The 72,089-nt window shown below is 42.8% G+C and overlaps 1 protein-coding gene across 1 annotated transcript; it reads right to left on the bottom strand.

Annotated features, from left to right (window-relative positions):
- Positions 1–18,295: 18,295 nt before the first annotated feature.
- On the bottom strand, positions 18,296–71,288 carry HRH2 (histamine receptor H2). Its single transcript, XM_061617515.1, is given in 6 exon segments — positions 18,296–19,138; positions 19,141–19,294; positions 42,357–44,278; positions 46,378–46,511; positions 47,229–47,305; positions 71,158–71,288. Coding segments are annotated over 3 exon segments (1,269 nt in total). The 5' UTR covers positions 43,439–44,278; positions 46,378–46,511; positions 47,229–47,305; positions 71,158–71,288; the 3' UTR covers positions 18,296–19,105.
- Positions 71,289–72,089: the final 801 nt, after the last annotated feature.

The following is a 72,089-nucleotide window of genomic DNA, read 5'->3' as shown; positions in this document are numbered from 1 at the left end:
TCGTGAGGGAGAGCAGACATCTTCTCTTTGTCTCTTCCTCTCCTCCAAGCATGAGGGCAAACACTAAGCCTAGTGTTTGCTTCTCCAACTTAGCTAGTTAGTTAGATATAGGACTCTTTCCTATCAAGTATGTACTTCCAGAATAAAGTAGTTATTTCTTATTTTACAGCTTAAAGTCTCTGTCTGACTAATTTGCAGGGAAGGTATAATCTTTAGCAAAGATTCAAACACACATGCAGGCTCACTCCGAAATCCCAGTTCCCAGCATCACGACTCTCCGACATCTATCTTAGTGAAGGCCAAAGTAAATATGGAGTTTGTGGGCAAGGAGAGTGAAACCATCCCCCTTCCCTTGCTACAACCTCTTTACTCCCAGCCCAGATCTGATACCAGAAGAGAGAAAATGAAGAGTACTGTGAGGTAAGGAAGGGATGGGACTGGGGTTTGGCTCCCCTCACTCACATGCTTCTTTTCATGTGAAAAAACCAACAACATTAGACCCTCTGCCTAATGTGTGAGCATGGCACATACATGAACAAAATACCTGGCACTGGCCCGCCAGGTATAGTTTACCCATACCCTTCTTAAGTTCAAGTCCTGACATTCCTGACAGAGAGACGCATCTCTAGCCTGTGTGGAATTGCTAGGCCTTCTGACCTCTTCTCAGTTCTGGGAGCTCTTAAGTCAGGGATGGGGAACCTCAGGCCCAGGGGTCAAATGCAGCTCCCCAAGGCGCTCCATTGGGACCCTCCCCAGGCTACACCCCTCACTGGCCTTACTTCACATGTTTTTGCCTCACTGGAATACATCCCTGAACCCTGATAATGCTTCTTGGATGAAGGATACAGAGGGTTTTATTAGTGTGTAGAAACTAGCTTACTGGACAAAGGTAAAATTCATGTTTATTTATTTATTTATTTATTATTTATTTCATTAAACTTATAGACTGCCCCATAGCCGAAGCTCTCTGGGCGGTTCACAAGACAAGAAACATCAGAAAATACAAAGACATGTAACAATATAAAACAGATTAAAAGTTTAAAATGTTAAAGTTAAAACAATGTCAACGCATACTAAACATATTAAAAAGCCTGGGTGAAGAGAAAAGTTTTAACCTGGCGCCGAAAAGATAGTAACGTTGGCGCCAGGCGTATCTCCTCTGGGAGATCGTTCCACAGTTCGGGGGCCACCACAGAAAAAGCCCTCTTCCGCGTTGCCACCCTCCGAGCCTCCCTATGAGTAGGAACTCGGAGGAGGGTCTTTGATGATGAGCGTAGTGTACGGGCAGGTTCATAACGGGGGAGGCGTTCCAACAGGTATTGTGGTCCTGTGCCGTGTAGGGCTTTATAGGTCAAAACCAGCACTTTGAACAGGGCCCGGAAACAAATAGGCAGCAAGTGCAGGCGGGCCAGAATCGGTGTTATATGGTCGAACCGTCTGGTCCCCGTTAGTAGTCTGGACGCTGCATTCTGCACAAGCTGCAGTTTCCGAACCGTCTTCATAGGCAGCCCCATGTAGAGCGCATTGCAGTAATCTAATTTCGAGGTTACCAGCACATGAACTACTGAAGCGAGGTTCTCTCTGTCTAGATAGGGGCGTAGCTGGGCCACCAGTCGAAGTTGGTAAAAAGCACCCCGTGCCACCGAGGCTACCTGAGCCTAACTCCCAAGCTACGAACCTGTTCCTTCAGGGGGAGTGCAACCCCATCCAGAACAGGTTGAACATCCCCCATCCTGTCAGGAGAACCACCCACCAGCAGCATCTCAGTCTTGTCTGGATTAAGCCTCAGTTTGTTAGCTCTCATCCAGTCCATTGTCGCAGGCAGACATCGGTTCAGCACGTCGAGAGACTCACCTGAAGAAGATGAAAAGGAGAAATAGAGCTGCGTGTCATCAGCGTACTGATGGCAACGCACTCCAAAACTCCTGATGACCGCACCCAGCGGCTTCATATAGATATTAAAGAGCATGGGGGACAGAACTGACCCCTGCGGGACTCCATACTGGAGATCCCAGGGTGCCGAGCAATGCTCCCCAAGCACTACCCTCTGGAGACAACCCACCAGGTAGGAGCGGAACCATTGCCACGCAGTACCGCCCACTCCCAAATCAGTGAGTCGTCCCAGAAGGATACCATGGTTGATGGTATCAAAAGCCGCTGAGAGATCAAGGAGAATCAGCAGGGTCACACTCCCCCTGTCTGTCTCCCGACAGAGGTCATCGTACAGGGCGACCAAGGCTGTCTCCGTGCCAAAACCGTGTCTAAAATTCCTTGCTCTGACCACCTCTGCCTCTGGCCCTGCCCATCATTGCAATGTGGCCCGCAGAAGGTTGCTCAGAAGGCAATGCAGCTCTTTGGCTGAAAATGTTTTGCCATCCCAACCTTCATCCAATGTTGAGAAAAAAGAATCACACTAATAGTTTTGCGGGTGTGTTTTGTACGCCAAGGAGATTTCCAATGTATTGTGGGCTGATATCTTGGCCCCAGATAACATTTATATCTGTGGTGTCAGAAGAAGTGTGTGTGACAATACCCAAATATCAAGAGCCAGAAAATACTTACTCAGAGGAGGTAGAATGTTGCTCTTTGTTGACCTATCCCTAACCATTTTTCTAGGAAAAAACAATGTGTTTTACTACCCGAATCTGTTAATGTTGGCTGGAGTAGTAAAACCACCACAATTCATTTCTGGGACATTTTATGCCCCAGGTGGTTTTTTGTTTCCAGAAGGGAAACAGTAAGTGGTCACTGGCTGAAATTTGGGGATGGTGTACAGGTGACAATTTGTGACAATGCCTTAGAAAGACTACCCTGTAGGTCTACTTAAGTGTAAATTGATCTAGGGGTAGATAATAACAACAACAACAACAACAACAACAATTCGTATACCGCTTCATATTTGAAAAGAAGCCTCATACAGTGGTTTACAGTGTTGCAAAAAAAATCAAACAAAATTACACATTTAAAACAATACAAAATATTTTAAAGAAACCATCTTAAACATTAACATCTTAACATTCACATGAAACATCTTACAAACCAAATTACACATTTAAGACAATACAAAACTTTAAAAAAATCTTAAACATTAATATAACCTAAAATAACCAACATAATAAATCACAATCAGTACTAACAGATTAAAACACAAATATACAAGCGTGTGTGTACAGGTAGCAGCATTACTCCTGCTTCTGCTGCTACCACCCAAACCTATGCTCTCACCAAAAGGTGGGGCAACACTACACACTCCCCACCCGTGGAGCTCCCTCCTCTCATTCCATCCCCAACTTTGTATACTGAATAGGCATGGTACCTTATAAATACTAGTAACTGCTGGCATATCTGTACTGAATTTATACTTAAGAGGGCGGGGGGTGCCTGCTAACTCTACCTATTTTTTATTGGCTATTGTACATACTTGTGCGCCTGTTTGAAAACTGGATCTCAGGAGATAGAAGAAGTGCTTCAGCCCATCTCTTTTCATTCAAGCATTTGTTGGTTAACATTGTCTCCCAGTCCACTGTAACAAATGATCAATCATATTGCAAAGCTGAAGGATACATCACACTCATGCAGCTTCCCCTTTTCTCTCCATCACAGAGAGACAATAGAGTTCCCTAATGCCTCTTACAGCAGGGATGGAGAACATGCGGCTCTCCAGAGGTTTCTGGACTTCAGCTCCCAGCAGCTCCAGGCACATGGCTAATAGCCAGGGGATGACTATAGCTACAGATTCCCCACACCTGTCTTACAGCATAATTTGGGCACACTTTATTTTGACAGAAACTCTATTCTGTTTAGGATATGAAATCACCTCTCACCCATGAAGTCAAATTCAACACCAAAGGACAAAGCCAGTTAAGAAAAATGAATAATTAAGATACATCCTATAATTTTATTTGCTACTGAAACAGTGTCAGTATCTAGGCTGGGGCTGATGGAAGTTCCAGTGCAAAACATCTGGAGGGCATGATCTAGGACCTCAGACATAATGCTCTAGGTAAGTACCTTACAGAGCAAACCCAGAAGTTATTCAGTTGGCTTACCCTCAATAAGAGTTTTCAGATTGCCACCTTAATTTTATATCAGTTCAGGATCTTACCTGGTTGGAGTTCAAGCTACTGGAAGTTTAGGTGCTGAGGCAGCCGCTCCTTGAGCCAGCCAAACAGGAACAAAGATACTTTTCAGTTGTCTGCTCTGGCATGTAGAAATGATCTTTCTGGAGACAAAAGTGTTATTTGACACCAAAAAAACAAATTTGACATTTTTGGGGTGAGGAAGGAGAACCAATAAGTTGGGTTCAAAAGTAGTATTAGCAGTTCCAGGTTTCACGCCACCAGATCTGACTAAAATAAACAACGGAATATGGCCATGAATGCAGATAATCTAAATCATATTCATTTCAGGGTTTTACAAAATCAAAACTCTGTTTTCCTTTCTAAAATGTTTGCGACTTCACACTTTTAAAGTGCTAACATTTTGGCACTAGGACTATAACATTTGAATAAGAAGGCTTGAACTTTCAAAGACAGGTACCAGCATGAAAATGCTGAGTTCAAAGAATGTCGAAGGTAGTTTCTAAGCCAGAAAGTAGAACTGAATCAATCTCTCTAACATGAGCATTCCTTTTTACAAGCAGTTGGTTTGTCAGACTAGCAGCACCTTTTGTTGCTGATCTTTGCCGCTGTTAAGCTGGACTGCGAACTCAAGGATCCTTGTTACCTAAGCTCTTGTTTGATGACCCCAGTTAGTGCACTGGCTGTCTCCTCATATTATCTTCTCCATAGATGAGAGGATTCAGGGAGCTGGATTGCTCAATGAAACAAGCTGTGTCTGCTCTGCAGATGTTTGGATATGTCATGTCATCTTCAGTTAGCTGCTTGCTTGGACTGCATATGCTTCCCCATTCAGGCCATCACCTACCTTTAGATAAAGGCATAAAGAGCCTTCTGGAAGCCACTAGCTACTATTGTCAGAAGAATATTTTTTCCTGCTGTGCAGATGGGCTTTGATTTTCAGGACCTGCCTCTGTCCCCGTGGCTGAAGCTTTCCTGATGTTTGGTGATTTCTTTGGCTAGTGTTTAGGGAAAGCATTGTGACACAGGTTGTTCCTTCTTCTCACTCCCAGTGACATAGATTGACAACACGTACAGGCAAGATGTAAGTACAGAGGAGGCTGTATAAGCATTGTCATATGCTTAGATTTAAACTCAGATTGTGATTCATCTTTCTGAATCTCACAGTGGCTGGTGGAATGAATTCTAGGAGCATGGGCTGTGGTAAGAGTGCTCTTATTAGCCTGGTTGTATTCAAAATATGAAGGCTGTTTCTCTCAAGGTTTGCATTTGCATAGGAAAGTATCAGGTAAGGTTCTGTATGTGCTGGGCTCTGATCTGTAGAATCAGGTGGCTTTCCCATGACTGACAGGGAACATAAATCAACCCTATTTCATTGTCTGTTCTGGTCTTTGCAAAACTAGGATGCAAATTGCAAGAGGGCACAAGCAGACATTCCTTCTATGTGATCACTCTTCCAGGTGGGGACTGTTTGCAAGCCAACAGGAACAATCCTATAATGGTTCCATCCTGTAAGTGGCAAAGCCAAGATGGGAAATGGCTGTAACTCAGTGGTAGACCATCTGCTTTGCCTGTAAAAGGACCCAGGTTCAATTTCTATTATCTCCAGGTAGGGCAGGGAGAGACCCCTGCCTGAAATCCTGGAGAGCTTCTGCCAGTCAGTGTGGACAATAGCTAGATGGACTAATGGTCTGACTCATTATAAGGCCGCTTCCTATGTTCCTGAGTGGGGTTTGGCATTTCCAAGGGATTTTAGGATTGAGGAAGAATACAGAATTGTGGGAGGCTTCCCAGAACAAATATAATGTTATGAGCATGGGGGGGGGGGCTGGAATGGATGATTTCTGTGGGTCACCTTTCCAGCCTCTGATTTGGAATCCTATGCCTGGGAGGCTGGCTCTGCTAGCCAGATGAATCTCCTTTGTTAATCAAATAGAGTGGCCAGGTAGTTAACGGGCCTGTTAATTGCCCCGGCAACTGGTGAAAGGGGCTGGGAAGATCCTTTTGTCATTTTAAACTCTACTGGAGGAGAGTCTCCCCCCCACTCCTGGGCGGGGAGAAGTGTGTTTGGAGTTGGCAGTGTGTGTTCTGGAGAACTAGGGTGGCAGGCATGTGCAGAGGCTGGCTCCCTGCATCGTGGCGATAGGATGCCCCTGCACCTAGATGGAAAAGCTGGATATTAGACTGCTGATGCCTTGAACCCCTCCATCCTAAGCTCAGGTTGGAATGTGTGTACATAAATAAACCATATTTCATAAAGACACCGCAGTCTCTGCTGGCCTTCTTCCCAAAGGAAACCAAACCCTGGATGGGCGCAGGGACCCCCTGAAATCTCACCGCTCGGAGATTGGGGGAGGCGCGCAACACTAATCTAGAGAGCAGATAAAAGCTGTTGCCACTCTGAGATTTCAAGGTTTTAGGACAATGAATTTGGCTCTGGTGAAAATGGCACCCTGCACTTATTTATTTATTAGTTATATTATTAAATGTATTTATAAATCACTTTTCTGCCCACAAGGGTTTGCAAGGCATTGTGCAATAATTAAAAACAACAATGCATATTGACTTCAGTCATATTACGTTGGTATGGTGCTAGTCTTGAAGGTAGAACATTAAGTACAGAAGAAGTTCACTCTTTTCACTATAACTGAATGCACATAACAGTCTCTTTTATACACCCATTGAATGCACAGGGGACTGAGGCAGAGCCAGAAGACACAATCCTCCTTCTCCGTGCATTCAGTATGTGGGTGGGAAGAGAACAAATGAAAAGGGCTTTTGTGTTTCAGTTTCAGGTTGTCTGTGCTAAGCCAAGATTTTTTGGGGAATGATTTTGGAATCCAGTCCCTCCCTGTGGATGCATTTTGTACTAGATGCCAAGACTTCCTGGGCCATTCCAGTCCAAAAGCCATCCAGAATCGACCCCAGGGTGGTGCTGGGACTGCCTGGAGGCCTCTTGATCTTGGTATGTGGAAACAAAGTTATGAGTCCTGAAGACCTGCAGCAGCCTTCAGATGAGAAATGTTACCCACTTTGTATTTTCCCCCTTCCTAGCTTATAAGCAATAAAAATGGTGTGTGCACATGTGTGTTGTATTCTGATCTTCAGGCCACTGCAAACTCTCCAAGCTTGACATCTGACAATTACATCATCATTGCATGCCATAGTTGAGGAGATTGATACATAGTGTGGAGTCTTTTGGGAAATTAATTTGTTTATTCCGGATGATGTCTGGAGAAGCTTTAGCAGGTTTTGTCCATTCCTGTTTGGAAATTAGGTTTTACATTCATTTATTTGTGCAATCTTTTCACTTTATCTTAGGCCAAGAGCCAGGATCTTGTACTTTCCTAAATAAATGTTGGTTGTATACTATTACAGTTAGTTTTCTGATTGTTACTACCTTTGAGGTGTGTTAGATTGAACAATTACTTATGAGGGTTTTGGCTCTTTAGGGCAGGGATGTGGAAACTGTGGTCATCCTAATGTTATGGACCAACTCCCATCAGCCCCAACCAGCATGGCCAGTGGTCAGGGATGATGAGAGCTGTAGTTCAACAACATCTGTGGATCACAGACCCTCCTACTTTAGAACAATGAATCCCCAGCAGTTCTGGCAGCTGTAGTTCTATGCCAATAATTTTCTAATTGTCGAGGGCTCAGAGTGAACTCTTGGCTACAACAGAAATATATGGACACCTGAACCTGCAGTTGTTAATGCAAACACATTTTCCATGGATTTGATATATATAGAATTGCAGGATTGGAGGTCATGCTCAATTTGGGAACTGTATTGTAAGATTCAGCTACAGCATCCCTGACATACATGCATTTTAATTTACTTTATATCCTAACCTTCCTTCCAAATGGAGTCCAGCCTCTGCTTAAATCAGGGGTGTGTATAACCTGCAACCCTTCAGATGTTGCTGAACTATGACTCCCATCAGCCCCAGCAAGCATGGGCAATGACCAGGGATGATGGGAACTATAGTTCAGCAACATCTGTAGGGCCAAAGGTTCCCCCACACCTGACTTAAATAACCCTACCCAACTCAGGAGAGCCTACCACCTCCCAAGGCAGCCTGTTCCACTGCTTAGGGCAGCAGTGAGGGGATGGCTGGAAGTATAAGACCCCTCTTCCTCCCTCCGTTCTATTGGAATATGTGGTTCAATTTCAACTTGTGGGTTGAGACTGCATGGGGTTAAAAAGGGTAGCTAGAGAGGAGACCTGATTGCTAGGCTAATACCTATTCTTTGATCTCCTGCTGACTCTCCCTTCCTGCTAGACTGATATGCTTAGAATGTTGACCACATATTCCAGTCTCCTTTCTTCTTCTTCTTTCTCTTGAGAGGGAGAGCAGACATCTTCTCTTTGTCTCTCCCTCTCCTCCAAAAGCATGAGGGCAAACACTAGGCTTAGTGTTTGCATCTCCAACTTAGCTAGTTAGCTAGATGTAGAACTCTTTCCTATCAAGTATGTGCTTCCAGAATAAAGTAGTTATTTCTTATCGTAAAGCTTAAAGTCTCTGTGTGACTAATTCCAGGGAAGGTGTAATCTTTAGCAAAGATTCAAACACACGAAGGCTCACTCAGACGCTCCATTCCCAATTTCGCTACTCTGCAACACATCCTTCCCTTTAAACCTGTAACCTTCCAAGCATAGTTAAGAACAAGTGGTGGGAAAGATGCATACAAACATGTGTCGTGTCTAATTTGGCTCTGGGTAACACCCTTGGCCATTTATGGAACACTCTGGCACATAGGAAACTTAAGCTGTATCATTTCTTGGGACAACTCCTCTCAGTACTGCTTCCCTGCAGCTTTGAATATCTGGCATTAGTAATCTTTCCACTTCATCACGCAGGGAATTATTGCCATGCTGCTGGAGAGCCATTCATTTCAAGGCTCCACTTACGACAGCGTTGTTGTTGCTCAGATTGTGTGTCTCCAGTGGTAATGTTCAAGGAGCAGCACACAAGGGAACCTTGGCAAATACAACTGCCCTCCAGCAGACCAGCTGACCCTCCAGCAATTGATTTTCCAGAGGGGCCCTGACATACTAAATTAACACCCCTCTCCTTACTACTTCCCCCTCCTTTTGGCTGGGTGAGCAATGTACTTGCTGCCCTCAGGAGGCATCGTGGCTGTGCAAATCTTCCATGCACTGAATCCACTTATTTTAAAAATGATCTTAATAAAGCTTTCAGCCACACAATTTTGCCTGCTGGTAAGATCAAGGCATAGGTTTTTGAAAAGTGCTTTCTGGAAAATTTTCTCTGGCAGCGCAGTATGTGCTTACAATGGTCACCCATAATTCCCACTGGCACTAGAAATGGATTGACCTTCAGTGCAGAGAGAGCAAAGCCGTTTCCATTGTTTATTTCAGAAAGTATTAAGCAGCCAGTGGAGTGAAATGTGGTCTGCAGGATAGCACATGGCAGTTTAAAGGTGCCTTTCGTTTCATTTGTTTTTAAAAAAGAACCTGGGTCAAAGAAGCCAATGTTTGTGCTTAGTCTCTCTCTCTCTCTCTCTCTCACTCTCTCTCTCTCTCTCTCTCTCTCTCTCTCACTCACTCACTCACTCACTCACACTCACCCCACCCCACACACTGACAAGGTCAGAAAGTTCAGTCAGCATAGTACTGATGATTTGATTGTAATACTACTAATAATGGCGTAGAAAGCTCCAACTTGCCATCATCTAGTATTTGAAGGTGTCAAATGATGTTCTCCCATCTCACGAATCACTCTCCTCGCTGTTGTTTCAACAGTATTTTAGCCCTTGGTTGGTTCACCTCTTTTCCACAGAAAAAGAGCACAGTGAACCTTTGCTGGATACAGTTTTAAATTTCCCCTGGGGTGGAAGAAAGAGCTGCCCTTGGTAAGCGGTGGGAAAATCCTGGATTTTGGCATAGCTGTGATTGGACATCAGTGTGTCCTCCTCCATCAAACAAAAAGTAGCAAAGACAAGAGGTGGTTGTTTTGTTTTTTTTAAAAAAAACACCTTTGGATCTTATTTCATGTGAAAGTTTATTTTTAAAACATTTAGAAAATAGCTTTACCAAGGCAAATTCCAATGCAAAGAGAGTCTCTTGCCCCCATATTTCATGTCGGGGGGGGGGCTATGTCTAAGAGAGAATGACTTATGACAGGCCTCCAATGTAGTCCATTAATTAATTTGTATTCTTCTATGGCAAGCTGTATCTGCCAACATTTCTTCTCCTACACAACTGTTATAGGAACACGAGTGCCTTCCTCCTTTGATCCTAGTCAGCATATATTATTAGCTGCTCTAATTGATAACCTGGTGTGAATGACTCAAGACTAAAGGTTTCCTTGTGAGGTAACAAAGGCTCTGTGACTAATGCAACAGTCTTGCTATTAGCCTCCTCTAGCTTAGACTATGTATTGCTTAGAAATGGCAGTGCATTGTGCCCCAGACTGAGCCAGCATTGATGTATACCAAGAGTTGGATTCTTTAAGGGGCTTCTTGACCTTAAAGAAGCTCACAGGGCACAATGAGGTAAGGCAGACTGTTGCAGCACCATGGAAAGCTCAAAGTGAGCAAAGGGCTCCAACACCATCTACCCTATCCTGATCTTGATGAACAGCACTCAGGACACAATGGGGCAAGGTAGCCTGGGAGCTGCAGGACCATGGAAAGCTCCAAATGAGCAACTTGCTCAACTCTATTGGTCCTATCCTGATCTAGATGAGAAGCCCACAGTGCAATGGGTGCGAGAGCTCCAAATTAGCAACTTGCTCCAGCAACGTTTTTGACTGGACTAAAGGCTTTTATGCCTGCAGATCCGGATCACCCTTCTCAGGCTCCATCCCTTTCCTTGAGTTGTGAAAGGCCTTAAAGGAGCAAGCTTTTGACTGGGATGTAACACTCCTTTTCCTCTCTGAGCATTGCATCTAGGCTTATTGCTTGTGCTGATGGGCTGATGTGGGCTCCTGGTGTGGAGCTAAGGGGTCCCTGGATCAAGAGTACTGATCCAAGAGGCACTGGTTCAGGTGTAGTCCTGATGCTGGGGCCTGGACTGGCTTCCAGCACTTTTGCCTCTGGTGCTACTTGTCCAATGAATCTGGCTAGCTCAATTGAATTGGAGCTCAAGCCTGACCTGTTGCTCAGGGTGGGAGTCCTTACACATATGGATGATTGTAAAGATCTGGAAAATTACTTGCAGGTCTTTCCCAAGATAGTAAAAAGAGGAAATAATGGCTCTCTGCTCCTTTTATTTCCTTTAACCAATAGTGCACAACCCAAGACCATTTGAGGACCACTTTTACATTTTGTACTAACTCATTTGGGCCATATTGCTATGTCAGCCATGGGAAAGTGTTTCTGTGACCATTTTTATCTCTTCCATTTTCATTCATTCTCTGTCAACCCTTTCCCTCTCTGCAGTGGCGGCTGGTGGCTCCATGTCAGTGGAGCAATTGAATCTGCTCTGGGTTTTAGTCTAAACTTTCAAGGAGCCGTCCTGACTAAAACCCAGAGCAGATTCCACTGCCTGACCAACATCGAGCCACCAGCCGCCATGGCCTCTTTGTGCTCCACAGTGTACTCTCTTTTCTATCCTTCCAGCACCACAGATCTCTATGAATCCCTTTCTCTAACCTTCCATTCTCCATTCCTTAGCACTGTCTCTTTCCTCACTGTACCCCATGGTACCTTTTCTTGTCTTCTGCCTTGTTCTCTGCATTCCAGTCAATCAGTTTCCCTACCACTCTGTAATCCCGCTTCTCACTTTCCACCTCTTCTCTCTCTCTCGTCATCTCTCTTGACACCATCACAAATCTCTCTTCATGCTCATCTGTTTCCCCAGCTCATAGGTCTCCCTGCACCCCATTTCTCAGCTATGGCCCTCTTTCTTTTCCATCCCATAAGTCTTTATGCATCCCATGTCAGCCCCTTTCCCCTCTATAACCAGGAGTGCTCTCTCTCCTATCTCTATACCACCACATGGCGGCTGGTTCAAATTACCCCACATGCATCTGGGTCCAGAGGAGTGATGCAGGGAATCTCCCATCCCCACCCCAATGTTTGATGGGCTTGGGTCATCTTTAGATGTTCTGACAACAGTGAGAAAGGGCCACAGCCAATAAGTATTTGGAATTTCCCCACATAAAGGAGCTGCAGTTCATCTGTGGGTCTTAAGTTGTGCAGGCAATCCCCAAATATTGAGCATCTAAGCAAACAACAACAACAACAGATAGCTCAAAGATAAACTTTCCTTTCATACGTCTGACCCCTTGTGGATCTGTGAATTTACTACCTCACATCAATGTTTTCTGTGGGTTGATGCTCCTGTGTCCTTTATAGCACTTTGTTGTCCATGTTAATGTAGACTTCAGCAGCAATGGGAAGTAGAGCATTAACTCAAATTTACAGATTGCGATAGTGAATGCCTTATTACAAGATGTTTCAGCTCATTTACAGTTCAAATGATATTATTAATTGTTATTTATTAAAAGTATTAATGGATTGACTTTCTGTCCACAAGGGGTCAGACATATGAAAGCTGAACTTTCTATTAGAGCTATTAGAATCTCTTTCTCTCTCTCTCTCTCTCTCTCTCTCTGACAACATAGTCTTATAGCACTTTAAAAGACTCGGTTGCTACAATGAAGAAGACCTGCATTTCACTCAGGTGAGATTTCTGAGTCTGTACCAGCAAAAACAGTTGCTGGCTCTCCCTGCCCTCCCGCTTTGCAAGCCCATTAGTATGAAAATTAAAAGTGAGCATTTCAGAATTGGGAGCTCTTCTCCAAGACGCTAATTAGCAAATCTTTTCATCCCTCCAGGGCTACAATCTAATAATCAAAAAACCAAAACCAAGCCCCAAACCTGATTTGGTGAATCAGGAGAGCTACTGTAACCACTACAAGTGGCCCTTTCTGCTTTGCATGGTAATTAAACACTTCAATTCCAATTATTTTTGCAATTAGATTAGTCTGTAATTGTTATCTTAGGTAGCAAGCCTTTTCATTTTCTTTCTTTATTTAAGGGGGGGGAGTCAAGGATGATTTCCCATGAGCTAGAATTATGAAAAGCTTCACTGGCATTTTAAAGTTCTGCCCTTATGATTTGTCAAGAGATTGGTGGGACCCATGATATCTTAACAGATGTTTCCAAGAAAGGTCTTACAATTTTCTTGTAGCAACAGACATGAACTGCAGTCCACAGGAAGAAAAATAGTAAGTCTCTGGTTGTTTCATAACATAGTGACAGGACTAGCCCTGCCATTAGTTGGAATAGATGGCCTCCTCAGGCGGCAGATGTGGGGAGGCAGGGAGTGGTGGCAAGGTGCTGGAAGACAATCTGCCTCTGCCCCCTAAGCTAGCCTGCTACTCTTCGGGGGATGCTGTCCATTACCAGTGTCATAATAAGATTCAACTGCCAATCCAGTCAGCTTCTGTATGTAAAATGGAGGCACTATCTTGTCTTTTGCCTCAAACAGCAAAATGTCTCGGGCTAGCCAAGCATAGTGATGATGACCCACCAAAACTCAGCTTTGATGAGTCAGTAGCTGGGTCAGGGTGGATGAGTTAGTAGCTCTGAGTCTTAATGTTAGTTTAGTTAACAGCTCACCTGGAACTGACACGCAAAAGCTTTCAGAGCAGCCCATGCCAACTGCCAACTGCCGAAACAAGAGGATATGGTGCACCCTCATTTTCAAATATACAAGGATTGGCTCTGTAATACTGAATACTGCAGTACGTCCAATATGCTGGGAGCTCTTTAGACAGAGGTGTCTAAAGGTGTTGAGGGGTATGCATGTTTCAAACAAGATGCTCCAGTAGCTGGCCTTCGATACTTTAAGTCTTGTGCCAATTGCACTCTAGATCTTTGGCCAGCCAGCTAGGCCAGGCCCTACAGGGTAGGGGTACCCTCTAGGCTACATTATTGGCCTGAGTTCTGTCAGCTGACCCCACAGCCTGAAGGTAGCTATCTGACTGTGCAGCCCAAAGGAATGACACCAAGCCCTATAAAACCCTCATGCTCTGGGTTGGGCTGGGTGTCTTGTGGTACTCAGTGGGGCAACAGTGCCTTGCCTTTATTGTCCTTCCCCTCATTGATCCAATCCAGTATTTGATCTCCAGCCTGTCTGTGACTATGTGTCCTCCCTCTTGTCCTATGTTCCTATTTGCTTGATCTGGTACCTGATACACACACGCCTGTTCATGGCAACATTTCTGGCTTCTGGGCCATGTGTCTCCATCACCTTCTGTCAGACCCAAACTCTATCACAGACTATTACAAGCTAGGCCCCAAGCTTGACAATGTGCAAGATACTTTTCTATACTTTCATCTGATGACTGCTGTAATATTTTTTTTAAAAAACACAGAACCACATGGACATGGTCAATCACACGGAGTTTCTCACACACTCAGTGCCTGGTCAGGATGAACCCATGTGATCAGCCCAGCCCAATCACGCACACTGCACTGTAGAATGAAGCCAGGGAAAAGAAAGAAGCTCTCATACTTCTGCTGTAATATCGAAAGGCACCTTATAGATTAATAGCACAAGGTGAGATACCTACAACAGGATCTATATATAATGAGACCTATTGAAGGTGATCAGATTCCATTCATATATGACCACAGGGGTTTAGGGGATTCTAACTAGTGAGTCCTTCCCATGGGCCATAGCTGAGTGATAGCGCATCTCCTTTGCATGCCAAAGGCCCCATGTTCAGTCCCTAGCACCTCCAGGTAGAGTTGGGAACATCAACTGTTTGAAATTCTGGAGAGCTGCTCCAATTAAGCATTCACAATGCTGAGTTGGATGTCCAGTGGCTGACCTGGTATATAGCATATTCCCATGTTCCTATGCTCTTGTAAAATCTACCTAGGCTAGACATGGGTAGGGCAAAGGTTACAGTTACTCCATATAGATTTACTGTAGCAAATGGGACAAAGCCATAGGGAAGTGGCTCCTTTGTGCCTTCAATAATATATGAACTGAATCTTCACATTTAAATTTGGGTCAGGTGACAGACCATGCCACATCAAAAGCAGCAGAATTCCCGGAGAAAGAGGAAGGAAAAGTGAGAAAGTACTATGATCTCCCTCCATTGTGTTGCCGCTCCCCTTTCTGAAATAGCTGCATCAGTTTTGGGAAATGATGACATTTCAACACTCCAGAACAACAGAAAGATCTTGAAAAGGATAATTCTAGTTCCAAAACTTACACATACATACACACAATAGTGTCGCACCTGCTTTGATCAGGCAGTTAACTAAAATGTGGTAGCTGCTCATTCTGAGTTTTGACCACGTGCTTCATGTTATTTAGTTATGAAGTCAGCAAGGTGACCTATCCTGTTTCAATACAGCTTGTGGACTCAGGCTTGGAGTGCTGCTTTATGCATTATGCTTTCCCTTTCAGGAAAGATCCTCTATGCACATAGAGCATGACCACTATGTGCAACTGTTTGTGTGTATTATTTGAGCATGTGTGTATTTTGAAGTTTGTCAGCATGTGTGAGAGAGTGTGATACTATATTGTTAGAAGGGACTATGGCATATCCAAAAAGAGCAAAGCATGAAATCCCTATAAATCTCCTGGCCATGCCTGGACAAATAGATACAAGTGGTGATGGTTGTATAAGAGATCCTTGCAGTATTTTCTCTCACACTGAAAATTCCACAAGGTATGTGTTGCATAAAATTTGAGCTCTCATACCTAGCTGCAGTCAGAAAAGATGAAGAACTTCAAAGATTGTTTGATGCCAAGATTTAGAACACATTTCCAAGAACTGACAAAACAGAACCCTCTTTTCCTCTTTCTTTCTCATTAGAATGACTTTTTGCCTCCTTGTGTTTGCAGACATGTTCTTCAAAATCACATGAGGTAACAAGACTCACATGAGCAATGCCCCTGCATTTCGGGGAGTAAAAACCATATCCAGCAGGTAGATGGCACTGTTATGCTTTTCACTGCAAATCTTTGCTAGTTATATCCAAATCTGAAAGCTATCCATATATTTTCTCTCTTTAGAGCTGTGGGCCACCTTCCCTTCTGGACAACCTTCTAGGGAGGGGCAGAGGCAAAACAGCAAGGAGTGTAAATTTTACCTTTGTACAGTAGGTTAGTTTCTTAACCCTCATCCATTCCTCTTGTCTTCCATCCAGGCAAGCAAGAAGCATTATGAGAGTTCAAGGACACATTCTAGGCCAGCAAAAACACTCAAGGACAATGCAAAACCGGTCAGACAGGAGGTGTAGCTGGAGATGGGTGTGACCTGGGGACAGTGGAGTCTAGTCCATTAGGGCAAATGGGGTACTGCCAAACCAACCTCAGTGTTGATTCCTCCAAGCCCACCTTTTCTACTTACAACCAGTCCAGAGGGTGGCTCTGGGTATATGTGTCACTGCTGCCCATATAAAATTCAGGAGGATAATGGGGGCAAATCTTAAATTAGTTGGCTCAGGCTACACCTACTGTTGGGCTCCTTGCTTTCTGCCCCTCCAGTCCCAATGGGCACCAGCCACCACTGCCTGGGGAGAGTCCTGAGGGCCAGATAGAGAAGCCTGGAGGACAACATTAGCCCCCTGGTCCAAGGTTCTCTGTTCCTGCTTTAGAGCAACAGCCATAATTCTATATACAGTGGAAGAGCCCTAATCCCCACATCCCAAGTTTATCTGGAACAGAGAATCCATAGGCAGGGAAGAGGTAAACATCTCTGCCTGTCTGGTGCTTCTCTGTTCCAACCCCTTCAACTACTTTTCCTTTTAAAAGGGGATGTTGAGGGTCTCTTATAATTGTTTTACATTGTTTTAAATTTTTAAATTGTGTTTTAAATTGTTTTTAAAATATGTGTTTTAAATTGTATATTTGTTTTAATGATCTGGTTGCTAAATAAATAAATAAATATACACTTTGTCTATAATGTGTGTTAGTTTATTTTAAATCAGTGGCTTTGTAAAAATCCAGGTATTTTGAGTTTACTAGATGCCCCCGTCAATATACTGTTTACCATAATTCTAAAATCTTTGGAGAACATAACTTCCCGTTGCAGAAGTCCTGCAGAGGAATCCTCGAATATGGCATGCTGTTGAGCTATGTTAACAATCCCAGCTATAAAAACATGCTCAGCCATTGAATCAATTGCCAGAAAAGCCAGGGCATTGCTATTGCACTACCACATCAGGGTTTTGGTTTTTTTGGAGGAGTGTGATCCTTGCACCTTTTGCATTGGGCTCTGCCCCCAGGCCCACCAAAATTGCTAGGCACCATGCTCTGGATCCAACACATGTACCAACATTTTAAATTTATATTTCAAGAGCTAACAGCAGTACTAGAAACTGTTGTCCTTCTTTAGAGACTAGCCATTATGGTCCATTATGAGAGACCAGTTGAAAACTGTTTCTATGAGTTATTCCACCACCATGATAGCACACAGCATCAGTCTCCGCTGACTAGTTCTTCCTCAGCCTATCACCATGTCTGTGCTTATCTAGAGAATGAGATTAGGTGAAAGAAGTCAGCTGTGGACTTCATCTTTTCAGGACAGTTGGTCTGTTGCCTCAAAGGCTGCTTTGTTTTCTAATATTTGGGCAAAATTTGCAAGGTCGTGGGTGTCTAGCTGCAAGCTTGAAGAACCAGTAAGGAAGAAACCAGACCATGCATCTATGTATACTGTAATCTTTATCTGCCCTTAGGCTATACAGTGAACAATCAGCCTGGAATAGGTGCACATATGGAGGTGATGAGGGTCAAATGGGTCCTAGGAGTCATATCCTCGGGGCTGAAAGCCTTGTGACCATTCAGTAGAGAGAGAAATTCTTCACATGTTCAGAAGCTTTATATTAATCATATATTTTAAAACTTAACACATTCAAAAGTGTATGGGGCAGTTTATTCATATACCCTGCATACTGCCCAAATAGTGCTTGATAAATAGCCAGTGGAAAATATTGTGTCTTTGAAAATAGCATCTCATTTTATGCCAACATCCTCCCCACCTCACCCCACCCCACCAGGCTTTCAAAAGTGATCACTGCTATCCCAAACATTAAAAAGGGATAATGTCACTTAACATTTCACACACAACTTATTCTAAATTGCTTCTCTCTGCCTCTCTTTTGTGGTGTTTTTGAACGGAAATACATTGAAGACCAATATTCTGATAATTAGAAGCCAACCATTGTTTAATCCTGAAAGCTAATGTTTATTAAATATTCAAAATATTTGTCAAATGCACTTTTATCAGATGTTTTAGAAACCACAAACCATTTTGAAAATGCAAGATGACTCCATATTGAATACTGCCAGTGAAAGAAATATTCTCAGGTAATAAATATGGCACTTCATAGGCTGGCCTCTAACAGGGCAGTAAACAATAGGGAGGACTCACGGTGTCAAGACCACACCAAAAGAGCAATGACCTTCCTCTCCCTCACTTCTTCCAAACCCACAATTCATTCCTGTCCCATTCATTTCCTGCCTGAAGTCTTAGAATTCAAGATGGTCATTTGAACCTTGCCTGACACATGGCATATTGTCAGCTAATGTTGGAAGGAGGAAGGCTCTCTGAGCAGCCAACTGTGTATTAAAAGTGAATGTTCAAGAACAGTGGTGCTAGAAGACTCTGATAGTAAGCCTTGTAGGAAAATGGAGGCCCAAGTCTTTTACAGGAGACAGAGGACTGTATAGTCTCCAGTGAAGCCTGGATTTTACCCTACTTTTTTATTCTGGTTTCTCTGATTGAAACAATCTCGATCAGTTGATAAGGAAGTGGATGAAAGCATGTCTTCTGGTTGTGGACAGACAATCATATAACTACACATAAACACTCATCTCCAAGTACTTTGTTGTGTGCATATGGATGCACACCACCATTTACAGTCAGGAGTCTTTCAGCAAAATCTAAATCCATGCAAAGTGAGCCCCCTATCAAACCACATTGAGCAGACTGAAATGGTGTGCCAAATGCAACAACCTTGAAGCTATCTTTGAGCCATCTTGGGTCATCATTCTCTATATTCAGCTTCAAAAGAAAATAGGTTCTGGCTCAGGAGAAGACACAGTAGATAACTGTATGGGGGGTGCAGAGGGTTGCCTTGTCTTCTGTGCATTTGCTGTTGGCTCCTCAAACATTGGGATCCACTTATCCCTCTGGGGAAGGACCTTGGCCAACCAGAGACTTTGACAGCAGGACAGGATAGTAGAGGATGATGTATTGCATGGTGGGTTCAGATTCCTAGAGGGGGAACACCAATGCAAATAGTCTAGATTTACTATCAGAAGATAATTTTAAATATTTTCCAAGTGGGTTTCCAATGTTTTCATTTTTAGAAACTGTTTCCTTGTTCTGAGTACATGGCAGACAGTGAATGATTACACCAAAAACAAAATAGATCAAAAGAATGTACATTTTGGATGCAAAATATTGGATTCCTTTTCCCAACAATGCATTACTTTCTTCTATGAAAAATAATTTGGTGTTAGAAAACTAATAACTACTAGTGTAGTTACAAATGGAGATATGTCAGGAATCAGGTTTTTTATCTCATTTTTATTAAGTTTTCAAAACATAATCATGTCAGATAAAACTCCATCCCCTCCCACCTCTCACCTCCCAGTCTTTTACATTCATATTAAATTGTATGAACCAGAAAAGATTTCCAACATTCCTGTTCTAGAACATGAAGAATGGTGATGTCATCCAAAGTTTCATAAAAGGGTTAGGGACTTGTCTCCAGTTTTCCTCCTATGAAGTAAAAAAAATAAATGGCTTCCAACATTTCATGCATGTGTCTTTCATCCCCCTGGCCAACTTTAACTGTTGTGCTAACTTTTCCACCAATACTATCTCCCATACTTTCCTGTACCATCAGTCGACACTCCTACCAAATCCTTCCAACAGTGTGCTATCACTTAACGGGTGACTACCAATATGAAATTAATAAGAAATCAGTTTTGATTCAGCATCTTGATGCCTCCCATGAAGAAAATCTGTCAGCCACATACTATTGTAATGTTTGAGACATAATGACATGTAGCAAATCTACACCATGTATTATAAGAATAAAAACATTTAATTCCCTATTGATCTAGTAGTGTATAGCTGTGGAGGTCAGAAGATGCGAATGTTGCAGTTGGGGAAGTTTATCAAAGGCACATTTACAATGCAATCCTAGACAGCTCTACCAGAAGTCCCATTGAGTTCAGCAGGACTTACTTACAGATTAGTAATCAATATAGGATTGCAGCTTTAGGCGGCTTTCAGGCATGGGGCTTATTATGAAAGTTTAAGGGATTAAAATGATAGCACTTCTGTCCCAATTCCTAAAATTCCTTTCATACTGCAGTACCTGTTGCATTAAGGAACTGTGGCTTTTTTGGCTGATATACCAGCATTTCACACAAACGTCTTTCACGCTGCTGCACTGTAGTTCACTGTACGAGTTAGTGTCTGGACAAGGGGTGGGTGGGAAAAGGAGGAAGGAGAAGCTGCTTGCTGCGTCTACACCAGAACACTGGTATAAGTTTTGTCAGGCAAAAAACAACAATAAACAAACGTGAGCCTAAAGGGTGGGAATGCACAGCATGCTGGGATGCTTATCATGTGAGCAGCTACAGCTAGCACAAAATGTCTGGATTCCCAAGCTTGCAAACAGATTATTTCTGGAAACATCATGAAAATTAGCACTAGACTCTCACTATATTCCGCTAGATTTCCATATCTAGCTTTTACATTGTGTGAAAGGTAAAATAAAATGTGCAAATTACCAGCTAAGGAATTGTTAGAACAATGGAATAAAGTGCAGTGTGGAAGCAGCCTCAGATTGCTAATCCATAATGATCACAGACCAGTTCTAGACTGCATTTTTTAAAAGTAAGACCTTTTCATAAATATATAAAATGGAGAATGGCTAGAGGAAGAACTGCCAGTGTGAGGTTACACCAAGAAGACAACCGTGGCAATGTGAAGATGAGCCTGACCCCAGCCATTGGCCAGGGAATAAGCAGCTGTAGGGAGCCTGCTTCTCTCTCCCTGCCAAAAGAACTTTGTTCCTGCTGCCGGTTGTCCTGCAATAGCAGATGTGCAGAGAAGGACAACTGCCTTGGAAACAGTTTGATCAAAAGGCAAGGTATACATCTTTAAAATAAATGGAAAAATGGAAATGGATTGCCTTCAAGTCGATCCCGACTTATGGGTGACCCCATGAATAGGGTTTTCATGGTAAGTGGTATTCAGAGGGGGTTTACCATTGCCTCCCTCTGAGGCTTAGAGGCAGTGACTGGCCCAAGGTCACCCAGTGAGCTTCATGGCTGTGTGGGGATTCAAACCCTGGTCTCCCAGGTCCTAGTCCAACACTCTAACCACTACACCACACATAAAAACAGTAAAATAAAAGGATGCAGCAAACCAACTTTTTTTAAAAAAAGTCAAGACTCTTCCTTATTTTTGAAGGATATCTGCACCCCCTGCGAAATGACTTACCTGTTGAATTTGATCTGATTTGTGAAGCAGACCTTAAAATCCTTTAATGCATTCACTTAACCTGATCATATGGGTAGGCTTATTTTCACTCCTGGCTTTGACCCAGTGGCATCATTAGTCTCAACACTACTCGTACTTGTCCGTTGTTCTTCCACAGTAGCTTGCTGAGTGCCATCTGACCTGGTGGTCCCATCTTTCAGCACTATCTCATGTTGCATTTTGGATACTCTGTTCATAGGGTTTTCATGGTAAGAGGTATTCAGAGGTGGTTTACCACAGAGCTTGGAAAAGTTAATTTTTGGAACTACAACTCCCATCAGCCCCAGCCAGCATGGCCACTGGATTGGGCTGATGGGAGTTGTAGTTCAAAAAAGTAACTTTTCCAAGCTCTGGGTTTACCATTGCCTTCCTCTGAGTTTGGATCCGAGTGGTGGTGTCTTTTTCTGAGCTGCCACTGTTGCACCTTTGGCAACATGTGTGAGCACAACCTTCAAGTAGATGTTCTGGTGCATACTGGTGGTGCCTTTGGATGACTTGTTCCCAGCTAAAAACTCTACTGATGCTTCACAGACCCCTGAGGCTCTGGGCTCTCCAAGTGCCCTTGTGGAGGCCACTGGCTAATATGAACTTTATGAAGGGCCAAAATGCAACAGTGGCCAGCTCAAAGTTAAAAGGGCAAATGGCTGCCCCTGAATGGTTTGCACTTAGTTCTCAGATCCATTTTCTTCCCTTTCTATATTATGTTTGGAATGCATAGTTACATGAATGTATGCATTAGACAGACCTTATACTATTTCTTCTGTTTCCCCTGTGAAGGGGATAGATCAAATGATGTGAAGCAGGATGTATTAATAAACTTTCTTCCCAGGACTAACAAGCTGCAAAGTCCTCAAGAGCAATCTGCAGTCAGATGTGAGCTGAACTCTTAAGAAGTTCTTGTCTGGTCATTTTGCTAACATGAAAGGTATTAATAAAAAAGAAAGTTAATGGTCTGGGCAAGAGATTTGAGCAGACCTAAGGGATGAGGTTGTCAGTGACACTCAGTTACACACTAATCTATCAGCTTTGTCATATACAAAAATGTGTCCCTTTCCTCTTTTGACCATGCCTGGTCCACATCTTTATTCAAAAGGCATCACTCAATTACCCCTGCCATCCTGCTGCTTTGAGGCTCTGGTGATGGATGCACTCAAGGGTCACTGGCTGTCACATCAGTAACCCAGGGCCAAGTGACACTTGCAGCAAAAGCTCATTTCAAGCCTGAAGAAGTGAGTTGATTGCACTTCCTAGCTTGTTTTAAGTGGTGCCAGGGAGTAAATCCATCAAAAGCAGCTGCTTGTGGACAGTACAGTCTCAAGTCTCCATCTGCCATATGCGCACAAGCACTGTTTGCCTGTGATCTTGTGCAAGGTTATAAGTGCTCTGTGTGGAGCCAGCACAACAATTGTATCTGGCTTTTGGCAGCCAGGTGACCTTCTTGTGACACTGTCAATAAAGCTAAGGCAGAATAAAAAGAGCATGTTATCAGCAGGAGAGGGTCATGGGACGGTATGCAGAGGTGACTCTGTCCTTACTTTGCTAAGCCCTGCCCAAGTTTTCCAGACTCACAGTAAATAACCTCAAAGTCTGACTTTCCATGTATGACTCAGACTCACTCTCAATCACTATTGTGGTTAAAACATGCAAGGGGGAGGGATAAATTACAATGCAATGCCTGCTGTACTGGGAATGGTTGCTAAAAATGGAAGCCATCTGCATTCTTGGACAGTTGAAAGAGGTTTGTGCAAAAATGTTGTAAATGATGGATTATTTAAAAAGGCAGCTACTGAAATGCAGCCACCTCTGGGATAGCTGTTTAACAGCCAAACAGTACCCACAAGAGTTGGCAGAAACAACCACCGCCATCACAGCAACAAAAGAACAGAAACACTTGCAAAGACAATTGTGAAGTCAATAGAAAATAATTGCTTATCTGGTAGTTTCACAGTGAGTTTTCTTCCTCGCTAGCAGGAGGTGGAGAAGACCTTAGAGCGTGCTCCTGTTGGACTGTCTCCTCTCCCTGCAAAGCCATCTTCCACCAGCTGCCCTTGGGAAGGATCCTAATGACTTTTTATATAGTGATCATCTGGTTTATTTATTTATTTGAAATGTAAACTGCCTTGGAAGGATTTGAAAGGCAGAATATAAATGGGCTTCTCTCTCTCTCTCTCTGTGTGTCTCTGTCTATCTATCGAAAGAGATTTGCAAACAGAAATATTACCGTGACTATCACACCAAGGGAAAGTACATCAAACTGAGAGTGGGTCTCTTTCACTCAGTTATATGCTGTGCTGTTCTATAACATCCTGAACACACACACTGAAGCAAGCAGTCAATGGCAGCAGACTGCTCATTTTATTTTGTCAAAACGTCAGGGCAGAACTATGTGTTATTAATTTCTGCAGTTGTGTGTTCCTTGTTGACAAATGTATTACCATTATGAGGGAAACACAAGGCTAGTTCTGCCGTTGTTGTTGTTGTTATATGCCTTCAAGTTGATTACAACTTATGGTGACCCTATGAAACTGTTGGTTTGAATTTCCCTTTAATTTCTTTTGGAATAGGGCTCTTGTTCTACCCTTTTTGTTGTCCTCTTCTATTTCTATACAATAACTATTGTAATAGTTCTATTTGTTTCTACGTACTAATTGCTGTAATGTTGCATTTAGGGTTCTAATCGTGTTTCTTTCTCCTTTTGCTTTTGCTTTCCTTCTCTCTTTCACCATTTTAAGAGTTTTAAGAGTTTCTTCAGTCATCCATTGAGGTCTTTCTTTTTAACTAGAGGTATTGTCTTTTTGCATTCTTCCCTGATAATGTCTCTGACTTCAATCCATAGTTCTTCTGGCTCTTTGTCAACTAAGTTTAAAGCCTCAAATCTGTTTGTTATTTGATCTTTATATTCTTCTGTATTTTGGCATTATGATTGCTTTGTTGTTCTTCTTTAGCTTTACTCTGATTTTCGATATGACCAGTTCATGATCTGTACCGCAGTCTGCTCCTGGTATTGTTTTTGCAGGAAGTATGGAACTTCTCCATCTTCTGCTACCAAATATATAATCAATTTGATTCCTGTATTGACCATTCTGCCCTTCGGTCATAACAATATTCTTTCTTCCAGTGTAAACATGTGCATCTCATCAGTGTAAGAAGCTAGGGAGAAAATGGTCATTTCTCCCCTTTCATGTGACAGATGACTAGCCAATTTACTGAACATTAATAGAATGCATCTTGGGAAATGTCCGCATGGTTATTCTGGGAAAAAATTAAAAGGAACCGAGGATGGGAAGCCAGAGGAGTACTGGTATTTAGTATTGGAGCCTATTCTAGCAACTCAGCTATATATATATATATATATATATAAATGAAATAGCTCCCCTCCTTTGAGAGGCTGCCTCTAGGGCTGTGCGAGGCATACATTCCAATTTTCTGTTACATCATTCTCTCACGTCACACAGAGACAATAATTAATAACTACGCCACAGAGACAGCCTCAGTTTTATGGGAGCTTGCATTTTATTGTTTTCCCCCACCTCACCTTCTTTGGTTACCCTAAAACTTGGCCATAAGCAAGATAGCTGTACTAGCGGTTCTTAAAAGTGTGGGGTGGGGGACTGTGCTTCCAGATGGGGCCTGAATATTGTAAGCAGGTTGTTGAGATATCACAAATAGGTCATTGGCAACAATTTTTTTAAAAAGTTTTGGATTTCCCCTAGAAAAGATAAATCCTGATCAAATGGTGGAGGGAAACAAGCTGGCATTTTGATACCACCAATGTCATGTAGATGCTGCAAAAACTTGCACTGATCACACAATAAACCCCAACCTGGAAGCACCCAGAGAGAGAGAGAGACAGGAGAGAATGGGATGGTTTGGGGTCCAGCTGAATTGAAAAGAAGTAAGATGGCTCCATTCTACTTTGAGCGCTGCCTGCAACCTAGTCTGGGGTAGGGTTGCCATTTTTTTCCTGACAGAGGCTCTGTGCCTTTTAACACAGATCTCTGTGCAATGGACAGAGATCCAGCAAGTTGTGAAGTTTTTCGTAGCATGGGATATCAGGCAGCTGTTTATAAAGGCAAGGAATGTCTTGGGGTGGTCGGGAGAGAGAGGAGGAGCCAGCCCTAGTCAAGGGGTTCCTGTAGGTCATCAAAGGAAGGAAATACAATTGGACTGTGCAGGAGAGATGTATCCTTTTCTAGATGAGACACCCCAGGTACTCACCTACATGCCCCTGCTTTTAAGCTTCCCCCAGCAGAAAATCTAACTGTGTCCTTCTGCCCTCAGTGGATTTTGGAAGAGGACAGTGAGTTATTCACAGTGATCACTGTTTGGCCTGCCTGCAGTTTAGGGGAAAGGCCCAGAGCTGAAAAGGTTAAAATAAGAGAGAGAGAGGGAAGGGGAGAGAGAAAGAAATCTTGTCAGTGACACAAGACAACAATATGCTTAGCATATATATATGTATATATATATATGTATATGTATGTATGTATATGCTTCAGGCTATTATTCTCCTGTTCCTCAGCTGCACAATGACACACTTTATTCCATGAGCTCTGGTTTATGTTACGCTCTGGATTCGAGATGAACAAGCGAGGAAAACCAGAATTATAACTCAAAGCAGCCTCATTTGCGACCGGTAATGTAGTTACTTCTGCAGGGAAAATGAGCATATTTCTCCTCATATCTGACAGGCCAAAGCAGCAATCTGCACATCACCTCCTAGATCAATCTAAACCTGACAGGGGCAGGTCCAATTTAGTTCTTGCTGAATTATAGAAATTGATTGGGGGGTGGGATTGAGAGTGTAGCATGGGTGGGCATGAATGGTAGGATTGAATCCCCCTTTCTGCCCTCAAACTGCCAAGCCCCAACCCCTTTTTATCCCAGCAGAGGTTACATTTGGTTAGCCCCGTCAGGGAGGAAATCAGCCGGGCTGCACTAGTCATTGGGAAAAATGTGTAGCCAGAAGGATTCAGCTCCTCCCAGTAATGCTAGGTTGCTGTTGCTGTTTTAAAATTGCCCCTCAGCCCTGCATTATATGGTTCCCATCAGTCTGCTTCTGTCACATTTAGTTTGGGATTGAGTAATAAGGGAGTATTTATTTATTTATTACATTTATTAGCTGCTTTTGAATCCAAAGCAACATACAATATAAAACTAACACAAATAAAAGTAAAAAAAACAAAAAAACATACAATACAATACATGAGATGGTAGAACAAGCCCTTCCCAAAAGAGGCTACAACATCAAAAGCCCTCCTAAAACCCTCCAAAAAATTAAGAGTCAAATGCCCGCGAGAAGAGGAATGGTTTTGCCTGGTGTCTAAAGATAGATAATGATGGCACCAGGCATGCCTCTCTGGGGAGAGCATTCTTTAAGCAGGGCGCTACCACAGAGAAGGCCTGTTCTCATGTCGCCATCCTTCGCACCTCCCTCGGAGGAGGCACACAAAGAAGGGCTTCAGTTGCTGAACACAGGGTCTGGGTTGGTTCATATGGGGAGAGGCGGTCCTTAAAGTATTGGGGTCTTGAGCCGTTTAAGGCTTTATAGCAGCCTTTCCCAACCAGTGTGCCTCCAGATGTTGTTGGACCATAACTCCCATCTTTCCTGCCCATTGGCAATGCTGGCTGAGGCTGATGGGAGTTGTGGTCCAACAACATCTGGAGGCACACTGGTTGAAAAAGGCTACTTTATAGGTTAAAACCAGCGCTTTGAATTGAGCCCAGAAACTAATTGGCAGCTAGTGCAGTTGTGCCAGAGTTGGTGTTATGTGCTCAGACCGTCTTGCCCCAGTGAGCAATTTGGCTGCTGAATTCAGCACCAGCTGTAGTTTCTGAACTGTCCTCAAAGGCAGCCCCATATATAACGCACTGCAGTAATCTAACCTAAAGGTTACCAGAGCACAGGCTATCCCTATCCAGATAGGGTCATAACTGGGCCACAAGCTGAAGCTGATGGAAGGCACTCCTCACCACTGAGGCCACTTGAGCCTCAAGTGACAGTAATGGATCCAGAAATACTCCCAAGCTAAGCAACTGCTCCTTCAGATGGAGTGTAACCCCATCAAGAGCAGGCCACATCCCCTCCATCTGGTCTAGGACAGAAACTCAGTCTTGTCTGGACTGAGCTTCAGTTTATTGGCTCTCATCCAATCCATTACCAAGGCAAGACGTTGGTCTAGCACATCCACTGCCACACCTGGAGATGTAAAGGAGAGATAGAGTTGAGCGTCGTCAGAATATTGCTGACAACGTACTCCACATCTCCAGATGACCCCACTCAGCAGTTTCATGTAGATGTTAAATAGCATGGGGGATAGCATGCAGTTGGTCTGTCTACAGTAAAAACAATGCTAATAAAGTAGATGTAAAATTGTGGTGGAAGGACTCAAGGTTCAAAACCTGATCTGAAATTAACCTCAGATAGGAGTCTGGTTTTGATCTTTGCTTGTTTCTTCATAGTACAGATTATTATATTTGACTTCAAAATATGCCCTCTTGAGAGGAAAATTAAATAAATATAAGCACAGATGAGAATGCATCTGAAAGGAAGCAAATATTTGTGTACTTCTGGGTTGTTTTACTCTAGGATTTCACTGTGGCTATTCTCAAGACTACTTATCCTAATCCTGTAGCCTTAAGCATTAGGGTGGCCGTATGTCCTTTTTTCACTGTCCTCTGTTTGAATGCATCTTAAAGGGAGGGAAATCAGGAGGGACCCTGAAGTTGGCCATCATCAGTTAACACCTGGGGCTCACCTGTGCCATATATTTAAAGCAGTGTCATACAATTTTAAACAGTCATGGCTTCTCCCAAAGACACCTGGGAACTAATTGTGAAGGGTGCTGAGAGTTGTTAGATTCCTTTCACAGAGCTACAATTCCGAAAGTGGTTCACAATTAGTCCCTCTTCCCAGGAAACTGGGAATTGTAGCTCTGCAAGGGGAATAGGAGTTTCCAAACAACTCTCAGCACCCTTAACAAACTATAGTTTCCCAGTATTCTTTTGGGAGAAGCCATGTGATTGTTTAAAGTGGCATAATAGCACTTTAAATGTATAGTGAAGATGGAGCTCCAGACAGCAGAATGAGCAGGCACATAGATCACTTGATCACAGTCTTCCCCACTGCTGTATTTCTATTAAAACTATAGTACTTATTTCTAAATTTCCATCTATACATATAAATTAGCACATGCAATTTTTGTGCAAATATGTGTCCTCAATTGTCCTCTTTTTTGGCAATATGTAAGTGACCACCATTCTATTCATGATACCCTGTGTTATGGTGAGGTGCAGAGCATTAAAAAGAATTTATTTCCAACACTTTCTTGCACTGAGATGAAGAATAAGTGCTGGTGCCACATTCACAGGATAGCCTCTGCATGAACAGTGTACATGGCACTCAGGAACAGTGTACATGGCACCTCTGATCTTGGCTTACAGGCACATGCTACCTACGTGAACCAACACTTCTACATGAGTAGCCTAAATATGGGTGCTGAGATTTCTGTGATGATAGCAGCACTTCTTTCAGTTGCCGCTTTCACAGAAATTGTAGGGGATGTGTATTTATTTAGAAGACTGATATCCTAACTTTTGGGTTAGAAAACAGAACAATGCTAAAAACCAGATGTAGCGATAGAGTGCAGTGCAAAAGCCTGGTGAAATAGGAATGTCTTGACCATTTCCCCAAGGGCTAAAAAGAAAGGGAACCAAATTAGCACCCCAAGTAAGAGCACTTCACAGTCTTGGCAGAGTGAGAATGCCCTGACTGAGAAGGCCCTGTCCTGTGTCCCAGCAATGAAGCCTCTTAACACAAAAGGACACAGAGCAAAAACTCTGATGGCGATTAGAAAGGTCTGGTAGACTTATGTGGGAAAAGATGGCCCTTCAAATAACCTGGTCCCAAACCACTGAGGTCTCTACCAGCAGCTTAAATTGTGCTTGGAAACATATTGGAAGCCAGTGTAGCTTACATGACTCCAGAGCAATATGCTCCATGAAGCAAAACCCAGCCAACATGTCACCCACATGGAATTATCAGTTTTCACATGTTCATATGATTGTGAGTGCAAGTCCAGTGACAGCACTACTGATATCAAAGACAAGGTGACTCTACAATGGTACAAAACAGAGGACACTTGATCTTGATGGTCTGAATGTCACCTGCAACATATTTCTGGCAAAGCAAATGCTAGTTTATTTTGGACAATAAAGCTTGTCCATGGTCTGATTTCTGTCTGAGTCACTAGACAGCCTATAAAAAAATGTCTAGTGTTCATGCCTTGGTGACACATTACCTCCACTGTTAATGTGTCTTTTGTTTCAATATGAATTGGTGCCATTTTAGCTTCCAGCCATAAGCTGTTTCTCCCAGTCACCTCTGCTGCTTATTAAACTGTTCCAGTGCATCCAGTATCTCCTCAGTGCACTCTCTCCATGCCCACTTCCATTCGCCATCTCCTGGACTCTTTTATTCTATGGTGGTATCTTATTGCAGAGGAAAGTCCGAGAAACTGCTAGGGTTTCAGAATGAAGATGTTGCCTTGATTTAGAAAATGGCTGGAGAATATCCTAAGGCCTAATTAATTAATTAATCCTAATTAATGGGCCAGATTTGCAGAAATGAATTCTATTAGCAGACAGGGAGAGTTTTTAAAGAGTTTTCTGAGAGTTTTCGTATTTATACAAAGTACTCATGTTATCAAAATTACTCTGCTGAACCCAACTGATTCAGTGGAGCTAATTTACTTTGGAGAACAAAGTAGAACTTTGGAGAACTCTGTGGGACTTACTTCCAAGTAGATGTTCATAGGATCATGCTGTTAAAAGCTTAAGTGACAACCACGGGAACCTCTGCTCCTGGAAACCTTGTCATATACTCCAGAATGTCAGTATTTTGTGGGAGGGATTCAAGCACATACTAGAAAAGCCGGATTGTGGAATTAAAACACTCTGCCACCCTAGCACAACACTTAAAAGTAAGACTTCTTGCAGTTAGGACAGTGATAGGGAAATGCACTGAAAAGCATGGAATGATTGGCAGGAAGATGTAGAAACAACCTGCAGGCAAGCCAGGATGAATGCTCAGTTAAAACCAGACATAGTCTAATCTCTGCATTAGCTTTGTGCAAGCAAATCTGGATGAATGTTCGATAAACAGGTTGCTGGGAGAAGCCCTAAGGGACATTAGGTGGTTATTTTTTTGGGGGGGGGAACTGATGTTGCCTCTTTTTTTAACCTAACTGCATTGAAGAGTTAAATGCCATAATCAATACAGAGTTACACTAGCCTATAAATTTCACCCTAGATAGAATGGAAATACGACCTGCAATAAATGCCAGTGTGGATTACAGGGTAAAGAGACAATGGGATAAGAGATACATGGGAGGTGTATATTTATGCAGCAAAAACTATAGGTACTATTTACTGCTATTAGCTAGAGAAGCGTTGTCAACATAACCACTCAGTTACTTTTTAATTGACTTAAACACCCAAACTATTCCTTCCTCTTGAACCTTGTATCTTGATGCCCTACCCCCTCCTTTCAGGTTTGCTGTTAATGAGGCTGTTAGCCTTTACAAGAGACCAACATGACATTAAAATTAAACAGTTAGTATAAAACCCCTGGTATCTTTAAGCCTCATAATGCTGTTAAGCAATAGCCTTCATTTTCAAGAAATTAGTTCTAATATTACTGGCCAAATGTAGAGAGTACTACATTAAATATACATGTTTGTTTCCACAGAAAGAACTAGGAATCTTATTTTAGGATTCCAGCCCTTCAATCATTTCAGACTAATTTCTTTTAAACAGTGAGAACATTAACAGAAAATGGTCCAAAGTCACTATTACATCCATCTTACAGACAGAGGCACAGTCTGTTTTTTTCTTAGTTGTAGTGTAATCTTCCACATTTGAAATGCAAAGATTACAGGTCTGAATTACATTGGCAGGAAGCACTGTGAAGACAAACATGCACCAGATTTCTCGATGTTTGGAAACATGAACCAGATGCAAATCTAAGCTGTAGATCCTTGTATTAATGTCTACAGCAAGAACTGCTGTCAAAATAGTCAGGGGTGATGCCACCATAAAACTCTGGTGGTGATGACTAATGTTCACCTCCTGCATAGGACCCTCTTGCCCCAAAGGTCCTGTGCATGGGCAGGCTGGTCCCCCTGTACAACATAGCAATAAAAGGGCACAAATCTAGGGCTGGCAGCCAGTTCTTTAGCACTTTATAGCACAGCAAGGGAATCTTTCAGGGCTGTGGGAAAGCAGCACATCTTGGAATTGCTGCCATCATAGATATTTGCCACTTATGAAACCTCTCCTACTGAACTCTAAACTACAAGGCTCTTATTCCAGGCTGTCTGCAGTCTTGATAAAAAGAGTGCTTCTGTTAGTTAGTTAGTTATTGCACTTGTATACCGCCCCATAGCCGAAGCACTCTGGGCGGTTGACAGCAATCAAAAACATTAAAACAAATATACAATTTTAAACACATATTTTAAAAACAATTTAAAACACAATTTTAAAATTTAAAACAATATAAAAACAATTTAAAACACATGCTAAAGTGCCTGGGAGAAGAGGAAAGTCTTGACCTGGCGCCGAAAAGATAACAGTGTTAGGGACAAGAGTAACATTTTAACCCTCTTCAGGTATTCAGTCTAAACATGTGAAAGGGCAGGCAAGTTCCACATGCTCGGGAGCTCCACCTACTCAATGACGCGGTGCATTCTGGGTGCACTGTAGGGAATGGGATGGGCAAGAATTCCACTGAATTCGGACTTAGCATTGGATTTTTCAGTGGTCGAATATTATCCATCTTTGCATAGTGATCTGTTTGCTCTGAACTTCAGTGACTTTTCCCCAACGCTGGTTCCCCCTTCCCTTGAATATATTATAAGAACATAAGAACATAAGAAGAGCCTGCTGGATCAGGCCAGTGGCCCATCTAGTCCAGCATCCTGTTCTCACAGTGGCCTACCAGGTGCCTGGGGGAAGCCCGCAAGCAGGACCCGAGTGCAAGAACACTCTCCCCTTCTGAGGCTTCCGGCAACTGGTTTTCAGAAGCATGCTGCCTCTGACTAGGGTGGCAGAGCACAGCCATCATGGCTAGTAGCCATTGATAGCCCTATCCTCAATGAATTTGTCTAATCTTCTTTTAAAGCCATCCAAGCTGGTGGCCATTACTGCATCTTGTGGGAGCAAATTCCATAGTTTAACTATGCGCTGAGTAAAGAAGTACTTCCTTTTGTCTGTCCTGAATCTTCCAACATTCAGCTTCTTTGAATGTCCACGAGTTCTAGTATTATGAGAGAGGGAGAAGAACTTTTCTCTATCCACTTTCTCAATGCCATGCATAATTTTATACACTTCTATCATGTCTCCTCTGACCCGCCTTTTCTCTAAACTAAAAAGCCCCAAATGCTGCAACCTTTCCTCGTAAGGGAGTCGCTCCATCCCCTTGATCATTCTGGTTGCCCTCTTCTGAACCTTTTCCAACTCTATAATATCCTTTCTGAGATGAGGCGACCAGAACTGTACACAGTATTCCAAATGCGGCCGCACCATAGATTTATACAACGGCATTATGATATCGGCTGTTTTATTTTCAATACCTTTCCTAATTATTGCTAGCATGGAATTTGCCTTTTTCACAGCTGCCGCACACTGGGTCGACATTTTCATCGTGCTGTCCACCACAACCCCGAGGTCTCTCTCCAGGTCGGTCACCGCCAGTTCAGACCCCATGAGCGTATATGTGAAATTCAGATTTTTTGCTCCAATATGCATAATTTTACACTTGTTTATATTGAATTGCATTTGCCATTTTTCCGCCCATTCACTCAGTTTGGAGAGGTCTTTTTGGAGCTCTTCGCAATCCCTTTTTGTTTTAACAACCCTGAACAATTTAGTGTCGTCAGCAAACTTGGCCACTTCACTGCTCACTCCTAATTCTAGGTCATTAATGAACAAGTTGAAAAGTACAGGTCCCAATACCGATCCTTGAGGGACTCCACTTTCTACAGCCCTCCATTGGGAGAACTGTCCGTTTATTCCTACTCTCTGCTTTCTGCTTCTTAACCAATTCCTTATCCACAAGAGGACCTCTCCTCTTATTCCATGACTGCTAAGCTTCCTCAGAAGCCTTTGGTGAGGTACCTTGTCAAACGCTTTTTGAAAGTCTAAGTACACTATGTCCACTGGATCACCTCTATCTATATGCTTGTTGACACTCTGAAAGAATTCTAATAGGTTACTGAGACAGGACTTTCCCTTGCAGAAGCCATGCTGGCTCTGCTTCAGCAAGGCTTGTTCTTCTATGTGCTTAGTTAATCTAGCTTTAATAATACTTTCTACCAGTTTTCCAGGGACAGAAGTTAAGCTAACTGGCCTGTAATTTCCGGGATCCCCTCTGGATCCCTTTTTGAAGATTGGCGTTACATTTGCCACTTTCCAGTCCTCAGGCACGGAGGAGGACCCGAGGGACAAGTTACATATTTTAGTTAGCAGATCAGCAATTTCACCTTTGAGTTCTTTGAGAACTCTCGGGTGGATGCCATCCGGGCCCGGTGATTTGTCAGTTTTTATATTGTCCATTAAGCTTAGAACTTCCTCTCTCGTTACCACTATTTGTCTTAGTTCCTCAGAATCCCTTCCTGCAAATGTTAGTTCAGGTTCAGGGATCTGCCCTATATCTTCCACTGTGAAGACAGATGCAAAGAATTCATTTAGCTTCTCTGCAATCTCCTTATCGTTCTTTAGTACACCTTTGACTCCCTTATCATCCAAGGGTCCAATTGTCTCCCTAGATGGTCTCCTGCTTTGAATGTATTTATAGAATTTTTTGTTGTTGGTTTTTATGTTCTTAGCAATGTGCTCCTCAAATTCTTTTTTAGCATCCCTTATTGTCTTCTTGCATTTCTTTTGCCAGAGTTTGTGTTCTTTTTTATTTTCTTCATTTGGACAAGACTTCCATTTTCTGAAGGAAGACTTTTTGCCTCTAAGAGCTTCCTTGACTTTGCTCGTTAACCATGCTGGCATCTTCTTGGCCCTGGCGGTACCTTTTCTGATCTGCGGTATGCACTCCAGTTGAGCTTCTAATATAGTGTTTTTAAACAACTTCCAAGCATTTTCGAGTGATGTGACCCTCTGGACTTTGTTTTTCAGCTTTCTTTTTACCAATCCCCTCATTTTTGTGAAGTTTCCTCTTTTGAAGTCAAATGTGACTGTGTTGGATTTTCGTGGCAATTGGCCAGTTACATGTATGTTTAATTTAATAGCACTGTGGTCACTGCTCCCAATCGGTTCAACAACACTTACATCTCGCACCAGGTCCCGGTCCCCACTGAGGATTAAGTCCAGGGTTGCCGTCCCTCTGGTCGGTTCCATGACCAACTGATCTAGGGAATAGTCATTTAGAATATCTAGAAACTTTGCTTCTTTGTCATGACTGGAACACATATGCAGCCAGTCTATGTCTGGGTAGTTGAAGTCACCCATTACTACCACATTTCCTAGTTTGGATGCTTCCTGAATTTCATATCTCATCTCTATTGTTCTTGTGCTGTTTTTACTCACAGCACAGCATAGCACAGCATTACAGCACTCTCTTTCTCTCTCTCTGCCACCCCCAAAACTTCAGATGGGAGGAAAAAAGCCAAGTCTCAACCACGTTGACTTTAGGAGGAGGTGGGAGGGGCACTGAAAGCTGCTTTCCTCCTCAGCCAGTCATTGCTTGTTTGCTAACCTGAACACTGACCAGCCTCACTCACAGCAGAGAAGGAGGCAGCGGCAAAACTGCTTTCCTTTCCTTTATCAGTTTTTTTCTTTCAAATTATCAGTATTTTCTTTCTTTTAAAATACTGGTATTTTCTTTCGTTTCTCGATATTTTCTTTCAAACTATCAATTTTGAAAGAAAACAACAATGTTAGTATCAATATTTTTTGAGAGAGGAAAATTCGGGCTGGTAAAAGCAACAGAAAGAACAAAGAACAAACTTGAATAGATACTGCCTGTTAGGTTGATGGAATGCTTTGGAAGCGAAATCAGCTAACAGATCCCGTCGCTAGTGTGCTCCCAGACTGACACGTGATTGGCATTAGTCTGAAATAGGGTCGCCATATTCCAGCTGCACAAATCCTGGCAGGTGAATTTGCATATTATGCAAATTATTTGCTAATTTTGCAAATTAAGTATATTAATGGTTGCACTGTCCAGTTGTTTTGTTTTTGTGCCTAGTAATTACCAACAAAACCTGGGAGAGAATGTGAGGAATCTTTTTTTTTATTCACATTTTCAGCCTTAAATGCCTAGACTCTAGTTTCCAACTCTTTGGAATATTTATTTATTTAGAGGATTTATAGCGTGCCCTCAGGGCACCTTACAAAAACAATAAAAATACACAATCAGTCAATTAAAAACAATATTGTGACCAAGATGTTGTCTTAGCAACAATTAGGAAATGTGAAATGAATGCTACAACCTGTAACCCAGACAGAAATCAAGATTTCAGTATTATCAGTTCAGTCAATAATCTTACATTGCAAAATATATAATGTTTGAAATTTGGCTGTATAAAAGAAGATAGCTACAAACCAATCATCTTCATTTCAAATGTTAAATAAAGGAAATTCTCCCCAGTCCTTGCAAAAACAAGAACTGAGCTTTGAATATGTGAAATAAAGAAATGAATCCTCTAAGTATGTGCTGAGTGCATTCTACAGCACTAAATTCTAAGCTTGCCTCTATTAATTTGGCATTAGGAATAAGGGATTTCAGCTACTACCAGGGGGCAGAGATGTAGCACCAAGAGCAAAATATACCACATAATAAGCAAAAAACTTTCCCCAAGCTAGTGAGTGTGGGGTGGATTGTTCTATTCCAACTGGTCTTAACTGGGGGAAAGGCTGCATCACCCACTGCGCTGAATATATATATAGAGTCTGTGTATGTATATATGTACATGTGTGTACATACATACATCCACACACATCCATCCATCCTGGGGTAGAAAATGAAGTAGGGTGATCTTTGGTGGTGAGATGCCTGCCAGTCATTTTGAAGAAGGAAATGTTTTAAAAATACTTTTTAGCCTTTTCTGAATTGCTGAACAGAGGTTCTGCCGTGCAACGGGATGAATGAGGCTGCATTCCAACACAACTATACTTGGGAGTAAGCACCAATTATCAGGGCAAGGCTGAAAAATGCAAATGCTAATACCTCAGCCTTTTCTACAGAGAGGCTTGCTTTTATATTTGCATTTGTTTGGGGAAGAAGCATTTGGTGGATTCAAACCCCTTTATTCCATTCTCCATGATGGCAGGCAGACTCTCCCGTTGCATTCATCACTTAAGACACATACCCTGGGACACAGAGGCAATCGAGATGAAGGCTCCTTCTTGCTGACTCAACCAGAAAGTCTATGGGTAAGGGGTGGAGCTGCATGTGTTGATCAACTGAGCATGTGCAGTTTTCTAAACTGTAGTTTCTGCATATGCAGCAGGCAGACAGGCTAAAATTCTTGATTTTCCCAGGAATGCTGTGGTGTCCCTCATTGGCTAACACTGAAAAAATGAAATGAACTGCCTTCAAGTCGATTCAGACTTATGGTGACCCTATGAATAGGGTTTTCATGGTAAGCGGTATTCAGAGGTGGTTTACCATTACCTTCCTCTTAACAACAACAGAAGGTGGGAATAGTCTGATTTCTCACAAAATGGGCAGAGAATTGCCTTCACATTTTGCCTTGTATCTCTGGATCCACAAGGCCTGGAGACTTGCTTTTTAAAAAATATGAAAGCTGGGAATCTGAGCCACCTAAGGGGGTAAGTGGGCACTGGGTAGCATGGCTAGAATCTGGGTAAAACCCAGCTAACCAGGCAATATGGCAACCCCATCTGAAGAGGGCTGCCTTATTTGCACATAGGGCTTCTAAACCCATGTACTAAACTGTATGTATGAGTAAGAAAGCCCTCTTTAGATCAACATGGATTAAGCATTGGATGAGGAGTGTGGCTAGCGCCAGCAGTGTCATCGAGGGGATGTGGCTGACCATACACAATCCTGCTTGTCCCTTTATACATTAGGAACATAGGAAGATTAGAAGCTGCCTTATATTGAGTCAGGCCATTGGTCCATCTAGCTCAGTATTGATTCTACACTGGCAGCAGCTCTTGCCAGGATGTCAGAGAGGGCTCTCCTCCAGGCCTAGCTGGAGATGCCAGGGATTGAACCTGGGACCTTTTGCATATAAAGCAGATACTCTGCCACTGTGATATGGCCTTTCCCTGTTCAAAGGGAATGTCTGAAGAGGGTTTTTGCTCTGGGCCCTACTTGTGTAGCAGGGGTGGGTAAACCTTGACCCTAGGGGTGTGCATGGCCCTCAGCCTAATTGCATGTGGCCCTCTGCAAGCAATCAGTTCAGGCCTTTGGCAAGGGTAATCTGCCCCTCTCATGGCAGACCGCTGGCCAGGAAGTGAGAGGGAGGAGGAGAAAAGGTGGTGGCAGAAACTGAGAGACGAATATGGCAGAAAGAGAGCAAGGAGGTGGGCAGAAAGAGAGACTAGGGGATGGTCTAGACCACTTTAGGCTTTGGTCCTGCCCATTGCTGGCTTCAACTCTGTCCACTACCAGAATGTGGCCCCCTCACACATTAGCCCTGAGGCAATGTGGCCCTTGATAGAAAAAAAGGATACCTATTCCTCAATATCTTCAAAAAAGCATGGGACATAGCAGATGTGCCTACACTCAGATGTGAGCAAATTACATCTTTTGTATTCCATAAAGTAAACCATTTTGAATTCAGGATATATTACCCCTTTCTGGCCGTTACACCAGAATATAATCCAGGGGTGGCTAACCTTTTATGGGCCAAGGGCCACATTCACCTTTGGCCACCCTACACTCGTGCCCACACTTACTCTCTCCCACGTATACAGAATGCACTGGTTGTACATACACAGACGAACAGACATATGACACACAGCTCCCTCTCCTCAGCTGAGCCATGCAAATAATCTGAGGAGATAATTTATTGTCTCCTCCCTGTTCCCCACGTTATCAGTCTGACGACAGGGAGGAGACAATATGCATCCCCAGTGGAACACTGGACTAGGCACAGAGGTTTCAGGTTCTTTGCCCACCCCAGTGCCACATCTACTTTATTTCTTTTCCATTTGTTGCTAGTGCCACCAAAATCTTGGGGGACGAGGAACAATTTGCTTGGAGGGCTGGATCAAGCCCCTGGCCTAGGAGTTAGCCACTCCTGATATACTTAGAACAATAGCTACCGTGTTGAATATGTAGGCGTCTGTTCATTTTCTGCAAAGTGTGTCTGCGAAGGTGGTGGGTGAACGGCGCTGTCCTCTAACTCTTAGGGGTCTTATTGTCAGGATGAAAATACAACAAACTGTGAGCCATGCAGAGTATTTTTGGCCCTTGTAGGTGGGGTTTGCTTCTAATGCATAAGGAACAGTTCCCTCCCCACTACAGTAGCGAGTGGCTGAACCATCAGGTAAACCACAGCTCAATAGTAACCTGAAGAAAACATTGGAAGTTTCACACATGTTGGAACAGAAGGCTTTCCCCCTACATTTTCAGTCTACCCTTGCCATTGTTTTAAATGTTAAGCAGTCAAAACAAAATGATTCATCATAGTTTCTAAACTGCAGCAAGTAGAATCTCTTGGTACTGCTGCATGTGAGAATGACACATTTGTACCACAAAACCGTGCTTTGAAGATTTTCATTATAACATGTGGGCAAGGCAGCAGCACCTATCATAGCTGTGGGTGCCCAAGCAACACTGTACAAGCACAGCTGAGAAATCCTTTTGCCTCACTACTTTATCCCAGGGCCAGCTACGATAAAACAGAAGAATCAACCCTTTGTTGGTACTTCCTGGAACCAGGGTAGCAAAAGTAAGTACTATCTGCCAGACGGAAAGTTTCCTTACTGCTTATCTAGTCGCAGCTGTCGGATCAGATCAAAGCTTTGGAAGGAGCTGAAACTCAGAACTGCCTAGGGGAAACAATGAAAATATATTACATACCCCACCCAACCCCATTTTCCTTGGCATTCTAGGAGTGCAAATTCCTGTAACCAGGGTTATCCGACCTGCCTAAGTTCTTCTTGTATCATTATTCATGTAGGGTACTATGCCCTTTAGTTTTCCATAGCTCTCTCTGATGCTTTACCAAATGACTCTTCAACACCTTACATTTGCCAGTTAGAGATGGACAGATCTGTTAATTTCAGTTCTCTCAGTTTCTTGTTCTTCCAATGTTGAATTCAGTTCTCCACATTTATGCAGCAATTTGTAATTTTTTTAAAAAAAACCCCACATGAATATTTGTCAGCATTGCAGTGCAAATTTCTCCTAACAAATACATTTTTGTGTGCAGTTTTGATTTCTGTGCACATTTTTGTAAGCAACTTTCCATATGCAATTTTAACTAACATATTCAGTTTTATGCACACATTCCCCGATATATGCATTTCTGCGAAGTGTTTCAGCTGGAGAATTGTATTGCAAAAGTGTGAATTTTGAAGGATGGCTGTGTTTTGGTTCTTGTATTGTTTCAGAAAGTGCAAATTAAGAAGGTCCACCTTTAAATGCTAGCTGAATCAAAACATTTCTCCCCCATCCCTTTTGCCGACCTGTCCCTACTTATCTCAAACGTCTTCTTAGCTAGTTTATGTGTATATCACACTTGCTGGTATTTTCAGAAGGCTTCCCTAAGAACAAGCAAACTAGGAATATTCCCTATTCATTCCATGCCACAACTGAATCAACGTGGATGTGAAAGTATCAAACATTTATGACAGGAGGCTCTGATTTTGAGATTCATTGGCCCCTTTCCAGGGGACTGGATTGACCTAATTTCAACTCTGCATATATTTTTTTGCAGGAAAAAAAATCAAGACATGGCAATCCTCTGCATTGCTTCCAAAATTATGAATTGAAGTGGCTAACGGAAAGAAAACATGGCTTTTGGAGACTATTTCAAGTAAGTAGAAATACTGAGTAATTTTGAAAGAGAAGAGATTAATTGACCATGTTGAGTAGTTTCTTCTCATTAGACAGGTGTAATGAAAAATGATATACCTTAGGGCCCATTCCTGTTTTACCTCAGCAGGGTGGAAGATGCTGCAGGGTGACTTCTTCCCATGGTGTCCCAGCAACATAAGGATCCTGAGATCACATGGGAGAGATCACCAGCATGCCACTTCCCATGGCAGCACCATCTCTCTCCCAAGAGAACGTTGGCAATTCATCCCATGTTGCAGGCTTCCCACAGGCATCTGGGAAACAGGATGCAGGACTAGATGGGCCTTTGGACTGATCCAGCAGGACTCTAATTATGTTCTTCAATATAGCTTAGCAGCTGCTATACTGAAGTAATCTAGTGTTATAGGTTTTGGGATTGAGATAGATGATTTCTACGAGTCCCCTTCCAGCCTCCGATTTGGAACCCTGCACCTGGAGTGGCCTCTGCAGCTAAGAAACCTGCTCCGCTGGTCAGATGAGCCTCCTTTGTTAACCTCATAGAGTTGCCAGGTGGGCTAATGGGACTGTCAAGTGCCAGGGAGATCCTATTGTTATTGAAACTCTTCAGGAGAGACCCCTCCCCACATACTGGGGCCAAAGAGAGACTTGTGTTTTTAGTGAGTCTGAGGAAAGGCTGGGAACTAGAGACACACAGAGAGGCCTGCTCCCTACAAGATGGGTTCAGGATGCCTCTTGTAAGCCTATGGAAAAGCAAGATCTATTGGACAGCTGATGCTTTGAACCTCTCCATCTTATGCTCAGACTGTGAATGTGTATAAATAAACCATATTTCATAAAGGTATCATAGACTCCACTGACCTTCTTTCCAAGGAAACCAAACCCTGGGCAAGCACAGGGACTCCTGGAGATCCCTCACTGTTCAGAGATTGGGGTGGAGCGCAACACTAGGAATGGGCTATTGCATACAAAGGACACAACCTTTAATCAGTGATCCGGGCATCTTTGCCTAGAGCCACAGCCACATCCCTTTCCCCACTCTCACCCAGTGGTATAGAGATCTATATTTCCCGTATACTAAGTCTTAATAACTAAGACAATAGTGGTAAATCTTGCATGTCAATGGAATGGGACTAGACTAGAATTTAATCAACAGATATGGTGGAAGCTTGTAAAGAATGTTGAATGAATTGTGCTGCCACTCAAGCCACATGGATACATGTGCTGATCTGGAATGTAGTGATAGTCAAAGGTAGCAGAGCTTCAAAAAGAAGTGTACTGCCGTGTAAATGTCTTCCTTCCTCTTTGCCAATCACTGCCTGTTTCATTTAGTATGGATTCAACTTACCATATTTTTACAGCTCCCTTATGTGCATTTATATATTTACTAGTGTAAATGTTTATGGGCTGAGCACAGTCTTTGATTGTTCCCTTTGTTGGACAAAACATATCTGAGGTCAAATATCTAGACAGAGGCAATCTCTCCCTGCACTTTCTAAAATAATCACACAATGTGAAAGTGATCCAGGGACAACCTTTAATTGGACTCATCAGGGTTAGAATGAGGCAAACCTGACTTATTTCACTGCTGTCCACAAGTCTGCAGGCAGATGCTTGTCCCACTGTGTACCACTACTGAATACCACTTTAAATATATTTTGCATGACTCCTGAATCTAATCATTGGTTATTTCAACCCTTGTTTGCCACCAGAACAATCTCAACAAGAAGTCATCCTCAAAGATAAGAGAAATCTTACCTTTCTATGCCATCTTGGACAAGAGGGTTCTTATTTCCATTCATTGCATGCAGCTGTAGAGGTTTATTTTCCTGATTACAAGTCTTGTCTCTCATCTCATGTGACAGGGACACCTCTCTGGCATCCGGTCCCACTTTCCAACACCTGAGTAATCGCTGATAAGCTGTCCGGAAGTCCCTATTCAGAGCAGCATACAAAATAGGGTTCAGCGCTGAGTTGGCATATCCAAGCCACATGACAACTGTCAGGAGTGTATCGCACACTGTACCCATCATTCCCCGGTATGTGAACACTGTAAAATAAGGGAACCAGCATATAATGAAGGCTCCCATCACAGCTGCAAGAGTCACAGTGGCTTTGTGTTCCTTCACGGTGGGCAACGCATGTTTGACGGTCTTGCAACAGTTGGTGTGGTTGATCCTTTTTGCTTGTTCCCTGGCTATTTTGAATATCCGGTAGTATGTGATGCACATGACAAGCAAAGGGAGGTAGAAAGTAAGCAAGCCATCCACCAGAACATACATAGCATTGACCTCCAGCTTGCACTCCTGTGTCCCATTAGTTAAGCGCGTGTTCTGGATGGTTGCGTCATTAGTGTTCCAGCCCAAGTGGATGGGTAGGAATGAAACCATCAGTGACACTACCCAGATAAGGAACATAGCCACAGCCACCCGAAGAGGAGTGACCACTGTAGTGTAGCGGAGAGGCGCCGTGATAGCATAGTACCGATCAAGGCTAATCATGAAGAGGTTGAGGATGGAGGCTGTGCACAGCATGACATCGAAGCTGATGTAGATATTACACAAGGTGATATCAAAAAGCCACTTATGGGAGGAGATCTCATAGATGGCTGAAAAGGGTAGCACCACGAGGCCCAGCAGCAGGTCCGTGAAGGCCAAGGAGACAATGAAGCAGTTAGTCAGGCTGCGGAGCCGCCGGTTGAAATAGACAGCCAGGCACACCATCACATTGCCACACACAGTCACAATAATGAGGGCTGCGAGACCAATCCCAAGCAGCACATTTCCCAAACTGACTGTACTGTCTGTGGAATTCATAGTGGTGTGATGGAGAAGTACCATTTTACCCCCATAAAGACTCACATAGCAGCTCCCACTACAGATACTTTGAAAGAAGTAAGTAGGTCTGATTCTTTGAAGAGCTTGTCCAGATATGAAGATTCACCACCTTTCACTGTAGGCCCCTGCACCATCACTACTGGGATATTGGCATGGATGCATGTTTCCTCTGAAAAGATGCTAGAATTCAGATGACATCCCAGGTTGCATAACTAGAGAAAGATTAATATGCCTAAATAAACCCCCAAATCTGATCTCATTCATTCTTCCCTAGAAGAACCCTCAGATGTGTAGCTTGCTGCAGAAAGATAAGACTGGGACTCCTTGTTAGCAATGTTCTTATGTGACAAGTTTCTGGAGAATAGGTCAGTAGTTATTAGTCATGATAGGTACATGGAACTTCTATTTCAGAGGCAAGCAGAATACATATGAATAAAAGATCCTGGGAACATATAACAGAGTATGGCTGCTGCCTTCAAGTTCTGCTTTCGTAGACTTCATGGAGCCATCTGGTTGGCTACTATTGGAAACAGGATGCTAGATTAGCTGGAAGTTTAGTCTAATGCAGCAGGGCTCTTCATACATTTCTTATCTTCTAACAAGTCCCTTTGGTTTGGTCTCAGCCTATTCGTCACTCTCTTTTCTTTCCTTTCAGAGAAATCGTTAGGACATACTAAGTGACATGGTGCATTAATCACCATACGTGGCTTCATAGGCCAGGCCCGAAAAGTGTTGGAAAAGTCCCAGCTGTTTCACTATTCTTTGCCGTTGTCTCTACTTACATCTCTTGAAGGCAAATCAGAACAGAAGAGGGATGAATATGCACACTTCCTTGGTCAGAATCTGGAAGGAAGAATTAGAGTCAGATGATATACATAGGATTTAGGAAGCTGCCTTACACCAGGTCAGAAAATTTGTCCATCTAGCCCTGAATGATCTATTCCAGGTATGTGGGGAATCTCTGGCTTTCTAGATGTTGTTGGGCCTCAGCTCCCATCAGCCCTAGCCAGTATGGCCAACAATGAGAGCTGTAATCCAGCAGTATCTGAAAGCTCACTGGTTCCCTACCCCTGGTCTACTGAGACTGGTGTCTTCCAGGATCTCAGGCAGTGAAAGACCTTTCCCATCACCTGTTGAGCAATTTTTACTGAAGACGCCAGGGACTGCACATGGATGGGACCTTTCACGTGCAAAGCATGTGCTCTTCCACCAACCAGTGGCCCCTTCTCCTACATCTTAAGACATAGCTTAGGTCTTTCCTTTGTGAACTTGGGTGATTGCTCAGTGGAGATTCACTGTTTTACCTGAAAGAGCTCAAACAACAAGATTGCAGCTGCACACATAGAATGTCTTGTCATTCACCATTACCACACAGTTTCTGGTTTCAGTGACAGTCAGGTTAAAGCAGGGATGGCTAACCAGATGTTGCTGGACTCCAACTCCCATCAGCCATAGCCAGCATGGCCAATAATCAGGGATTATGGGAGTGGTAGTCCAACAATATCTCCTCCTTCCCACTCCCCCAGGTCAGTTTCACCTATCCTAAGCATGATTGCACAGGAGTAAATCCTACTGAACTCAAAAAGCATGCAAATGATCAAACCTACCCTACCCTCCCCCTCCCTCCCTCCTTCCTATCCCCTCCCTCTTGCCTCTTCCCTCCCCCTTCCTTTGCCCCTCCCTCATCCCCCATCCCCTTCAAATCCCCTCCTTCTCTCCTCCCCTCCCCTCTCCCCCCCAGTCAGTTTTACCTATCTTAAGCATGATTGCACAGGAGTAAATTCAATTGAACTAAAAAAGCATGCAAATGATCAGACCTGCCCTCACCTCCTCCCTCCCATCACCTCCCTATTGCCCCTTCCCTCCCCCTTCCTTCACCCCTCCCCCACCCCTTCCAATCCCCTCCTTTTGCTCCCCTCCCTTCCTTCTGTCTCCCCTCCCTCCCTCTCCTCCTCCCCATGGTCAGTTTTATCTATTCTAACCATAATTGCACAGAAGTAAATCCCATTGAACTCAGTAAGCATGCAAATGATAAGTCCTACGTTTCCCCTCCATTCCCTCTCCTCTCCCTTCCTCCTCCCTTCTTCCTCTCCTCCTGTTTTCGTTCTTCCTCCTCCCTTGCCCACTCCAGCCCTCTCTCCCCTGGTCAGTTTCACCTATCCTAAGCATAAATACCACTGAACTCAATAAGCATGCAAATGATCAATTCATTCTCAGCAAACTTGCACAGGATCCTATTTCTTACTTCCTGGATTAAAAAGCAGAGAAATTCACATATAGGCAAAAAAACCCACCTTTGCTGTTTAAGAATGTACCCATAGCCAACATATATTTCTATCCCACTTTAAAAAGCAGGGAAATTGGGCAACTATAGTGAATGCACCAGGGGATCAGGAGACCTGACCTCCACTCTGAGATATTGTACTGCCCTACAAATTTGTCAAAATGCAAACACACTTTGGGTTGATCTTTCACAGTGCAGTCCACTTCCTGTGTAGCTTGGAAGAATTTGGTAACATGTGCCTCTGAGCATATGGTGAATGGTGGCAACACCTGCAATCAGCCCAAATAACACAAACAAGACATGTGCTGTGCTGATCTTGTTTTAGCAGGGAGGAAGCAACAATATTAAGACAGTTGATATAGTTCAGGTAGTCACTTTAAATATGTTTGATTTACTTTGCAATTTTAGTGAAGCTTTCTATAGTAAATCATTTTTTTTCTTTTTCTTCTGTGATTATGTGAAGTACAGCAACACTTTGCAACACTAAAAAAACTCCAAAAACAATTGTGGAATAATGGCACTGACTCTTCTGCAGAATAGTTTCCAAAGGACATGAGGAGTGTTTCAGTTTGCATAAGATAAAACAGTGGGAGGTGAAATATATTCTAGCAAAATTCTAGGTGTGCTCTATGTTTTTAATTGACCATGTTCACCTTACCTTAAGCACAGCAGGCTGAAGACATGCATCTTGGGCAGGCCAAGTTTGTTTTTTCCAACAGCTAGAGTCATTGCTTAAGTAGCAACATATTGTAATCAGTCTGATTTTACATCAAGCTGCAGTTTCAGATTCAACTGTTAATGCAATAGAAACAGAAACAGAACATGACCTCCAGTTTGATACACAAAAGGCTGTCTTCACCATCATATGACACTGACCAGTAAAAAGGCTTTGAAATTTATAAAAATATATTTGACGCAGATTTCTAGGATGAATCATGAGAGAAATATAATTTTCTAGGTTGGATTCTCTGTAGAAACAGTAGTAATACAGGAAAGAAGCAAAGAAGAACACCAACAAACATACAAAAATATAATTCTCCATCTTTGGAGATGGCAGGTGTTGCCACCACTCACCATATGCTCAGAGGCACATGTTACCAAATTCTTCCAAGCTACACAGGAAATGGATTGGCCTCTGAAAGACCAACCCAAATTGTGTTTGCATTTTTACAAATTTGTAGGGAGGTACAATATCTCAGAGAGGAGGTCAGCTCTCCTGCTCCCCTGGTGCATTCACTATAGTTGCCCAATTTCTCTGCTTTTTAAAGTTTGATAGAAATATCTGTTGGCTATAGGTACGTTCTTAAACTGCAAGGTTTTTTTTGCCTATTAGTGATTGTATTCTTAAGTACAAACACATAATTTTAATTTCATCAGTATATGACAAAAGGAACAAGAACCTCTTCTTTGTTTCTAATGATATGTGAATTCTCAACTCTGTACCTTGCTTACATTAGGAATAATAGTAGAAAATGAAACATAGATCATATTTCATATGTACTGGAGTACCTGTTCAGAATGGTTGTGGGAAGAGCAGGATTGTGTCTACTGGCTACATCGCCTTGATGGGAAGGTCTAAATCAAGCCTGCATACAAACAGTTGTTAGTGCATTGGCCCTTTTCACAAGACTTGTGAATAAGCTGAAATGGAAAGACTTTAAACATATAGAATAGCTCCCAGACTATCCTGTTTTGCAGGAGGGATTCAAATGCATAAAAGAAATTCAGGTTTGCACAATTAAAGTGGATTAAAATGCTCTGTTACCCTAGCACAACAGATCCACTTAGAAAAATGGGCCTTTTGTGGTTAGGAAAGTGATGGGAAAATACACTGAAAAGTGCGAGAGGAATGATTACTGGGAAGATGCATAAACAGAAGCAATTTGTTGGGTGAGGCGGAACTGCTATGCTAGCTTCCCAGCAGGTGGGTCTCTATTGCTTACCAGGAGGGAGAGGGGGAGCAGTGGGGCAGTCAGTGTGGTGCAAATGCATCAGAAGGATTACCAGATTGGCTCTGCTAGGGCATTTGCACCATGCCAATCTCCCTGCCACTTTGCCTCTTCCAGTAAGCAACAGTGACCCACTTGCTGGGAATCTAGCATAGCAACACTGCCCCATCCCACCACCAGCAAGCTGCTTCTGCATATAAATATCCTGCAAGGAAACCGTGATGAAAGCTCATTGTCGTATAACTGAGAACAATTGAGAAGAAATGCTTGATAAAGACCAGACATAGTCTATCATCTATGTAAGCTTTGTGCAAGGAAATCAGGATGGAGGCTCAATAAACAGGTCATCCTGATGAGCCCACAAACTGTATTATCATGTAGTTAGGAAGTAATAGTTAAGAATTCTTTGCTTGCAACCTTGAACTAAATCATCACCATAATCACAACAACAATGTCATCATCTAACAACAAGAATTCACCAGTTAAAGAAAAATACTGCAGGAGAGGGACAGAATTGTAAATGATGACAGGGTAAGCATGTGGTGTAGCTACAAAAGAAACAAATAGTTGGATTACTAGGCCCAGAGAAGTAGAGGATATTAATACTCTTTCACAAGGTACTGGTAATACCATATCTAGAGTATTATGCCGTCTACTGCTCACTCATCTTTAAAAAGAATGAATTGAAATTGAAACAAGCCCAGAGAGAATAAACTAGAATGACTGCAGGAATGGTCTAAAGAAGAGGGGAATAAAAATTAAGAGCTGAGCCTATTTCATTTAGAAGAAGGTGAATAGGGGATGTGATTATATGATTACTAACACAAGAACTGATGGCTATGAACTGACCATCACTAAATTTAGCTTGGAAAACTGAAGAAGGGCTGTTACTGTCAGAGGCACAGAAAACTTGAATAACTTCCTAGAACAACAGTTGTGGCAGCAAAGAATCTTGTTTTTAAAACATAGTTGGATACATTTTGAAGGACGTATTATTTTAATCTCGAGAACCTATTTTAATTTCTAGAAGACGAGGGCAAGGTTATCTACGCCTTGTTCCTTCCTCCCACTCCTCTCATGGATGGGTTCCTTGTTGCTCATCTGCTGTGCCCACTGGCCTGTGTGTGTTGTTTAACACCAGATCAGTACACAATAAGACCACACTCATCCATTTATTTGATCATGGATGAAGGTGCTGATTTGGTGTGCATTACCAAGACCTGGGTGGGTGAGCTGGGAGGAGTTGATCTGACCCAGCTTTGCCCATCTGGATACTCGGTACAACACCAGCACAGACTGCAGGGATGGGAGGATAGGAGTTGCTGTGGTCTACAGAACTTCTATCTCTGTCACCAGGAAACCACTCTGTATTGGAGCTGGCTGTGAGGGCCTGCACCTGGTGTCGGGTCAAGGAGACAGGAAACTAGAGTTGCTGCTGGTGTACTGTCAACCCTGCTGCCCGGCAGCTTCTCTGACTGAGCTGTGGAGGCTATCTTGGCTGTGCTATTGGAAGAGTCCAGAATGGTAGTCCTGAGTGATTTCAATGTCCATACTGAGGCTGCCTCTAGTGTTCTGTCCTGACCGCTCCTGAAAAAGCCCACCCTGGACCTATTAGTCTGCGACAATTACCGACCGGTTGCAAATACCCTCTTCTGAGGGAAGGTGATTGAGAGGGTTGTGGCGCAGCAATTGCAAGTACTCTTGGATGTAACAGATTATCTTGACCTGTTCCAGTCTGGGTTCAGGCCTGCTTATGGGACTGAATTGGCCTTGGTTGCCCTGATGGATGACCTTTATCGAGAGAAGGACAGGGGGAGTGTGCCCTGTTATTCTTACTTGGTCTCTCAGCAGCTTTTGATACCATTAGCCATGGTATCCTTCTGTGATGACTTGGTGAGATGGGTATCGGAGGCACTGTTTTACAGTGGTTCCGATCCTATCTCCAATATTGTTTTCATAGAATACCATTGGTTGATTGTCTTTCGGCATCCTGGCAGTTGTGCTGTGGGGTGCCACAGGGTACCATCTTGTCCCCCATGCTGTTTCACATCGATATTAAGCCCTTGGGAGCAGTCATCAGGAGATTTGGGGCAAGGTGTCAGCAGTACTCTGATGATACCCAGCTCCTATTTCCTTGTAACATCTGAATCGGGAGAGGCCATGCAAGCCCTGGACCGCTGCCTGGACTCGGTGGTGGGCTGGATGAGGGCCAATGAACTGACTCTGAATCCTAGCAAAATGGAGGCGCTGTGGGTTGGTGGTTCCCCAGTTCAGATAATTGGTCAGTTGCTTGCTTTGGATGGGGTTGTACTCCCTCTGACAGAGCAGGTCTGTAGTCTAGGGGTGCTCCTGGATCCATCTTTGTCGCTGGAGGCCCAGGTGACCTCCGTGGCTAGGAGTGCCTTTTACCAGCTTCAGCCGGTAAGTCAGCTGTGGCCGTTTCTGGACCAGGATAGCCTGACCACTGTTGTCCATGCACTGGATTACTGGCTGGATTACTGTAATGCACTCTATGTGGGGCTGCCCTTGAGGTTGGTCTAGAAGCTGCAGCTGGTGCAAAATGCGGCGGTGAGACTGCTCACTGGGGCAGGGTATTGCCAACATGTCACCCCACTGCTGAAAGAACTTCACTGCAGATAGCATCTTATCAAGAGGTCCGTTCTGCACCACATAGGAAACGGACCTTTAGCGTGGCAGCACCTACCCTGTGGAATTCCCTCCCCTTAAATATTAGACAGGTGCCATCTCTGTTATCTTTTCGGCACCTATTGAAGACCTTCCTCTTTCAACAAGCCTTTTAAGTGGAGACCTTATCACAGTCTGCGTCTGTGTTAGAATTGCTTTTTAATATGCTTTTAAACCTTTTATAAAAAACAATATATTTTTAACCTTTTTTTCTTTTTTAAGATGTCTTCAAAACTTTTAAAAGAATGCTTTTAAACATGTTTTGTTTTAATGTATTTTAAAGTCTGTTTTTGTGATGTTTTAAAGTGTCTTGAGTGCTTTTGTTTGCTGCCCTGGGCTCCTGCTGGGAGGAAGGGCGGGATAGAAATCAAATAATAATAATAAATAGAACCCCCCCCAAAAAAGGATGGATTTGTCTCCTCAGAACTTGAGGTCCCCTTTCCTCTGGGGTATTGAAAATCACCACAACTATGGTGCGTGGCATGAATCTATGCTAGAAGAGGGTGAGGTCAATTCTTTTGGGGTGAGGCTTGGTGGCTGAACTTTGCTCCCTATTGACATAATGGCCAGGTGTGAACTGAATTAGTCCTCCTTACTCAGCTTCTCCATGCATTGATGTGGTGGTTCCATTCTCAGGTACTTACCATTCCAATGAGTCCATGATTGTATGTTGTGTTAATGGCGTATTCTAGTTTAGCATAGAAAACTTGGGTTTGTAGCAGTTGGCCTCCTTTCTCTTCCTGACTTTGTGCTGTCATTGTGCTACTTGTTATTGGAACACAGGAACCTAGGAAGGCACTTTTTACCAAGTCAGACCATTGGTCTATCTTGCTCGGAATTGTCTGCCTTGACTGCAGTAGCTCTCCATGATTTAAGACAGAGGTCTCTCCCAGCCCTACCTGGAGTTACCAGGGATTGAGCCTGGAACTTTCTGTATGCAAAGCAGTGCTAGGTGGATGGAAATTTGAATAATATGAAGATATGAAGTTGAAGCTTTTCAGCCCCCTTTTTAAAAAGGAGCTAAAAAATCACTGATGGTATCCCATACATTAATCCAGAATGTTGTAAGAAGAGTGTGCTGGATCAGGCCAGTTATCCACCTAGTCCAGCATCTCACAGTGGCCAACCAGATGCCCATGGGAAGCCCACAGGCAGGACCTGAACGCAACAGCACTCTCCTCTCCTGCGGTTTCCAGCAACTGGAATTCAGAAACATTTTGTCTCTGACAGTGGAGAGAGAACATAGCCATCAAGGCTAGTAGCCACTGATAGCCTCATCCACCATGAATTTGTTCAATCCTCACTTAAAGCCATCCAAGTGGTTGGCCATCATTGCCTTTTGTAGGAGTGAATTCCATAGTTTATCTGCTTACATAGAATGCTTTCAGTACTAGCTGCAATCAGAACTTGTGAGAACTCCTCACATGTTGTGATTGTATGGAAAATGTGATAGCCTCAATAAACAAGGACTGTAGCTTTCTCCAGCTATTTCCCCTCATGCAATTACCATTGCATGGGGAGGGAGAGTGGGGGCATGCTGTCTGGCTCTGCCTCCTCCATGGCATCATCACCACTATTCCCACAACCCTACAAATGTTGATGGGTGGCCCTGGGAGCCTTTTCTGTTCTAGGGTTCTAAATAGTGTGGGGAGGCTCTCTCCTACAGAAGTTTAACTCCCTCCATGTGGAGCGCTGCAAGAGCAGCAACAGTGATGCAATGGAGGTTGGCGGGAAGAGTGCCCTTGTTCTTTGCCTTCTGCAATGGTAATAGAGGTAATAGTAATGTAAAGTGGTAATGGTAATAGTGTGATGGGCAAAATGCCCAAGTATGGCTTGCGATTTCAACACTTTTCTTATAAGAGTATATCTGAGAAATATTAATCAGTGGCTCACAAAGCTGGAAAAAGTTCCTACAGCATTAGTGGGGTTGCCCTCAGTGACTGTTGTGGTTTGAGAGAGTATGAGGTCTGCAGGATGGTTTTATTGTCTGGCCTAGTGCAATCCTTTCAGTATAATGAGAGAAGCCTTATTATAATGACAGCTGTTTTAGTGTGTTAAACTGAAAGTGTTTGTGGAGGGGGGACAGCGTTCCAGTTAGTGCAGGAGTTGGCATGTGGGGGTGGAATGCCAATTAGTGCAAAGGTTTCATGCAAAAGTTACTCTCTTGCACTGTGCCACCTAGGCTTGTCCTGCGGCGCACACACACACAGGATGGGTCTTTGTCTCCCAACAACTTCATATTTCAGTTGAAATTCAGTCCTCATTGCAGAATACTTCTTTACCTTGGCCTTTGTGTCTTCAGGATCTACCCTATTCCACTGATTGTCATTTGTTTTAAGTGCTTTTAATACTGAATTTTAAATAGTTGTAACCTGCCTTGGGACCTGCTGATGAAGGACAGGTAATAAGTAAATAAGTATAAGTAATTGATTGAATGAGCCCTGTACACTGTGCTAATAACCTTGCTGAACAAGCTTGGCTCAGAAATGCAGAAACAATGGTTTCATAAACTCTCTGCCACATGGATTCATGAAAAGCACTTTCCTCTTACTGAACGCTTCTCATGTTGTAGGGGTATCCTCTTCCCTGATCAAACACAATGTTTTGACAACCTTTCATTGATTTTACTGTAACAGCAGATGCACAAGGAGCAGATACAAGAGCATAACATGGCTATGGAAAGTGGGAGAGTGCTGCACCTGAGTCCCAGGGTATACTTTATACCCTTTGCTACCTCCAGCCTAACACAGAGCAGGGCAGAAGGCTTAGCATCTTCCACGTGGCACTCCATTAGATATTTGAAGACTGCTATCATGTCCCTCCATCCTACCAATCTTCTCATCTCTTCTCCAGGCTAAATGTACTGATGTCTTTCAGTTTTCATCCCTCTAGCTCAAATGCAACCCATGGGAATTATGGCTGAGAATCTGCTGTTATCCCCTTTACTTCCTCTGCCGCCAGATCATAATGATGCAATGTGATGTTAAAGGCAAATAATAGGGAGTGTTTATGCATCAAAGTATGGCCAAAGAAAGTGAGAGAAATGGTCTCAAATTCTTCTTTTCAAGCATGAACTGTGGAGTCAGATACATACAAGGGGGAATGGAAATAATAAAGCACCTATTACATTTAAAGCACGTTCAAGGCACATGGCTTCTCCCAAATAATCCTGGGAACTGTAATTTACCCCCGCAGAGCTACAATTCCCTCTACCCTTAACAAACAACAGTTCCCAGGATTCCTTGGGGGAAGTTGTATACTTTAAATGCATTTAAATATGCTTTAAATGTATGGTGCATCGTCTGAGCTCTGTGAGTGCTGCATTCTCCTGAAAGAAGCGTAGAGTGTTTGAGGATCGGGATATTCGCAGGGAGACCAAAATGCTTATTTACAAAGCCATTGTATTACTGACCTTACTGTACACCTGTAAAACATGGACCATTTATTAAACACCACTCCCAACTTCTTGAAAGATTCCACCAACGCTGCCTCTGGAAAATTCTGCAAATTACTTGGGAAGACAGACAGACTAATGTTAGCGTTTTGGAAGAAGCAAAGACTACCAGTGTTGAAACAATGATCCTCCAACATCAACTTCGCTGGACCGGCCATGTTGTGATCACCGTCTTCCAAAGCAGCTACTTTACTTCCAATTTAAGGATGGAAAATGGAATATCGGTGGACAGCAAAAGAGGTTTAAAGATGTTCTTAAAGAGAATCTAAAAAAATGTAACATGAACATTGACAACTGGGAAGTCTTGGCCCATGAACATCCCAAATGGAGGTCGGCTATTATCAAAGGTGCTGTGGACTTCAAAGAAGCACGAATACAGGGTGAAAGGGACAAACGAGCTAAGTGGAAGGCACGTCAAACAAATCCTCATCGCGACCATCTTCCATCTGGAAACCTATGTCCTCACTGTGAGAGGCTGCATGGATCCAGAATTGGCCTCCACAGTCACTTACGGACCCACTGTTAAAGACCTTATCTTGGAAGACAATCTTACTCAGCCACGAGTGATCGCCAATGATGATGCACAGCCTTCTGTAAGTAAAGTGACCATAACATACTGATACTGAAAGATACTGTTCCTGGCAACTGTGAATAATTAGTTGCAAGAGTATATAATTTTTTAGATGTTTTTAGATGTTTTGAATTTTTTTAATTGTTTTAAAATGTTTTAAAATATTTTAATTTTCTTTATTTTTGATTGTATTGCTTTATCACTAATGTGTTTGTCACCCTGGGCTCCTTTGGGATAAATAATACTAAAAGTAATAAGTCAAGGTGAAAAAATATATAAACAAGGTGCACATTAATATGCCTATGTGGGGAGCCACCATTTACTTTTGTGCAGTCCCATTTAAATCAGAGCAGAATCACTGAATTACCATATTAGGCAATGAGCGAGATCTTTCAATTAACCTGAATTGATTGCAAGTAGAGGAAAAACTTATTGTATAGAAATATGACAACAAAAAGGGTAGAACAAGAGCCCTGTTCCAAAAGATTAGAGAAATTAAAGGGAAATTTAAACCAAGAGTAGGGATGTTGAATCATCAACAGGGAAACACACAGACAAACCAAGATGAAATAAAAGGAAGATGGAAGCAATACACTGAAGAAGTCTATAAAAGAGATGACAGGATGACAGATTCATTCACGGAGGCACCATATGATGAAGAACTAGAAATTTTAGAATGCGAAGTGAAAGCTGCTCTTAAAATACTTGGAAAAAACAAATCACCAGGAACACATGGCATACCAAGTTGCTACAAGAGTTGCTACAAGTTACTGAGACGGAATCTGTCCAAATTTTGACAAAAAATTGTCTACAAATATGGAAAACTAAACAATGGCCCACAGACTGGAAGTGTTCAATATACATCCCAATTTCAAAGAAAGGGGATCCCAGGGAATGCAGTAATTATCGAACTATTGCCTTAATATCCCATGCAAGTAAAGTAATACTCAAAGATCCTACAACAAAGACTCTTACCATATATGGAGCGAGAAATGCCAGACATCCAACCTGGATTTAGAATGGGTACCAGAGATAGTATCACAAACATACGTTGGATAATGGAACGGACCAAGGAATTTCAGAAGGAAATCACCCTGTGCTGTATCAATTACAGTAAAGCCTTTGATTGTGTAGATCATGAAAAACTATGGAATGCTTTAAAAGAAACAGGGGTGCCACAGCATCTGATTGTCCTGATGTGCAACCTATACTCTGGACTAGAGGTTACTGCAAGGACAGAATATGGAGAAACTGGCTGGTTCCCCATCGGAAAGGGTGTGAGACAGGGGTGAATTTTATCACCCTACTTGTTTAATCTATACTCTGAACATATCATACAGAAAGCAGGATTGGACCAAGATGAAGGAGGTGTGAAAATAGGAGGGAGAAATATCAATAATTTAAGATATGCAGACAATACCATACTCTCAGCAGAAACCAGATTTGAAATGAATGCTAATGAAAGATAAAGAGGAAAGCACAAAAGCAGGACTGCAGCTGAACGTCAAGAAGACTAACGTAATGACAATAGAGGATTTATGTAAGTTTAAAATGGACAATGAGGACATTGAATTTGTCAAGAATTATCAATACCTCGAAGGCAAATAACAACAACAAAGGAAAAACATCAGAAGAACCTGATGAATCAGGTTCTAGTGCAGCATCCTGTTCTCAGTGGCCAACAGATGGCTATGGGAAATCTGCCAGCAGGATTTGAGTGTAAGAGCACTCTCCTCTCCTGCGATTTCCAGCAACTGATATTTTGAAGCATACATGCCTCCCAAACTAAAGTCCCACATCTCTGTAAGTCTGTCTGTCTGTCTGCCTTCTCTTCCTGGCTCACTTTGAATGCACATGGTGGGAGACACACTGTCTGAAAGCTGAGATGGGTGGCAAGTTATTTTATTTGTTTATTTATTTGATTTATATCCTGCCCTTCCTCCCAAGAGGAGTCCAGGGCGGCAGATTAAGGTTTTGATAAATTAGGTTTGAAGTAGAGAGCTCTCAGAATGCATCTGCCCTCTAGGAAGAATGTTAAAGGACGCATCAATCCCTTTGTTTGCATGCCTACCAGCCAACTCTATGGAATGACTACAAAGACTGCTATTACTAACAAGCCTGGAAGCAAGAATCAGATGGCCATGCTGAGGTCAACAAGGAAAGGTGTACAGAGCCAGATGGAAAGGACCCTGGGACTGCCATATGCCGGTCTAACCAACTGCAACCCATCTTTACTGCCACTGTTCCATACTGATTTCCACATGTTTCATTAGTAATGACATTTCACTAGTGACTTAACATTAAACATGTGCAAGTCCAGATATGAGGATGCCATTCCTCTGGCCTAGCAACACAGAAATACCAGTAGCCCACAAAAATGGGTACAGAGAAGCTAATGCATCAAGAAAGTATGACTATTGGTTGGTTGCCAGAAAAAGAGAAAATGTGGTTCTCATATAGGAAACCTAACTGAAGATGTTAGACTAGAACAACTGAGGCTCCTATTCTTAGTCTAGCTACAATGCACTTGTAGAATGCAAATGGTTAACCTATAATACGCACTGGGAAGGAAGAACACCAAATATCTCCCTTTGTTCCTAGTGTGATTCAGATGTTGAGCGGTAATGAATGCTGTGTTATAAAATGAGCTGGGTAGACTCCCTTCGAATGTTGCTCCAACTCCCATCTGACCCTGCCAACATGGTTAAAGGTAAGGGATGATGGGAGCTGGTGCACAACAATGTCAGGAGAGCTTCACATTAGCTACTGCTTCAGGGAACAATCTTGTACTTCCGTTCCACCAACTGAGAGGCTATAGGATGTTGCAGAAGCTCTTTTAACGGCAGTTGAGCTTGAAATATGCTACCAACACAAAAGATAACACCACCAGCGGAGCTGTTCTGCTAGTGAAGATTCGGAGGCAGAATAGCCCAAATGCGATGGCATCACGAGTGGAATGTGGACAGCACAAGAGAACAGCACACTTATATGCCATATCCTATACTTCCCAGGCTGTAATCACAACTATGTTAATGGCACAACTTTATACAATAATACCTCAGTTAACGAAGTAGATGCATTTCTGGACATTACTTTAACAGAAACTTTGGTACCAGAGGTAGGAATAACATGGAAAGAACAGGGATAGGCCCCTACACTACAAAAAAGAAGAGCAGTTCAACATATTTCAGCAAACATTTTATTCAAACTAACAATACACATGACCAAAATGGGTAAGTCAGTCCACTTGAAGTCTTCTTCCTAAATGGATCAAGGGATGCTTGCCTTGCCTTTTTTCTTTTATCACATAGCATCTTCCTATAGCAATCTAAAGCTTTGAGCACAGTTCTCCCCTCTTTACACTTGAGCAGGCAGGCAAGGGACAGCTGCCACCTCCACCACTCTGTGCTTGATCTCTCTCTCCCCCCCCCATCCTCCCCTGCACCCGAGCAGACACATCTGCAGGAAAACGTGCTTCCAGAGCATCCGAAGCACTGTTTACTGCAGAGGTGGCTGCACCACCTGGCAAGGAGCACCATTCCAGCCACATATGAGAGAACTGCCTGCAGCAGTCACAATCCAATACACAAGCAGCCAAATTCTATGTCAGAGTGCGCGCGCCTCACACACCCAAAAAAGACTTTGCTAAAAAGAGCTTCTTTTGAGGAAGATTTGTTAACTGAGGTATTACTGCATCAGCCCCAGACCTGACACAACAGAATTTTCTCCCAGAAACTTCAATTGGTATACAATTGCTCTGCCTGTTTGCTTTTTCTTGTATGTTTTCTTTTAAAAGATTGAAGCCACTATTAGTACTGCACAGTTCCAAGCTTAAGCTTTTTATAATAGATACCTTATTTTCATTTCTACGCAATTCAAAATATTTAAAAAAATTAAAAGGAGCCACAAGGAGCCAAAATCATAACCCTTACATTTCCGTCCCTAAGATCCTTCCATTTTCTGCTCCTCGGCCTCTAGCAAAGGGTGGAGAAAAGGTTGTGGGAAAGAAAATCACACTTGCTTTTCAGCATTTTCCTCTTGAGAATTTCCTACTAAATTTTAATCCCCCTTGCTTGCTGGTGACCTCAATAATCCTTGTATTTCCTGAAAATGATCAGAAACTCTGGGAAGTCTGGGGCAGGATTAACATCATGAAGTCAATGGACTGGTGCTGAACGATGTAAATAAGAACAGGAACTGTGAGATGATATAAGCGAGAACAGTCTTTTTCATAATCCAGGTATGTGAAGACTCAGTAATAAGATCCAGGGGTAAGAGAAAGGAAAATATGACTTGTCAGAGCCACTGTGCAGTGTGGAAAATCAGGGCAAAGGGGGGGGGAACACACAAGCATGCTAAAATCAGGTGTTTAATGTGTCAATGGAACTATTAATGGACTGGATTGTATTGTTGTTTTCAAGTGGCCAAAGGTGCTATCCCTGCAAAAACATGAGATTACAATACTGTCTTCCTGATTCAACTATTTATGATGTTAAAATAAAATATTAAACCATTTAAAGCAACTATAAGAAACTGTGTTCTTGACCTGTGAAAACAGAAAAGGCAGCCTTCTAGCCTTCTCAGGCCCTTTGCCTCAGAAAGCCAGATTTATACAGCTTGGCTCCTGTTACTCAGGGTAGAAACACACTCACCGCTCTGCCAGTTTCATTGCATCTCCACCTCTCTCTTCTGAAAACAAGGGCACACAACACTAGTCAAACTCTGCTCCTTTTTACTGTTAAACCTGGTGGGAGCAGCTTGAGTGCATTTTTTAAAAAATTCAGCTTCAAAGAGATTTCACAGCTCATCAGCAGATCAGCCTACTCCCCCTTCAGGTGTGGCTAATAGAAATGCTTTGATCTGACAACGAACGTGTCTACCGCCTTAGTGGAGTAGAAATGCACTCAGCACACACTCAGAGATTGTCTCCTCAGCAGCCAAATCTTAATGAGACACACAGTTATCTCAGCTAATGCATGGTAATGTAGATGGAACATTTTGCTGGACTATGCTCCAAGAACTCTCATCCTGTGAAAGGAAGCAGAGAAAACAATCTTCATTGCTTACATAAAGAGGCATGCGGTTTATGGACTAAAATGTAGACCTATAAAGACTATATGACTTTAGGATCTATATAAGGCCTATATAATATTTTAGGATCAATCTAGATGTGGCATTTGTCATATAGTTTGCTTTTGTGCAGTTTTCAAACTCAAATAGCTGGTGTGTGTGTGTGTGTGTGTGTGTGTGTGTGTGTGAGAGAGAGAGAGAGAGAGAGAGAGAGAGAGAGAGAACTGAATCAGAACTATGGCCTGAGATGTGGGGGATACTCCCTGGTTACAGTCCCTATATTATTAACCCTAGCACCTGCTGTTCACAATGGAAAGAAAGAAAGGTCCCGTTGGTGCCAGAGGAACATTTCCTTCCATTGTGAATAGGCAGCAAGGGGGAAGGGAATCCTGACTGGGATCACAGTGGAGGCAAGGGTTAAACCCCCTCCACCAATGCTATGGTCCTGCTGCAGCCCCAACCCAGGTGTCAGCTTTTAAAAAAAAAATTTGAAACATCAACCAAGTAAGGACAGCAACCATGCAACAAAATGTCATACCTAGTTTGGCCCTTAGCTGCAGTATAGGTACAATGTTCCACAGCATGAAGGTGGGGATGGGAAGCAGCATCTGTTGAATTTCTGCTCATTGTTGCAACTGTTATAGACACAGAGCCAAAATCAGAGAAACAACAGCAACCCTAAGCAAACACTGAAGAGGTTTTTTGTTATCTGTCCGTTTATAGAACTGATGCAAGTGTAAATCTAGCTAGAGCATATATTGTGTTGCCCTAGAGTACTGTGCTTGGCAGAATATGTTCTATAACAGACTTTTCAAAGAGGAATTGAAGAGTCTGGAAAAAGTCCCAGGTGGGGCTAGGATTGCTCTTCCATAGAGGGAGACCTGAGCACATCCCATTCCATTCTGAAGGTCTGGCATCCAAAAACAGAGTTAGCAGTCAAATTATGCTCACGTCTGATACCTGGATTGAGAGTCCTACTCCAGCCTCCAAAGCCTGTAGAATATGTACCTTGTACTACCTCAAATTGAGGCTGGGCACAGTACAGTAGCTCCCTTTGCAGAAATGGAGTTGCTAAGAGACTATTGCAGCAGTGTTTGGAAGTCAATACACTACAAGTTCTAGTTATTATTATAAGGGAGGAGTCACCAGCCTTTTAGGCCAGTGGGCACATTTGGAATTTTGAGAAAGTGCCAGGAGCACCAACCACAAAATGGCTGCCGGGTTTGTGCCATTAATCAATATGGCTGCTGTAGTGATTGTGGCATAGCACAAAATGACTGTCACATCTAAAAGGGCAGAAAAAAAGACAAGACCACAAAATGGTGCAGGCATACCCCCACCCCATCCCCATCAATGTACGAAAAGTACCTATATCAGTCATTGTTGTGCTTGCTCACAGAGAGAAGCTCTCTGCAACTCTCCTGTATTCAGAAAAGAAGGGAGGGAGGGAGGGTGGCCAATCCTGACATCCAGTAAAATGTGGGCATGTTTAAGGGGGCATGTTCAGTATAGGAGAGACTGAGCCAGTGCAAACAGGAACCGAGCAGGAAGAGGAAATAGCCTCTTGTGCATTGTGAATTTTTGAGGAAATAGTACTGATACCTTTCACGGGCACCAACAGAGATACTGTTGGGCATACTGGTACCTGTGGGTATTGCATTGGTAACCTCTGCAAGCCTGGCCCTGCATCAAGGGTAGGGAACCTGTGACTCTTCAGATGTCGCAGTACTACAACTCCTATCATCCACACCCATTGCTCATGCTGTCTGGGGCTGGAGCTGATCGGAGATCAACAACATCTGGAGTTGTCATAGATTCCCCATCTCCTCTCATATGTGTGTCAAGCCATAGTCCTTTAAGCTGGCAGAGGATATTTTCCTGGAAGTACATTCTTTGTGCCTTAAGGACCTTGACGGCATGTAATCTTAGTAGAACTCTCAGTTATGGTACCCCCTCTGGTTGAAAACCCACTCACATGTGAACATTACTGTATTTTGATGACCATGCAAGAGTTAGTAATTAGTAATACATGGAAGGCTGATTTTGTTGACTTTTTTTGTATACAGGTTTTTTATCTGATTGTGTTTTTAAATACTGATGTATTTCTTTTGTTGTTGTTGCTATTGTTGTTTTGTACATATAAGCTGTTGTACAAAAAGCAACAGTACATCAGTATGTGGTACCTTAGTTGTTTTGTACATCAGTATCCTTTGCATCAATTTTTTTTTTACATCTGAGCTGGTGTACAAAAAGCAACTGTAATCTAATAAAACCAGTATACAGCAAAACAAAGGCAACAAAACCGTATTTCCCTTTATCTATACGATAAAATGACAGTGTAAAAATCTTTGTTTGAAAAATGAAAATAAGGACATGTTGAGAATATGACCATGAGATCATGTAGCCACTTGATATTTTTCTTTCCCTTTAGAAAACAGAAAATTAAAAAATATAGAAAAGTTTGGAGTTAGTTAAGATTAAATGAAAGATACAAGTGTTAATAGTACCAATCAAAATATTAAGAACATTAAGAGTGCATTTCTGTTCAAGTCTTCTCAAAAGAATGTCCCTTTGAGGACAAGATATTTGCAACCTAAAAGTGTCAAGGGGGGGAGGAGCCAGAAATAAAAGGCTATAGATTATAAGTCTTTACAAATGATGATATACAAAAAAGAAAGAAAAATAATTTCCAAATAGTTTAAACATGGAATACAAAATAATGAGAAAAGTTGTTAGACAAATATTTAGTAGTTTCAGACAAAAGAGAAGCCATCAACCTATAGAAATGTCAAACATCCGTTATCTTAGTATCATAACGTATTAAATAAATGATAGTGATTATATCTAAATTGTATCTATTCTTCATAAATTCTATAGAAAGAAGTCATACATCACATAAAGAGATTACTGGTTCTTTCTAGCTCCTGAAGGACATACAGAGCACAGGGAACATTTATGTTATATGCAAGATTAGCGTGCAAAGGCTTACCATTCAATCTTTAGAATATAAGAAGGCATGCTGACTACATAGTAGGGGGTGTGCACCCATTACAAGATTTGGTTGGACTTCAATTCAGTGCTTCACAAAACAGCCCTATTCAATTTACACCAATTTGGCTTGGGAGTTTGAGTCCACATCAGTCCCATCACACCCATTCACTATTAGGAAAACAAAACAAAAATTGTAACTTTTCCCACTTTTGTCAGAGGTGGATCAAATTTGCAGGCATAGTATCCCATCCAGAGACGAGTAAAACCTGTCAAATTACAGAATCAAGGTCCAGCATCTTTTATGCTGAATACCTTTAAAATATTATTTTGCCCCAAAAATAAATGGTCTCCAGCTTTTTAATTTTTGGACAGGATTAGATAGAATTTTGATGCAGTCAACTCTTTTGAGGGCATAAATCCTGCCTAATTTCAGAAAGATAGCTGCAGTGGTTTTCCTGCAAGGACAGCCGTTACAGATTGGGATGAGTGAAAAATAATCACTTAATGTCCCCTAGTGTTTTTGGTATGATAACTGAAGGCATGAGAGAGGGACTCCTCTGTAAGAAGCCTGCCTAATTGCAGACATATAGGTGCAGAAAGATTTTGTGCTAGGCGCCTCTAAATTTAATTCTGGGATAGAAAGAACTGAAAGGGATTCGCTTCCTAGTTAAAATGATCTCCTCTCATTACACACTAGACCTGTCAGTCACAACATAGGTCTTCCTCCATGTCCTCTAGTGTTTGGTCTTTCCCCCATCATTCCATCCTGTTGTGGTAAGCTGAATAATATTGCTTTCACTTTCAGCAGGTGCTTGTCCACAACATTTTTTGATGACTAGATCACTGAGGTGATGCTTCATAAAGATCCTGCTTCATCTCTGACAAGCCCCAATACCTCTGAGGCATCCCAAATTGGGATTCCAAATCCAATGTGTACCCCTACTACATAGGATAGATCTGTATCTGAGCTGGAGATTCCTCATATCTGAATTAGAGATAAAATGACTGCTTTGCAAAGGGCTGTCTAGAGTTTCCACAGATGCAGCAGGGCTTCTGAGTCTAGGAGAGTAGCACCAATAGATCAAGCAACACACAAACAAAATGGGTGGGGGGTTGTAAATGGTGCAAGCAATGTCTCCAGGACTGATATCAAGAGAACAGAGTTAGTCTTTTAATTTCAAAAAGTAGTATCCAGAAGAAGAGTCTAGTGCTCATAAGTCTATAACCTACCTCTGCAATTTTCTGTTAAACATCATTTTGCACGATGTTCGGTTTTTATTTTATTTTATTTTCTTCTCTTTTGCTTCTGAGGCCTTGTTTCTAAAGTCAGCTTCCCCCCTCACACCAACATACCACCCGACAAGCCGGCCCCAAAACCTGAGCAAACTTCAGAAACATCCAATGATAACTGCATGGAGCTGAAATAGGGGAAGGAAATGGAGAAGTCCAGATGTATGCACCGGAGTTAAACAAGATTGAGATACTTTTTGAAGTCTAGTCATAGCAAGTAAATCACAAGCCAAATTACTGGCAATTCCAGCTGAACATGGGCTATATATGACCACTAGTACACCCTTCCCTGTTCCCCCCACTCTTCCTCTTGGGGATTTTATCTGGCTCTGATGACAAAATGTGAAAGAATGGTTAATGGCCACATAAAACAGGGTGGTGGCCTGGCTGATCTGAGTACCAGAGTGCTCAGAGTATGCTTGAAAGAATGGATGTCCGAGTCTGAAGGCTTTAGGGGGTTCCTTTAATCTCAGGGATTTCAATGGTCAGGAGCAGAAAGGCCTGGAATTGTTTTTCCCCCAAAGGAGACATGATCAAAGTTGTAGGATAATAAAAATTGCTGGAAAGGCAGATGGGGAATTGTTGTTCTCTTTTCCCATCACAGATATGGGATATTTCATATCAAAAGGTTATGCTTCGTGCTGTTTTTGAAATGGTGAAAACTAAGCTTTAATAAAATAAAATGTTCACAGTATACACTCTGGCGAGTTTGTGGAAATTATTGTTATTGTCTGGGACTGACAGCTGAAGGCTGAGAGAAGGTCTTACTCAGGGAGGGGCAATGTCTCAGTGGCAGAACACCCATTTTGTATTAAGGCAGCCCCAAAATCACTACTCAAAGGGATCTCCCTTGAAAGGGTCTTTCTTAAAGAGCTGGGAAGGACCTTTGCCTGGGATGCTAGAGAGGTGCACCAAATCAAGGTTGACAATATTGGGCTAGAGAGAGCATTGGTGTGATTCAGCAGCATAAAGGAATTCATGGCTTTCCCAGCCCTCTGGCTGTATAGTAGTGTTGGTGTGCAAAAGCCCTGTTCATTGAGTATTGGAATGCATACTGCCTAATCATCCTTGGTGGAAAGAATTTAGTAAACATATATTCAGCAGCATTTCTTATCGTGTCATCTTTATCCATATGTATGCAGGGGAAGAACAGGTGACATTTGAGTAAAAGCATTCATTACTGTTTTGCCTGTCCAGTAGTCATGTTGTATACCTTAGATAATGATCTGGTTCAAATACAACACTGAGCCAAAGCATGTCTTAGATAAGTGGATGAATGGATGAGCATGTGGGTTCCTGGAGAAGAGTGTGTGGGTTCCTGGAGAGGAGCTCATAAACGCTCTGCTTCTCCTCTGGTCCTGCTGCTGCTGTGTTGCTGTGAGCTAAGCTATGATTTGGCTTACAAGTCATTTGAACCTGGGATCATAGTTGTCTTGCTTCAGACAAATCAAAGGTTTCTTTTGGTTTACACCTTGTGGTTTGTGTGGAGGAGAGAAACCATGAGCCTGACTTTGGACTACATGCTAAACTGAACCATGGCTTAGATTATAGCAGCAGAACCAGAAGGGAAGCAAAGCAGCTGCAGTCTCATCTCTGGCAGCCTGAAGACTTGAGCAATCACGCTAAACTGTGGTTTGGCTTAGCCTTATGTGCAAATTGAGCCAATGTTTTCATAGGATAAAGAGTATCTGCTATCTTAGATCTAGGCACACATGTACTGTTATGCACACACAGTGGTTACCAGGGGTATAGTTGTCTGGGGTCTTGGAGGGTCTTAGAGCCCTTACTTTTTTGGGAGCAGGGTTCCTATGTCTCCAGCATCCTACGAGCCAGTCAGAATGAAAGGGGAGTGTGTTAGCCACTGTGAAGAGTCTTCTAGCATGCTTCTTTGCCCTTTCCTGCTGATAGGAGCCAATCTGAGTGAAAGGAATTGAATCAGCCACTGAGAAGACTCTTCTCAGTAGCAAACACTCTGCCCTTTCATGCTGATTGGCCTCCTAGGGACGTCTGTTGTTATGGGAGAAGGCATTAACAAGCTTCTCATTCTCATCCCAGCAGCAAAAAAGGGGCAAGGGGCACAGCTATGACTAACATGAAGGGACCCTGCACTTCTGAATTTGCTACTACACTACTGGTGGTTACTGAGATGGTGTCATTCATGTTGTATACATCTGCCTTATTAGACTTCTCAGTAAGTAAAGGTACAAGTTTTAGAGGAATTTGGGTAGGTAATAGGGATGGAGGATAATATCCAACAAAATGAAAGCTGGTACCAGATCCCGACTGAATTCACTAGTTTGCTATCCCTCTGAAGCGGCACCAATGGCACCAATCTCTTGCGGCGGGCCGTGGCTGTAATCGGCACGGATTTTGAGGCCACAACTGCAATCGGCAAGATTTTTTCCCCGAAATCCTATTTTACATAATTTTTTCATAATTAAGATGTTGTGTCAACCACAGGATTTCCATTTGTCCATTATATATTATGATTTTTTTTTGTTATTATCGCAATACAATGCAAAAAAATGGCTATATATGACTTCAATATTAATTGTCAAATCATCCTGCAATGTCATGTTTTTCAAACAACGTATCTCAGAGCATGTTGAATCTCTTGTGAGGGAAACATTACAATGATGAGACTGACCCACGCTACCCGCCTCGCTCCACCCCCGCCCCTCTTTCGTTGCTGCTGTCCTGTGCTAACCAAGGGCTCTCTCTGTCTCTGTCTCTCTCTCTGTGCTAAATGTGTGTGTGTGAGAGAGTGAGTGAGTGTCACTGTGTGACTGAAAAAAAACAAAAAATCACATGGAACACTGTGATCATTCATTCACGTCAGTAACCTAAAAATTATGCAATGTTTTTCTCTGCCACCAGAAAACTACATGGAATGCTGTCATTTATGTAAGTATCTATGAAAACAATTATGTAATTTTTGCAACCTGAAAAAAAAAACCTGCGGGTTGAATCACCCAAAAACCCACACAGCAGATCAAATCAGCAAGTGCCAGAGAAAGCAGAAACAGAAAAAGGATGGACTGGGAAAGAAACGACGGACTATTGAAATGCATGTGGATTGGCACCATCCAGCGAACTCCATCGCTAGTAGGTAAGGTTGTCAGGTTGCAAAGTGAGATCAAAATCCTGTGAGGATTTGACCTCTGAGTACCTAGTAAACGTAACACAACCATTTTAGTGAGGCAGAAATTTTGAACTGTGTGCATCCAGGATGTCCCGGACGCTTGGTAAAGCAGTGTGTGATGGCTTCACCATGCAGCTGACTTGCACGTCAAACAACATTTACTACTGTCAATCCATTGTTGGAATCTTTGCAACCAAATCATGGACTGAACAGCATGATGCTTCTCCACAGCCACAAGTTAACCAGGATGCACTTAATCTATGTCCCTGAATTGCAATAATTTACAATAATGGCTGTACGGATTCACCCTAGAAAGGCGGGGTATAAATGTAATAAATAAATAAATGTACCAAATAACAGGCTTGCAGACACATTTTTGCCATATCCAGCACATGCCAATCTACCACTGGATTCCCATCTTGTTACGTGGTTGCTGAATATAAAATTATATTTATTTGGGTTATTTTTGGATCTCCCTATTAGCAACGTTTCTCTGGATCTCAGTGGCATGGAATTAGTCCCACATACCCACATGTTGACATGGTTATAATTCTAACTGTGAATTCTTAAAGGGGGTGGTGGTGGTGTGTTTTCAAAATGAAATGAACAGCTTTCTGCTGCCAAATATCAAAACAAGTTGCAGTAACACCTCGGCAAAGCATATGCATCTTGTGTCCAGCTTTGCTCCCTAGAGAATAACAACCTGCTCCTTCCTCCAAGTGGCTGAGGTGTTTGTGAGGTGCTGTAAATCTTCTGTTCACACCCATGCAGAGGTGTTAACATCTCAGTGGGGACAGTGAAGAAACAATTTATAAGTGCCAGACAGGAAACGGTGTGTGCAAAGATTAAATTACAGCTTCTTGGTATCATCTCACTTTTCTTCAGGGGCTTTCAAATATAGCATCTCTGCTCAACTAGCACCGCCTGTATCCTAAAGGAGCCCCTTTACAATTGCAATGTGTTCATACCTGTGCTGACATGGCCAATCTCAGCTTCTTTTGTAGCATTCTCCCCCCCCCCGACAATCAGGTTTCCCAATAGGCATCGGCCTCCCGTTCATGAGCCCCCCTCATCTGCCCTATGGCCCCAATCCAGGGCCCTTCAAAGAGACCAACCCACCCTGGGGCAACCCGGAGGCAATGGACCCTACCTCAGATCTGTCTTCTCCCCCTCTCCCAACTGAGAACAGGTGGGTTATCAGAGAGACAGAGTGACTGATCCCCAAGAATTTGTACTGAACCACTCCAAGGACCCTAGATATCCAGCCCTTACCTAAGACTTCAGGGTCATTATGAAACCTGAGAAAGAGCCCCTACTCCTTCTCCCCTCTTTGGAATAGTGGGACTTCATTCCTCATCTTTCTCTCTCATATTCCTGACCTCACTCTCCTAGCTCTCCACTCCACTCGTGTGGCCCAAACATGCATTGTTTGCATTTTGAGTTTACAAAAAAATGGAGTTTGCCTCCATTACAGCCTGCCAGATCCCTAAAGCCCTCCTCTGTTCTTACATGGCAACAATAATCCCCCCCCGTCTATTTCACTTTCTCTCCAGTAGAAAACCTTCAATTAGCTGTTGATGCAGGCTGCGCCTTATTTTATTTATTTAATTATTTAATTAATTACATTTACATCCCACTTTTTCTCAAAGAAGCTCAAGGTGGCATGTAATCATGGTTCTCCCCTCCCAATTTTATCCTCGCAACAACCCTGCGAGGTACATTAGGCTGAGAGACCGTGACTGGTCCAAGGTCACCCAGTGAGCTTCACTGCCAAGCAGGGATTTGAACCCTGGTCTCCCAGGTCCCAGCCTGACACTCTAACCACTGCACCATACTGGCTGTGTGGGCTGTGTGTTTACATAGCTATATCCACTTTGCATATTTATTAAATAATTTCTCTCTCATAATAAATACAGACTTGTGCTTCTGACCTCAAATTGGAGACTGTGTCCTATTGCTGTTTTCTCTCTTGATGGTGCAAAGGACAATGTCCCCGTGTCTCTAGGGCAGCCCATGAGCTTGCAAGTACACCTCTGTTGGTGACAGATGTAGACATCCATGTATGGATGTGTGGGTGTCCATTAATACACCATTTAATATATGGTGTGAGTCTTCATCAGCAGGCAATACTTAGCTGATCCAGGAATGATTACAGGCACAGACTTAGTTTTAAATTGTGCCCCTGCTAACCTTCCATGGTTCTTGGGGAACTAGGGGATATAAGAGCATTGCACTTTTGATGTACTGGACATCTGAAGAGGAGCCACTTTGTCTCCCTCTCCAAACATTTTTGGTCTGTTTTGGACTTATGTGGACCGTTCAAAAAGCACCTGTAGCTATGGATTTAATATGTTCTAGAATATTTATTTATTAAAAATTTTATATTGCCCTTCAACATTCCCAGGTTGGTTTATAATAGCTAATAAAAACACAGTAAAAAATGCAGTTCCTAAAACACTATTGGATGGGGCCAGTTGGCTGATTGGTATTTTCTTCTCTAGCTAAATTAATTTCAACATCTATTGGGCATTGGATTCTCCCTCCCTCATATGTAAGCATCTTCTTACCACTCTCTTCTTTAGCTTCCAAACAGGATTGCATATATTGTCTGTAGTCACTCTATGCAGTAGCTTCGTAAATCAGCGCGTTTTCACATTGGGAAAGTCAACAGGTACTCCAAGTGAATTGCATTTCGCAGCCCCAGCTCAGCATTCTCAACTGAAATATCTTTTTGGCTGTGGTTTAGACATCACCAGTTTCCATCGCACCTCATCCACACCCAGCCCATGATGTCTCGAGATGCACATTTCCTTTTCCTCCATTTCTCATTATTACACATTCCCAGAATAAATTACTCCCACAATGGCATTTTTGGCTCTGTATGGGATTAGTGCATAAAACATGAGAGCAACAGGGTGCTCGTTTCTCATATGTGCAACAAGAGGGGCAATTGCTTAAAGATTTAGTGGCTAAAAGAAAAGCAGGGAACCACAAAAGGACAAGAAAATGGAGCAGTATTTCTACAGAGGGCATGCTTCAGCATCCATTATAATGCAGCTGGAACTATAAAAATATCCTCCAATTAAAAAGACTTCACAAAATTAAGTTTCTGAAATCTTCAAATGGGACAGCTCAGTGGCAGAGTATCTGCTTTGCATGCAGAAGGTCCCAGGTTCAATCTCCAGGTAGGGCTGGGAGAGACTTCCTGCCTGAAATCCTGGAGAGGGGCTGCCAGTCAGTGTTGACAATACTGAGTTGTGGGCCCGTGAGTCTGACTTGGCATAAGGCAGCTCCCTATGATCCTATGCATAACATACCTTTCAAACTTCCCTAAATTTGTGCTTATTTTTACAAAGCCACATTTGCTTTAATCTGGTGTTGAAAAAGTCACATCTCCTCAACTGTTAAGATGAAAATGGAGAGATTCATAATAAGATAGTGAACTTTTTAATAATAATAATAATAAAAGAATCACCCTCATGGATGTAGAGGAAAACTGATAAATGTCCATTCTGTGCATTCTAACGTATCAGTTCCAAAATGTTCTTGTGTCTTCAGCATTCATTGGTTCTATAGATTTAAGGTTGCCAAGCGTCCATGCTGGGCTGTCTCCTATCACACTATCTCTTCTTTTCAAGGTGATTTTTAATTTTTCCTTCCACTTCTTGCTGCTTCAGAACAACGGCAGTGGCAGGTATTGATCCAGCCGCATGTATCAGCCCATCACATATCATGTTGCAGTTAGCACTGTGACTGTATTAAAGTAAATGAAGGCAACAAATTCTTCTAACCTCCACACCCTCATGGCCTTAAAAAGTAACACTTGCCATAAGCCAGGAGAGGGGCTTATCAAGGTCCTGCCACAAGATCCTCTGGCAATTTCTTAGAAACTGCATTTCTTAGAAATCAGAGAGATTACTATGAAATTTGTCTCAGAACAACCTTGGCTGTGTGTGAGAGAGGCTTTCAAAGCAATGTTTACGCTGTTTATTTTACCATCAAAATAAAGTAGCACATCTGAGACTTTCCTCCCAGGTCTATTCTTGGTGCTGGCTCCTGACTGAGACAGTTCCCCTGTAACTTTTTACTCTAGATACTTTGCTCTGACAGTTATATCACCAGGATAATAGGTGAGATGTAGCCCTCCTATAGTTAAAAGAAGGCTCTGCAACACATACATACACATCCAGTGTGCCCCCAAAATGATGGTGACTTGGCATACACCAGAAGTCAAAGAAATGGGTCCTTCTTGCAGTCACCCAGAAGAGAAAGAGTCATAGCATTACCTGCAAAGAGAAGCGAGTGAAGAAACAAGGGATGGGGATCAGCAGGAGTATCTATCCTCGGCTGTGCTTCCTCTCCAAGTTTTGTCTCTCCTTCAGCATACTGTTGAATTTCTGAGGACACAGAAGGCAATTCTCAGGGCTGTTACAGTGAATGGTAGCTCCCTCCCCTTTCCTCTCCCTCTTCCCCTCCCACTTCCACACACATATCGAAGCAGCCAGTGGGTTGTCTGATTGTAATGTGAGTCAAGGAAGCAGTGGGCAGGATTAGAATGTCCACAGGCTGCATTACAGCCCAGCAGGCTTCAAATCCTTACAGAATGAGAAAAGAGAGAGAGAGAGAGAGAGAGAGAGAGAGAGAGAGAGAGAGAGAGAGAGAGAGAGAGAGAGAGAGAGAGAGAGAGAGAGAGAGAGAGAGAGAGATGTGTCCCAAAGTGCCGTGCACTCACAGGCAATAAAACATGCCTGACATCCCATTGCGGCCCCTGGGTTACAAGGACAGCTTTCTGCAGAGCGTGACATGACGTGTGCAGCTGGAGGAGGGCACCCAGTTCATCCCACTGTCTACAGCAGCTTTCCACAACCCTATGCCCACCAGATATTTTTTGGACTACAACTCCCATCAGCTCCAGCCAGCATGGCTGTCAGAGAATAAACAGCCCTGATTGTCTGTTTTCAGAAATGAAACTTTTCAGTGAATGATACATCGCTTGATCTTATAGACTAAAAAGTACCCCAAATGTTATGTAAAACCATGAAAAGTGAGTTCTGTGATGCAACTTTGGGCAACAGGCAGATCCTAGACCTGAAGAGCTTGAAAACTGCAGCTGTGGGATGGGGGAACCATCAGGAGTGCAGAACAGCTGATAAGGTCAATTGAAATCTAGCCATCTTGCAGTGAAAGAAAAACATGGGGGCAGGAAATGCTTGCTACT

This window comes from Rhineura floridana, chromosome 3 (genome assembly GCF_030035675.1).
Source record: "Rhineura floridana isolate rRhiFlo1 chromosome 3, rRhiFlo1.hap2, whole genome shotgun sequence".
Lineage (NCBI taxonomy): Eukaryota > Metazoa > Chordata > Lepidosauria > Squamata > Rhineuridae > Rhineura > Rhineura floridana.
Note: the sequence above shows the minus strand (reverse complement) of the source record. Positions and strands in the feature narration are given on the sequence as shown.